The sequence below is a fragment of the Ictalurus furcatus genome, chromosome 13, assembly GCF_023375685.1.
Source record: "Ictalurus furcatus strain D&B chromosome 13, Billie_1.0, whole genome shotgun sequence".
Classification (NCBI taxonomy): domain Eukaryota; kingdom Metazoa; phylum Chordata; class Actinopteri; order Siluriformes; family Ictaluridae; genus Ictalurus; species Ictalurus furcatus.
In genome coordinates this window covers 3022906-3092072 of record NC_071267.1, presented here as the reverse complement: position 1 = coordinate 3092072, position 69167 = coordinate 3022906, and the positions used below count along the sequence as shown (strand labels likewise).

The following is a 69167-nucleotide window of genomic DNA, read 5'->3' as shown; positions in this document are numbered from 1 at the left end:
TGAGTAATTTCCCTCACTATAATGAGATCAGTTTCAATTAACACACACCGACAACAGGTGTGTATAACCTGATGACTACTTCTCCAGTATCAGACACCTGTCTATATTTTTGCTCTCTTCCTTATGATCAAATGAATTATATTTTGGATGGAATATAATCAGGGGTGCAGTTTGTTATTAGAGCTGACTTGGTTAATGTCTCTTTCAAGTGTTAGGTCTTGTTCTATTTGTAAACACTGGGAATGGGCAGTTTTGTAAAACGTAGGTGGGCCAAGGTAGACGTCAACACATACAGCCTCCACATTTTCACAAAGCAGCACACACACACTGCTGTAATGTCTTTACACTGAATCAGAATCTCAATGCTGGTTTTCTATCTCTTTCCACAGAGAAAATATGTGCATGCAACGCTCAGAGCGAGTATTAAGACACTGATGCTGTTCCTGAACGGTATTTTTTTATTTAACGTTTGTTTTTATTATTATTAGTGCAACTTTGTATTATAGATTAACATTCAGTGTTGTATTTCCTTTTTTTAATCAAAATATAAATGTAGTGCTGTGTGCATTCTCCATAAATGTACATTACATGTTGCGGTAATTAATACAGTGCTGCTGACTGTTGTGTAAGCTCATGGAGTGTCTATTAAAAAGTGAAACATTTGGCAGTGAACCGAACTGAACTAACATGACAAAAGTATGTGACCTCTAATTTTACTTACTGCCACACTTTCTCTTGCTCGTACAGTTAGGTTTTTAATAATAATAATAATAATAATAAATAATAATAATAATAATAATAATAATAATTTTATTCTTATTTTGAAATTTACACAGTTATTAAAACATTACGAAAATAAAGTTAGACTAAAAAACTAATCAAACACAAAATTAAGATTTGATTTAAAAGTTTAGTTTGTGTTTTTTAGTAATAGTCAAAGGCAAAGCAAGTGATGTTAAATTATTACTGACCATGTAGCTATATTGAGTATCTTCTTGCATCCTCACACAATTTGACCAGGCCTCATGTTTATATTCTGTGCTACATGTGTTCAGGTATGCCGTACTGTAACAAATACAGGTGACTTGGTATTTAATCATTTCAGGAAAGCTGATAGCTCTGTCATCAAATGATCACGTCTTGATCACTGTGACACATGCTACAAGCCGAAACTAACATGGAATTGATTCAGAGTAAGAGTGAAAAGAGCCTAGGAATGTTCCTATAGATTCTATAAACAGTGTGATAATTATACAACTCAAAGACCTTTTTTTGTAGATCACAGAATTAAATTTTCAAACTGACCTGCTTTCAACCCAAATTTCTCCGTTAATTTTGTCCTATCCAATTCCAACCTGCTAGCTAGGTCTTATCTACCACATAACAGCTAACCAAACCAAATGGATTGGAACTCGTGAGTGGTTAATCACAAACATATACAGTTTTGTATGCATCTGGGCCAGGACGACTCGCCATCACTGATGGAACAATGAATTCTGAACTGTACCAGTGAACTCTAAAGGAAAATGTCAGAAAAATCTGAATCTCTAAAGAAAGTGGGTCATGAAGCAAGTCAACCATCCTAAGTACACAAGTCGTTCTACTAAAGACTGGTTAAAGAAGAATAAATTTAATGCTTTGGAATTGCCACGGTCACTTAGGAAAAGTCAAAGTCCTGACCTTAATCCAATAGAAATGTTGTGGAAGGACCTGAAACAAGCAGTTCATGTGAGGAAACCCACCAACATCCCAGAGGTGAAGCTGTTCTGTACTGAGGAACGGGTTAAAATTCCTCCAAGCCAATGTAAAGAACTGATCAACGGTTACCAGAAACGTTTAGTTGCAGTTATTGCTGCACTTTGGGGGGTCACACCAGGTACTGAAAGCAAAGGTTCACATACTTTTGCCACTCACAGATATGTAATATTGGATCATTTTCCTAATTAAATAAATAAACAAGTATAACATTTTTGTCTCATTTGTTTAATTGAGCTCTCTTTATCCACTTTTAAGTGAAAATCTGACGATATTTTCGGTCCTATTTATGCAGAAATGTAGAAAATTATAAAGGGGTCCACAAAAGGGGTTAACAAACTTTCAAGCACCACTGTAAATGTAAAAACGACGGTTCAATCCACCCCAGTCCCAGTGATGATCCAGCAACTCATGGACAGAATCCTCCGTCCACACACTTCTTTTGCACGTTCAGCATCTGAAAATCTGACGATGATTTAGGTCATGTTTATGCAGAAATGTAGCAAATTCTTTCTCAAGAAAATGATCACAAAACTTTCAAGCACCACTGTAGAAATACAGTTTTTTAAAGGGACACAGTGTGCCTATAAATAACCCTTTGTGAATATTTACAGTATATCAGTATAGCAATTATGTGTTATATTTGTGTTACCCTCAATTTCAGACCTACATCTAACCTACACTTGAAACATGATAGACAGTTTGCACACCTTCCAAATCATAAGCATGCAAATACATTATTATTATTATTATTATTATTATTATTATTATTACTGAACGCAACCCATTGAGCAATAGTGTTTTTCCTGTTTTTTAGTGTTCTAGGCAAGTAAATAGAATTAATAACATTTAAAGATGAAAGAAGTAGATGACCGTGATCTGGTTTCAGTTACAGCGAGCGAGGTCAAGGTTAGATTGTGGAGTGTATTGTGAGCTGCTTTATATAGCATCCCAGTCACCTGCCAGGCTCAGTGAAGCACTACGCATATATGTGACAGGCTTTAGCTGACTTTGGAGATTGGGTGGTGTGTGTGTGTGTGTGTGTGTGTGTGTGTCTGTATGTGTGCATGCCTTTCTCTTCTGCTAGCATGCACACCATTGCTATGTTTGCTATCTTTCTCACTCACACAGACAGGCTGAACAGAGGACATCAGAAGAACAGCCTTACAGACATGTGGTCTTGTCAGTCATGTGTCCCTGTGCTTCCTTGCTCCATTTTGTTCTCTGATTGTGTGTGTCACTGTATTTGCATGTAAGTGCTCATGTGCATGTGACTGAACTGAAGTGGTCACTGACTGCACAGGAATCAAACAAAAAGCGGACCTACTGCTGCACCTCGGCTTGCAAAAGTTGTTTGCTTTCTTTTATCTAGTGCAAAGAACTACAGTTTAAACTGCTTTAGGGTGGGGACACTGCACTAGACTGGAAGATCCGGTTCCTTCTTGTGCAAGGGTTGAAAATGGCAGCTCGGCGTCATGGCCTAGTGTGGCTGCTGCTAGCTCTGCTGAGTGTCGGAGTATGGACTCACGAAGCAGTGGAGGCAGAGGACGAGAACCAGGACGAAGCAGAGGAGCTGGGGGAATTGAACACAGAAGAAAGTGATGAAGATGGAGAAGCACCTGATGAGGGAGCACAGGATCTAGGAGGAGAGAGTGATGAAGAGGAAAATGGAGAAACAGAGGCAGATGATGATGAGGAAGAAGTAGCAGCGGAAGTGGATCAGACAAAGGAGGAAGAATCTGCAGAGGACGACACTTCTGAGGAAGAAGACACCACGGAGGAGGGTGAAGCTGAGAGGGAGGATTATGGAGAGGAAGAAGAGGCTGAGGATGAAGCCACTATGGAAACTGAGGTTGAAGGAGAAGAAGATTCAGAGGAGGATGAGGCTGAAGATGTGGAGGAAGATGGAGCTGAGGAGGAAGAAGCTGTAGATGAAGAGGAGGAGGAGAAAGAAGAAACCGAGGAAGAGGAGGAGATTACTGTGTCTGATGACAATGGTGACCGTGAGGAGGATGTTGACGTACATTTTACAACGGAAGAGGCTGATGAGGACGAGGGCAAAGATGAGAATGGACAAAAAGGTGCAGATGATGAAGCTGAGGAAAAAGCTGAAGGTATCTATTTGCAGTGTTACAGTTTAGGTGTCTTAGCCATGCTGTCACAAAAGTACATGTTTAGGCATCTAAGCAATTTTATACACTTAACCCAAGTTTGGATCATATTTAAAAGACACTGCACTGATTTCAACTAGTTTACCACCAATCAGTGATCTTTAGTCCCTTCACATTTGAGTAATCTCTTGCTTAGAATAAATTTACCCAAAAAAAATCATTGATTACAATTATAAGTTGTTTTCCTCTTTCCAGTTTGGGACACTGTATGCTTTTGTTGTCTCATTACAGGCATGCAGTTTTAAAATAGCCTGCTATGTCTGAACGCTAGCAAGCATCTGAACTGTTTAAACCATTTTAAGCCCCCCACGGGTGTTTGCTGTTGACAGAAACATAAAATAATAATTTGTTGAAAGTTTTTTCATGTCTGCTGAAATTATAGGGGAATCTTGCTGTCCCATAAAAGGCCATGCGTTACTTTTTAAGCAGCCACCTCATCTTTTCGAACTGTCACATAGGTGCAGTTTCAGTAACGGCGAGTGGAGATGGATGCAAGTGCAGTTCAAACACTTTAATAAGGACAAAAGCAGAGATATCTAAAATGTAAGGCAAGGTCAAAGTCAAAACCCAGGTGTGGGTCAGGTGATGAGCAAACTGGATAGGCAAAACAATACACGTGAAGTGAGAGACAGGCACTATATCCAGATACAAGAATAACATACAGAGGCAAAACAGCTTGGTAAAGTCAGATGTGAGATAAAAACGGTGTGAGCTAAAAACAGAGTGTTTTACATTGCCCAGGACAAAGACACACTGGGGTGTAAATATACAAACTAATCAAGTAATAGAGACACACAAGGGAGGCAATGCATGACAGGACATGGATGGAGACAGGACATAAACCAAACCAAAACACACGTGGCAAAATAAACAAAAGACAAGACAACAAGGAAGTGAGTGCCATAGTGCTGCTGGCTGTTATGCGCGCTGAGAGCCTCTGCTTGTAGCACGGCGGGGAAATCCACGACATGGAGGTGACGCTGACCTCTTCCTCATAGATGAGCTCAAAGACACTCATTATTGGTTAGTGTCTCTCTGATTGACAGGGGAGGAGTAATACTAATACTAGTAGAGCAGATCTACTGAATGTTTTTCTTTTGCCCCATCAACACATGAGTTCTGTGACTGAAAAACATTTGGAGCTCATAACAATTCACAGCCACTGCCTGAAAACCACTGATCTGGTCACACCAGGTAGTGAAAGCAAAGGTTCACATACTTTTGCCACTCAGAGTAATGTAATATTGGATCATTTCACTAAAAAAAAAGTATTATAATTGTGTCTCATTTGTTTAATTGGGTTCTTGTTGTCTACTTTTGGGACTGAATCTGATGATATAGGTCATATTTATGCAGAAATATGGAACATTCACAAACTTACAAGCACCACTGTATGTATAAATAGAACTCTAGCATATGTACATACACACTGATCTTATCTTATCCTCTGTAGCTGTGAGTGAAGCAATATGAAAATTGATAAACTTGAAATATGATAAACATATAACCGAACTTTTTTTTCGGATCATAGTCCGCTCAAAAGGTTTTTTTGGTTGTTGTTTTTTTCTCTCTCCATTTTTAAGCTACAGCAGCCATGCAAGTATTCACTATTTTTAAACAAAACTTGTTCTTAGCCTTTAGAAGTTTATCAAAATGACAAAATGAAACAGACACTGGATTAGCTGGTGTAGCTGCTCTACATAAAAAAAAATCTTGCCGTAAATTTCAAGACACATGCAATACTTGCGAAAAACATCTTAAATAGTATAGTCTGCAAAGTCTGCAGGCAGGGGTGTGTGTCACTGCAGGAATGCAGTTTTGGCACGCCCAGCTTTAGGTACAAGTCTGATTGGCACTCCCAGCTTTAGGCATAAGCAGCTAAAGTCTGATTGTTCCTTTACAAGCACAAAATGAACCCTACCCTGAGCTTAACAATGGAATGTACAGTCTTTGAAAGAAAATAAAGGTGAAAACGTCTGGGTTACGCATGTAACCCTGTTCCCTGAAAAGGGAACGAGACATTGCGTGAGGGACCAGATCCGCTAGGCTCTGAAAACCAACTCCCTTTGGCTGAGAAGAGAGCGAGCTGCGACGGGAGCGACCTAATTGTAAGGCATTCACAGACCTCGCGAAGTCTGCCCTGGTGTGCTCCACCTCTAGACACTTCACACAGAAAGTGTGTCCGTCCCCCGTGATGAAACGGGAGCAAGGCATGACACTTCCTGAATTCTCTCTCACTCATACTTCTCTCTCTCTCTCTCTCTCTCTCTCTCTCTCTCTTTTTTTAAAGGGACAGAAAAGTAAAGAGATTTTTATTTCTTTTTTTTTTTTGGAAAAGATAGAGAGGAAATGAGTCTTTTTTCGAGCGTTATAAAAACTACCGACACGCAGTCTCACTGAAGATAATAAGGCTGACAGCACGGTTCATAGGTGCCTTTTTTTATATCACACGATGTGCTTAATTGCCACGTCACCTGATCACAGGAGGCCTATACATAGGCATGATGTTACACAAGCTTCAGATACCAGTCAAGCGCAAGGGCGATTCCCACAGCGTAAAACTCACTCAATGTTGAATTCTATTTGAAACAACTGTTACACTGTTAATGCATACATCAGTTTGTCCTCAAATTACACTTTCTTTTTGGCTTCATCAAAATGAGACTGCAGAGCTATTCTTAGTAGATTTATATTACTAGCCAAAATTTAAGAAAGTCAGCTTTGAAGTAAAAAAATATTTCATAGTTAAGTTATTTTTCCAAAACAACCAATTTACTGATACCTAGTATAGAAAGAGGTTTTTGTATAATGGTATTATATGGCAAAAGATTTCATGATGTTTGAACTTACTGTATTCTGTAATTATTTATAAATCCAACTATCTCGTGTCACCCAGACGACGACGGGTTCTCTTTAGAGTCCGGTTCCTCTTAAGGTTTCTTCCTTATGTACTCTTGCTACTATCACCTCTGACTTGCTTATTAGGGATCAAAATCTACATTCAGATTTTTTTATTTTTTATTTATTTATTTATTTTGTAAAGCTGCTTTGTGACAATATATATTGTTAGAAACACTTTTACAAATAAAGTTGAGATTAATTGAAATGTTGATTGTCCTTTTGATGACATTTAATTGTAACACAATACCTTAACACTCTATTATGTCCTGAAAATATAGCACCAAATATCTTGTTCATTACAACATTAGTGTCAGATTTCTGTTCATGGATCTAATCGATCATCAGCTTTCACAATTTCCGTATTTATTATTAGTCACTAATAAACAAAATCATTAAGACATTTCTTGACATTTGGTCTTCACCACCAGATTTTTATTTCATCAGTCAAGTTAAAATATGTAATAGTTTAATTGAGAATGTGGATAGTGATAGTAATCTACCAACATAGCTGAAGTAGCAGTGTGTATCTCTCCTTCCATGACTACACAATGTAAATATTAATAATTTACCACTGAATTAGTCTTGTGCAAACAGTTTATTGTATTTGTTTTGTGCAAACAAACAAAATGAGAGAAATGTACAATGGCAAAGGAAATTAATTTGATAGCTGAAATTTCTAAATGATGTTTTCTAAGTTGTGCGTCATGTCTTTTTATGATACTGAAACACACTCTTTAGAATCGATGCATCCGGCTTTACAGTGCATGTAGATTTTAACCGATTAAGTGTGCATTGTTTGCTCTGTAGAACACACTGGCAATGATGAAAAAGGAAATGCAGCTGAGGCAGAGACCACAACTGCATCAAAGTATCACAGTGGATCTCTGTGTAGTCTGTGCTCCATCTGTGAGGTACCAGCATGAATTGCACACACACCATATACAGAAAAACATGAATGCAATACTTTTTTGGTAATTGTATATCCATTCCTTTGATGCTGGGATGTTATCTTTGCTCGTTAGGCAACTGAAACAAGTAGCGTAACATTAGCATCCTTATATTTGTCGGATATTGCTATGGCTGAATTCGAAAAAAAAAAAAGATGAAAAATGTGTTTTGGCCAAAATGATTTCCTGCCTATAACACACTGACTTTAAGAAACCATAAATATATTTCAGCAAAACTGTGTATAAATGTTTTAATTTACTTTTTAATTTCAGGCTTTGATCAAGTTGCTGGATAGCTTCATGCTGTAGTGAAACAAACACACAATCAATACATTTTTTACACCAGCCCCTTGATCAGTAGTCACAAAACAGTCCAAAGCATCACTGATCCCCGTCCAAATTTTACAGTGGCTATCAGGTGCTTTTCCTTGAAAATGTGTTGATGTGTAAAGTTTCATGAATTAAATTAATAAATTTTTATATATATATATATATATATATATATATATATATATATATATATATATATATATATATATAAAACCTCTCAGAAGGAACTTTTACTGTCTTTTTCCCTCTTTCTCAGCACTGCAACAGTTGTGATGAATGCCCGTGCGAGGCAGGAGACTCATCAGTGCATTGCCAACACTGTGATGTATGTACATTTATACAAAGTGTGCACAAGTATACAAATGTGGTACAAAAAGAGGGTGTATAATATAAATCAGTGCTATCAAATATTATTTTATAATCTCTCTCTTTATTTTATAATCTCTCTATAATCGCTATCTATATTGTATCACGTTCCCAAGTTGATGACGGACATTTTATGGCCACTACTGAGCTCACAGGCTTTTACAAAACTGATGGTCTAAAGGTTTAATATATAGTTCCTTTCAGAATTCTTATTAAGATTTTGATTTCTTCCCCTAGCAATGCTTCTACTGCTACATATGTCCTGTGTTCTGTGAGACGATCTGCGAGTCAGGTATCACATTCTGCTTCTAACAAACATTACCATATTCATTCAGTCACATTATTTAGTTTAACATTGTTGAAGCTTTTGCACTTAAGTGTTTGACAGTATGAATGAAAGTCAATTGTCTGACTTTTTTTATTACTGTGTTTGTTCTGCTATATGTATACAAAGCAAATGACTGTGTATACAGTATATTGTGTAACACAGGCCCATTTTGTATTTCTCACAGGTGGCATTATAGATGTGATGTCTGGAACAGTGTATCAGTGAGTACTGAATCTCTAATACTTAGTCTTTGTCAAGTTATTCATATACTTAATCCTTGAGTATTTAAATACTTGAGTGCTTTTTGTCATTTCATATAGACATATAAAGAAATACATAAAGAAAAATACAAGGATTAACTGCAATGTGTGTTCATTAATAAACAAAGAAGTAATTGGGGGTGTAGTGCTTAAAAATAATTTGATCCAAGATGTCCTGTTTTATTCCCTGTGTTCTAATGATCTAGTAATCTTTAATGCCCTGGTACAGTGCATACTACATGTTTGATGTTTCGTCTTTCCTTCCTTGTTATGTCTGCAGAACTTTTGCTGCGTATCTCTGAGGACATTTCAAGTAATCTCCTATGCCATCCCGTGGTGGACAGCAGAAGCAAAGCGTTGCTGGCATAATTTGGAAACGTGACCTTTTATCTGCCCATCTTATTAAGTTCGTAGTAGCAGGATGGAGATATTTAAAGCGGATATTTTAAATTCTGTCTTTAAGTTTTTTTTTTTTTTGTTTACAGAAATACTTTTCTCAGAAATGACTAATAAAATACAGGCTATTTATTTTCAGTTGCCTCCAATTCTCTCATGATAAAACACTTGTATTCAGTTCCACTAGAAGTAAATAATTTCAATAAAGAACAGATAAGATACATGATTCGGTGGTACTCTGTGTGTATTTTCCCCTAAATGCACAGATGAAGTTCTAACAAAATTAATGAATTTCAGTTTTGAGGGCCTGTTTAGCTCAGTATTAATAAGTAATTATAGCACATTATTCCACTGATTAAGTTCATTTTGTATCTGCTGAACAAGGGATGGTATGGTATGATAAATGAAGTTATGGAATAACTGAAATTTGGTAGAAATATCACACCTGAAGCTCCACCTTCTTCCTAGTTAACTTCCTGTAAATTCCAAATCTCTTTCTTTCTACACTAGTGATGAAGATTTGGCACCCACTATCCTCTGGTCTCCACTGTACTAATCAACAAATCCTAACTAAGAGTATATAGGATTATAGCTCAATATAGTTGCAAAAATGCTACCTTGGCTCCTTTATGACCTCACAGACTATTACAGGTCTTGCTCTTAGAGTGATCTTTGTTGGTCAACCACTCCTGGTGAGGATAATAATGGTCTTGAATTTCCTCCATGTGTACACAATCTGTCTGACTGTGGATTTGTGGAGTCCAAACTCTTTAGAGATGGTTTTGTAACCTTTTCCAGCCAGTTGAGCATCAACAACTCTTTTTCTGAGGTCCTCAGAAATCTCCTTTGTTCATGCCATGATACACTTCCACAAACATGTGTTGTGAATATCAGGCTCTGATAGATCCCTGTTCTTTAATTAAAACAGGGTGCTCACTCACACCTGATCATCATCCCAGCAAGTGAAATCACCTGACTCTAATTTCATATTCAAATTAACTGCTAATCCTAGAGGTGCATACGTTTGCCACTCACAGATATGCAATATTGGATCACTTTCCTCAACAAATGAATGACCAAGTATAATATTTTTGTCTCATTTGTTTAATTGGGATCTGTTTGTCTACTTTTTGGGTCATACTTATTCAGATGTATAGAAAATTTTAAAGGGTTCACAAACTTTCAAGCACCACTGTATGTATATGTTTAGTGCTCCAAATCTGTATATATCTGTATCTGTATTGGGATTTAAACCCAAAGTGGATGTGGCCTAAAATGGAGAGGGTTTTCTTTTTCTTTTTTTATTCAACTTGACCAGTACACCACCAAAACACTGAAAGTTAGAAATGCCAGTACTGCCAGCATGATCTGTAAATTCTTCACAGCCACCATAAATTGAACCCTAATGCCCTTTTCAAGATTCCCTGGATCTCTTCAGGCCAATAGCCTGATAAATGCAGGGATTTTGATTTGTATTTGTCCTCTGTGACTATACCACATGGTATCCTAAAGTAATAATACATCTCTGAATGATCGCCCAAGTTCAGGGTAAAACATAATTCTCACTCTGCTCCATACATGTTTCTTTTACAATCACAAAACGTTTTTTGATGCGAGACACAGTGACTACGTTTACATGGACAGCAGTAATCTAATTATTGACCTTACTCTAAGATACCTTACGTAAGATAATAATGTGATTAAGGTGTTTTTTTTTTTATTAATGAGATTAATGAGTCACTTTTAGAATACTAATTTCATGTACCCGTTTTACATGTTATAGAACATAATTAGATTAATGGCTTACGTTTTGTCTTCGTTATGGTACCGTATATATAGTTTTGGGTGTTTTTATTTTTAATTTTTACGAACTTTTCCAGTGGATTTAATTATTTGTCATGCTATACATGCTAATAGACGACTGCTTGAAGCCATGGGCTGCGTCCCAAACCGCGTACTTACCTACTGTATAGTAGCTGAGATACATGTATTTCGCCTGCTATAGGCCTATAGTAGTCAAGTACGCGGTTTGGGATGCAGCCGTGCTCTATTGTTTGCCGTGAAACGGTTGAGCGCTGCCTTGTGTGTACGTGTCCTGTCGCAAAATGCGGTGAAAAGTCTCACACGACGTTATTAATGTGATTAAGGTGTTTACATGTCTGTAATACACCTCGATAATGCGACTAAAACAGGAGTACTCCACACGTCCTAATTCGATTTGTGTTTACTTCGAGTATGACCTTACTTGGATTAAGGTAATTAAAAATGGCTGTTTACATGGTAGTTTCTTAATCAGAGTATCGTCTTAAACAGGTTAATAGTGGATTATTGTTGTCCATGTAAACGCACTGAGTGACCTACCAAGGACAAGTTTTAGAGGATAGTTTGTTTCCTTTGATACATGCTCTAATCAAATTTCTCATAGTCCTTGTGTAATAGCTTTTTTATATTCCATGGGATTACTAAAACTGTTACGAAATGGGTGGTGATATTTCAATAGAAATTTTTTTCATGATACTTACAAATTGATTTAACCACATCCTATCCTTGAACACATTAACGCCTTTTCTCCTGAGCTGTAGTCACTTACTGCATTTATCACAGGAGAAACAACACCATAGCTCTGTTTATGACCCAACTGAACACTGTAACATCCATATTTGGATGAAAACTATTCACACATACCAACAGTACACCTGTATCAACATGATGATCAGGGTTCTTTAAATCTGGCCGTGGAGGTCCATTGTCCTACAGAGTTTAGCTCCAACCCTAATCAAACACACCTGAGCTAACCAAGGTCTTCAGGATTACTAGAAATTTTCATTCAGGTGAGCTTGGAGGTTGGAGCTTAACTCTGCAGATTTGCAGAACCCTGTGAACCTTTCACTGTTGCCAATATCAAATGTAATAACATTTTAGGCCTATTTGACAAGCATAGATATGTCAATTATAAACATAATTACTGTAAAATACTGTTAATTTTTTTAAAAATTATTTATGCTTATATTACATCTGTTCATTTCTCAAAACACATGAATGAAGTAGGCTTTTCCCAATTTTCCCCAGAATTCTACTAGCTTAAAATTAAATTAAAATTACCAATTAAAAATGGTCAAGCAACCTGTATTGGACCACTTGAGATGGAATGACCATATGGCGTAATTCTTAACTGGACCTACAAGGTATATCAACAAGATTGTTGTGTCTTAAAAATGGTCAGTACTTGTGGTGGTTCCTGTCTATTTTGTAGAAGAGTTCATATAAACATACAAACATTCAGGCATCTCATACAAGCGTTGCATATATTGACGAGAGTACACGTATACAGAGCGTGAAATTTGGCGGATCTGGCCCTCCACTAATATTGGCACCCTTGGTAAATATGAGCAAAGAAGTCTGTGAAAAATTGCCTTTGACAATTTTTACCTTTTCATATTTTGTTTCAAAAATTCACAAAAATACTGTGCTCTCATGGATATCAAACAATTGCAAACAACACAGGTTTCACATCTTTGTTAAATATAGGTGTGCAACAATTATTTCCAAAAGCTTTCCAGAACCTTGAGGTAAACTAGGAACCCCAGTCAGACACCATATCCTGAGGAAATCCATGAATTCTAATGTCACACAAGAAGTTCCACCGTCTAGCCTGCTGTGGGAATCTTGGAGACAGGAATGAGATGGCATGCTTTAGAAAATCTGTCAACAACTGCAAGGATAGCAGCGTTATCTTGAGAGTTAAGTAGGCCTTTCACAAAATCCATGGATACGTGTGACCAAGGTCGTCTCGGGATGGGGAGGGGATGTAGTTTACCTTGAGGTAGGGCTCTAGGTTCTTTATTCTAGGCAAAGGTGGAACATGCAGCAACAAATCTCCGGATGTCAGTCCCCATTTTGGGCCACCAGAACTTAGAATGGACATGCCTCAGAGTTCTAAGGACTTCCGGGTGTCCAGATAAAGGCACGGCATGACCCCACAGCAGTACATCGGACCTGATGTTTAACACAAGGAGGCAACCCAATGGCTCATTACCTGGGTCAGGTTGGTGAACTTGAGCTTTTTGTACTGCCATCTCCAAGACCCACTGGATACTTGCCACACTCTGGACAGGGGAATGATTGATTCCCAGCTTTCCTCCTCTTCCTGGGGCTCAAACTGCTTTGACAGTGCTTCAGTTTCGGCATTCTTGGAACCGGGTGTGTGAGAGCATACAAAGTTGAAATAGTTAAAGAAAAGGGCCCACCGAGCATGGCGTGAGTTCAAGCTCTTGGCCCCCTAAATACAAGTGAGGTTCTTGTGGTCTGGTCCTTCTCTGTCCACTGGAAGGGTGTCCCTGATTTCCTGGTGAGCATTGTAAGGGGTTCCGCAATGGAACTGAAGCCTCAAATAAATCTCCTATAAAAGTTGCCGAAAACAGGAAGTGTTGGTCTTCTTTCACTGATTCAGGGTGGGGCCACTCCAGGACGAACCTTGCTGGGGCCCATCTGTACACTGCCACATGAAATAATGAAAGAAAGAGAATGTAGTGATGTGCAAATCACTTTTCTCTAGCTTGACAAACAGGTTGTTTAGGAGCAGACGAGACAAGACTTACCGGACGTGTTAGATGTGGTCTTTGTAACTCTCGGAAAATATTCAAATATCATTGAGATATACAAACACACAGTGGTTCATCATCTCCCTCAGGACATCATTGATGAAGGCTCGGAAGACATCTGGGGTGTTAGCTAGCCTGAAGGACATCACCTGATATGTCCACTAGGGGTGTAGAAAGCAGTCTTCCATTCATCTCCCTCATGGATTCTCACCAGGTGGTATGTGTTCCAGAGGTTCAGCTTAGTGAAGATTTTAGCACCTTGAAGGAGTTTGAAGGCTATGGCCATGAGTGGCAGAGGATAGTGATTCTTCAACATGATGTTATTTAGACCATGATAATCAATGCATGGGCGAAGACCTCTGTCCTTCTTACCCACAAATAAGAAGCCAGACCCTGCTAGTGAAGTGGAAGGCCAGATCAATCCATTCTCCAGTGCCTTGTGTAATCATCCATTGCTGATCTCTCTGGGGCTGACAATGAGAAAAGTCTACCTCATGGAGGGCAGGTTCCTGGCAGCAAATCAATGGCGCAGTCATGAGGTCGATGAAGAGGAAAAGTATCAGCCTGGGACTTACTAAACACCTTCTGGAGATTGGCATATTTCTGGGGAACTCAAGATAGTTAAACAGTTTGACTTGAGGAATGGCTAGTACCTTAGTATTTGGTGTAGATGACTCACACTGGATCCAGAGTTGTCGATTAGGCATCAGAAAAGATTTCCAGCCATTGAACATGCACATCTCCTTCCGGTGAATCGACTAGTTGGCCAGTCAATCTGAGGATTGTGAGAAACTAACCATGGATAACCAAGGATAACTGGGAACTCAGGTGTGTCAATAATAGAAAAGACAGTAATTCTTGGTGAGATTCTATTTCAACTGTAATGGGAATGGTACAGTATGTTATCTGGCCAGACCCCAGAGATTTGTTGTCTAAGGATGTTAAAGTAAGCTCATTCTGGAGAGCTACAAGTGGTATTTTCCAGCTCTTGGCCAGAATAATGTCTATGAAATTGTCAGCAGCTCCCGAGTCAACAAATGCAGAGCTCTTGTGCCAACCATAGCCCCATCGAGAGACACATCACCATAAAAAACCCAGATGTTGAAGATTGGGGGTAAGTTATTTCTCTCGTCTCCCCCCCGCCTCCCCCAGATGAGAAAGATCTTTTCCCACAAGTTCCTGGGCAATTAGTTCAGAAATGCCCCAGTTCTCCACAGCACAGACATCGCTGCTCCTGCATACGTCTGTTCTGTTCAGATTGTGATAAACGATTCTTAGCAAGCAGCATGGGTTCCTCTGCACTATGAGGTTGGAAAGCAGGTAGAACTGGATTGATGTGGCCAATTTTCACCATCCCAAAATTGACATCCCAAAATTCACCCTTATACTTTAATGATTTTCTGGCTTTAGTCCCAGCCTAGTATAATTCTTCCTTGAAGTCGTATCTGTTATTTTAACACTGGTTTGCAAGCTTAAAGGGCTTTGACTGGAAACACAGTTCTGGTGAATGTCTAATTGATAATTTCTTGCCATAGCGTAAAGCTGCTTTAGACAAAACACAGGGTTCTCCTAAATCAATTTACACAGGAAATCCAGAAATACAGAAAACCCCCTGCTGTGCAGTAAAACATAGAAGTCTTCTAGTTCAGTATACACTTAGAATATAACTTGATTAAAAAGTGTTCTATGGTTTTAGATTATGCTTCTAAATGTTGATTATACATATATATATATTATGTTTGTTACTCACGAAACTTTGCATATGCATCAGAACTGGTGAAAATTTACATCTGACAGGGGTTCCAGAATTGAGTGTGGAGAAATGGCTCAGTCCAATCTAAATGTCTTGGTGATGCAAAATTGTGAAGCTTTTGAGTTTTAGTTGAAGGGCATGTCCGTGGTGGAATGACAATGTTCAATATGAAACGAATCACATTTTTGAGGCCTAAACATGCTCGAAAACTCATGAAACTTTGCATACACCTCAAAATTGGTGAACATTACTCAAACATCACATATTTCATACAAATCCTTGCCTGAGGCTATCTACATGCCAATGTTCAGTTATAGTCATAGCACGACCTGCTGGCAACATGAACTGAGGTTTTAAACTAACTCAGATATACAACGTTCAATCTGCACCAAACTTCATGTTCCATACGAATACTGCACTGAAGACATCTACATGCCAATATTCAGTTACTGTCATAGTGTCACATGCTGGCAAAGGAACTGACATGTTACACTGATGCTAGGAAAACTTCATATAAAAAAAATATGCCAGAAAATTCTAAATATGCTAAAACATGCTGGCAACACTTAGCTAAGTGTTGAAGCATACTATTACTGCTATTAAACAGGATGTTTTTTTTCTCAAGCATACAATGCCTAATCTTCCCCAAACTTCACAGATTGATAAGAATCCTGGCCTGAAGACATCTACATGACAGTATTCAATTATGGTCATAGCGACACCTACTGCCAACAGGAAATTGCATGTTTTACATCATGATACACTTCTAACAACATACAAGTGTTAAAAAGTGTATTAAAAAATGGAATGCCATTCCTCTGGCAGAGCAGCCCCAACATTCACCCATGTGTGAGGACCCGTTCATCACTGCTTGCAACTTTGATTTATTACATTTCTTGTGAATTACATTTCTTGTGTATTATTATGTGTATTATATTTCTTGGCTTGTTCGCATTCAATATATAAAATTTCCTGTCTTCTAAATGACTGGACGGAACATTCTCTCACAGAACAGGTCTTTGAACCTGCTTTAAATAACTGTATGAAAGGTCTGTGACAGTTAATTTTGAACATGAGTTGGAATGTAATTACTTAATCTGGGCGCCTATTAAAAGAGGCTAGAAACACTAGTACAACCAGGTTACTGTTTTTTTTTTTTTTTTTTTTCTAAGCAGTCTGTGCTTCTGTGAATACAGAATTCATATTTCTACATTATTATTTGGAAAATCAGACTGAAAAGCTTTTATTACATTTAAATCTTGTGATTAAAGAACTGTTTTATTTTCTTTCTCTTAGTATTGTTTTATCTAGTCCTCTATTACATTCTCTCATTCCTTCATGGTATCATTTCATCTCTGATTATATCTGTCCTTTACTCAGAACAAGTACAGTCAGTCTAATCTAAATGCTCGGCGATGCAAAATTGTGAAGCTTTTGAGTTTTAGTTGAAGGGCATGTCCGTGTTGGCCTGACAATGTTCAATATGAAACGAATCACATTTTTGAGGCCTAAACATGCTCGAAAACTCATGAAACTTTGCATACACTTCAAAATTGGTGAACATTTACATATGATACTGGTTTTAGAATTGAGTGTGGCAAAATGGCTTGATAGTGCCACCTACAAATTTCCACGCTGTGCGCCTCGTGCTATGTTTCACCTACATGTACGAAATTCGGTACACATGTGTAACATACCAATATGTACAAAAAGGTCTCTTGAATTCATGCCCTAAACTCAACAGGAAGTCAGCCATTTTGATTTTTCTTTTAATTTCTGCTCGGATTTTTGCCATTTCCAGGACGCGTACTTTATGCACTCCTAGAGAGTTCATTGGATTGACATCATATGCAGTCAGTCTCATCGAAATGCCTTGATGATGTTAAATTCCAAAGCTTTTGAGTTTTCGCGGCATGGCATGGCGGTCTCACAATTTTTGATGATTCACCATGAAAAAGGAAGCTGTAATAACTCAAACATGCAATGTCCAATCTGCTTCAAACTTCAGAAGTTTGATAAAAGTCCCAGCCTGAAGACATCTACATGCCAGTATTCAGTTATAGTCATAGCGCCACCTACTGCCAACAGGAAATTGCATGTTTTACATCATGATACACTTCTAACAACATACAAGTGCTAAAAAGTGTTTTAAAAAATGGAACGCCATTCCTCTGGCAGAGCAGCCCCAACATTCACCCATGTGTGAGGACCCGTTCATCACTGCTTGCAACTTTGATTTATTACATTTCTTGTGAATTACATTTCTTGGCTTGTTCACATTCAATATATAAAATTTCCTGTCCTCTAAATGACTGGATGGAACATTCTCTCACAGAACAGGTCTTTGAACATGATTTAAATAATTGTATGACAGGTCTGTGACAGTTCATTTTGAACATGAGTTGGAATGTGATTACTTAATACTGAGCACAGTCACAAACCTGCGTGACGTTGTTCACCCACGCAACGCAAAACATCGGCAAAATACTCTCTATCGTTTGTGATCTCTTTGTGCTGGTTTGTGCCGTAAAAATATTTTTTTGTGCTGCTTCGGTTTTGGAGATATTAAAAGAATATTTATAGGTCATTCTGAGATCACTCAGCCCCCCGACATGTGTGAAGGAAACACAAGCACGTTGTATCATTGACTTTTCAATGATAGTGGAGATGTGGCACTGTGCATCGATTTGGACAGCACCAGACCTCAATTGGACGGCTTTGAATATTACACTCAGCAGCTCTGTCCTCTGTATGTAGACTTGTGCATTCAGACCCTTTGTGCTGATTGTTTTCACTAGCTGGAGGAGGTTGTTTGAGTCCTCACTGCAAACAATATTTCCAAAAGTGACACTATTGCAGAAAGCACAACATAGGCATTGACAAAAAGCATCAAATGCACATGTGTTCAGCACAGAGATTCTTGATTTCCTGAGTTTAACAAGCTGTTGATCCATTTTTCAGCAATTCCACTTTCAGTCTTTTCCCCCTCGCGGATGAATCTGCATGTAGCCATTCAGGAAAAGGAGAGAGGTATGACTTCCTCTTCCTTTTTTTGGGTTGAAACGCTAGGCCTCTCCAGTTTTCAACAGCGTCTTCATCTGTTGGATGGATGTTTGTGACAGTGTCAGACTTCCCAGAACAAGAAGCATCCATTTCTGGTTTTCCATCTACACTGCAAGTTGTGGTGGGTAGTGGATTGGCTCCTGTGATGATCACTGCTGCAAAAGCTGTATCTTCTTCACCTTTTTGTTTTGCAGAACAAATTCGCATATTGCCCTCAATGAAGGACAGATGTCGAGCAATGAATCAATCCACCCGAATAGGCAAGTTATCATGCTTGAAAAGCCCGTGTTTGATGTTTTTGAACTCTGCTTCAACATTGGCTGAACTTGCGGTGATGTTGGTGCTTCGGAAGTGAGGGATCATTACCCTTGTCCAGAGTGGTAAGTAACTTGCAAGCCAGATTATATTGGGAATAATCTCAGGGAGGAAGTGCATATTATCATGATCACCGTTAGCCACGGCAAGTGAGCTGCTCTCCTCACATATGTCTGTCACCCACTGCCGTAGGTCTTTGGTCACATGTATCCACTTCTTCTTCCTCGATATCTGGAATGTTTACACACATTTCTGCAATTTGGGCTTTCAGGTATTTCTTGCATCTTTCTGATATAAGGGAGGCTCCAGAGTTGTCACTACCCTCTGCTTCACTGAGAGCCACAACAGTAATACTGCATAGTAGCTCTCTTGCATTGTCCATGGATTGTGAATTGGGAAGCTGTGCCATTGACCTCACAAAAAGTCTTTAATGCAATGTGTTTTTTTCTTCAAGCAGTCCCACTGGCAGATCATCTTGATGCAGTGTGCAACATCAACCCGAACAAAATGAAGTGGCACTTTTGTTGACTCTTTACTGAGTAAGACACCACAGCACTCATTGATGTAGGTCTTCAGATCAGGATAAGGAGTAAAAGCCTTGACCAGAGCTCCGAGCAAAGCCAGAGAAAAGTCACTCACAACCTCTGTTGGAATTGGTGCACCTGCATGTATCCATTCTGTCAGCCAATGTGTTATTGCATTAACATCATATCTCTCTGACAGCATTTGCACCACTGGGACACTTGAACTCTCATCCCCTGCCAGAACACCCTGATATAAGAAGATATGGCCAGACATGCCATTTGGTCTCTGTAGTTTCCTCACTATTGAGCCAGTTGCATCAGAACTCATAGTGGGGTTAGTAGACTTCTTTGATAACAACTTGTACATAAACATTTGTGTTTGACTAAAGTAATGACAGAAAAACTTGTCCAGTCCAATGTCTTTAATGCTATCACTGTGAAGTGCACTGTATTTTAACATCTGCAGTAACAAAATAGGATCCTTGTCGCCTAATTCTAAGTCATTTCTCTCTTGCTTTGCTTTGCGCAGGATGGCCAAATTAGGCAGATGGCTTGGCTCAGGATCTCCAAATTCCATTAGCTTTGTTGCCTCTGATGTCCTCCATACATGGGGTTCCTTTCTTCCCTCACACAGTTCTTTGGCTATCTGCACACGCAAGTTACCAGACATCATATGCTTGGAACAGCCAGTGTGCAGGGAGTCATCAGTGTTTTTAATTAAACACTTGAGCACCATTGGGCTGTTCATTTCAGGCTCTCTGTCACATTTTATGTGAATGTGGGCATGACACTCCTTACAGTTGCCTCTGAGTTCTATGAATTTCTCTGTGGCTGATGGATAGACCTTGGCTCTTTTAAAGACAAATGTGCAGGGGTTTTTCACTTCCTGCCAAACTTCTTCTGGACCTGTGTCCAGATGCCAGGCTTCAAAATTGTGTATTCCCTTTTTTTGTGTTTTAGAGAACTTGTTTTTGTATTGAACTGTTTCAGGCATGAATTCAATCCATTTCTGAAATGGAACTTCAAGATCAAAAGTCTAGCAATCTATTTCTCTTGGGGGGAAGGGACCCTGGCTTAAAATCAGTGTCATCACTACTGCCACTTGTTTCATGATCACTTTGATAAATAAACCCTAAAGCAGTCCAGATGTTGTGTCTGTTCAATTTAACAAAAGTATATAGAGCCTTTGCAGTGATCTTGTTTTCTAGCTGCTCACTAAGCCCTGTCCAGATGCTCTGATTAGGAGTAGCTATGTTGCCATTTTGGACTATGGCCTCTTTTGATGAACAGAAAACTGTGAAAATGGAATCCCTGTCCACTGCTGGTCTCTTGGGCATCTGGCATAAGCAAAACATAATTACCCACTGAAATAATCCTGACACAAAAAACGTCATATACAATATAAACTTGTTTTCATGTGTTACTATATTTGCCCAAATACAAGGAAAATATAATATAGTAATAATTTATAAGGATATTATATCTTATATTAGGACCAATATGGTAATGTTGACCCCTAGATGCACCACGTATTCAAAAAACTAACATGGGTCACGTGTGCAGCTGTAATTAGCTGTAATTAGCTCCATTAGCCATATTAGTATTAGCAATGAGTTTTCTGTTCAATAAACATTGACAGTCTTAGCTCTCTTGAATGTTGTACCATTATGATTGAAGTTAACTAATAATATTGTAGCTGACAGTGTTAAAACATTGGACTTACACTGGCCAGAATTTTGATTTAGTAACTATATCGACTTTTCCTATACTAACAACACTAATTTCCACAAGAGCGTCTTGAACAGACGTGTCACTTACACCTAGTGGTGGCAGTAAAGTGTAGCAGATGATTCTCCTTGTAAATAAATGAAAAGTTCAATCATGAGAAACCAGTGAATGAAGTGAAGATAATTGTTTATTGAACAATTGATGAGACGATTAGTCTTGACAAAGTCTTCGGCAATTTGACTCTGAAAGAGTCCTCACACCGAGGAGATTTGTGCCTATAAGTCAATGTCTAATATTTGAAAAATGGAAGCAGCACAAACAAAGCTTTTATTGGCACAAACCAGCACAAACAAGCCTATTTGGGGTGAATTTGGAGCATGTAGTGGGGCTAACTGACCTCAGAATGACCTATGAATATTCTTTTAATATCTCCAAAATCGAAGCAGCACATTCATGTTATCATTTCATCTCTGATTATATCTGTCCTTTACTCAAAACAAGTACAGTCAGCATGTGATCAGACCACATGCTTATATTTACATCATTTACTTTCATGGTTCCTGAAAGTAAAGGATGTGTTATGCAAGTTTTTGTATAAAGTGCCATTGTCTCTCCACATCTGATAATATATAATTTACAAATTCTTTCATGAATTTGAATGCTCAGGCAAAACCACCTCACAATGGTTGTATTCTGGTCATGGATTATCTTAGTTTATTTAGTTCCTTGGTAATCATATGCTAAATGCCACATTAACCAATGTTGATAGCTGCTACAATACATGAACACAAACTACATTGGAAGGACGAGATTCAAATGTAAGCCAATACAAAATGCAATTTTATGCTGATAAAATGGGCTAGAAATTTATTCAGCTGACTATCACAGCAATTGCTTTGTTACACCATAAATTCATATACTGTCAATATTTTTGTTTAGCCGATTTTCTGAAAATCAGCAAGGCAGTACTATGTAGGCTAAATCATTATCTAAAGATAATGCAACAGTCATTTCCACAGACTTTGACTTAGATACTATAAAATGACTCTCTCAATTGTAGACAAATTAGGTAAAATGTACTCCATGTCAAATTACAAATCTAACTGCAAAATATTACCAAAATTCTTATGCAAGAAAATTGGCTAAGAACTTAGGTGAAGCTATATAAGATACACTATAAGGCTACCTAGTATGTGCAACTAAGGGGCCTTGCTCAAACTTGTTCCAGCATGACAATCCCTCCAAGCAAAAGGCAAGGTCCATAAAGACATAGTCTGCCAAGGTTGGCTTTGAATCACTCACGTAGCCTGCACAGAGCTTTGACCTCAACCCCCAAAAGCATGCCAGGCCTTCTTGCCAGATAGCAGTGCCTGACATCTGCAAATGAATGCCTTGAAATATGATGTTCAACAAGCACATAAAGGTGTCATGATCAGGTGTCCACATATTTTTTGTAAATACTACTAAAGAGTAAGCAAGTACTAAAAAGTAACTAAACTTATCTAAAAGCTGTGACGGTGCCTTACTGGTTGGATAAACTCTGTCATATAAATGCGGTGTCATGTAAACACATTTTTTATACCTCCACCACTAGATATTGAAGGCATTATATTTTTTGGTTGTGTGTGTCCGTCCTTCCATCCATGCATCTGTCCAAGATTCGCTTTAGCATCATATCATCTCAAGAGTGAGTGATTGAATATTTTTAGGATTTATATGGAATTCTCATCATCAAGTAGATGGACTAATTCGATTTTGGAATTGATCAAAACAGGGTCAAGAGCCCAGCTAGGTCAAATGTCAAACAGTTTTTCTTTAATAGCTTCCTTCATTTTCAAAGTATATTTCAAGGGTATTGGAAGCATACAAATTAGTAACAAGGTGGACTACATTTGGTGGTAGAGGCATCCCCATCAACCCATTGGTGTCGAGTTCTACTTGATGTATTGTGTTTATATAATAACACATTTTTATACTCGTCTCATTCAAAAAAAAGATTGCTTGTTTTCTTTATTTGGGATCATTAAATACAATTCACTCTAGTCAAACTCTAGACAAAAGTAACTATATCGATATTGCAGTGTGGTTGACTTGGATATATTAGCACAATAAGTCACTCGTATTTTCATGTCTTTGGCATGTCTCTATCACTATAGATAATCATAATAGTCTCTGCTCTTCAGCCTGCATTATGCTAAATGTTGGCCATTTGCTTTCATGCATCGTTAGAAGCATGTGCGTTTTTGAACTATTAAAACTATAAAACCCATTATTTATCTGATTATAACAAAGGCAGCCCTATCCCAGCTTGAAACAAGAACAAGGCACTCTGATATAACTGGCAGGTCACATGACATGAAGACAACTTTCAGCAGAGGGCAATCCTAGAGCACACTGTAATTTTTCTGCTTCAGGACACATCATTTATTTTTTGCAGTTTTGTATATGGATGGTTTTTTAGTCAGGTGTGTAAGCGCATAAATTCTGTATGTAACTTGAGACTTAGAGTGCTGAAAGACAGCTGATAGAAGCTGCATGACTTTATCTACGAAGTAATCATAAATCTGATCACAGTGCACGTGTCGTACCTTTACTAGAAATCTGACTGAAATCACACTGTCATTGGGAATTCTAGGAAGCCGTCATCACTCTTGTTACACAATAGTTTTCTTGATGAGATGATAAATCTAGCACTGTCTGTGTGACTGACATATTTGCACACTGAGTCACTTCTTACGCACATGCTTACGTCACTCACCTGATTAGACTATGTGACAGTACAATGGCTGCAAAATTCCATCCACCTGCATGGGCAGGTTAGGTAGTTTAATCCTAAAACGACAACTCCAAAGGGTAATGCAAAAATTCACAACGTTAAACAGGCAAAGGTCATACGATCAGGCAAACAGGTCAAAACAGGCAAGGCAGAGAATTGAGGTCAATGGCATAAACAAAGTCAAAACCAGAATATCAACACTTAGTAATGACAGAAACAATAGCAACTGAGCGTATACTTCGTAAATAGATTGTGTTCAAACAGTCTCTATATACTGTGGAGTGAGTGTGTGTGTGAGATTGGAAACACGTGTGTGTGATTAGAATGCTGGAGAATGTGTGTGTGTACCTGTTGAATTGACCTCTTACTGGAGGAGAGTGGTACTAGGCGTGTCAGTGGGGAAAGCTGCTATGAAACGCTGACAAACCACCTATTTGAATGTTTTTATTCAACAGATCAACCACTTATGGAAAATTTGCAAAATTTATATGATGTCTATGACAGGGTGTGCCTTGCTTTTATCTGCTGTTGAAGGTGTAGTTCCTGGCACACTTTAGTTTCAGTTCAAATCTCACAAAACCTGTATCTATATAGGTGTATCTATATGCCAAAGCATGTGAAAGTTTAAGGTGTATTAAAGTAAGGTTGAAATTGTAATTCAGTAGGGTGGAAGATCTAAAAGAAAGCACACACCTGCTAACACACCTAATTAAACTCAGTGTTTCATTGTCAACTTTAAGAGGTGTGTTAGAACAATATACAAGAACTGGGAATCCCTGCGTAATTTAAGGTTAAGGGAAGTGCTGTCCAATTATTTGTAATAAAGGCAGGTGCAGACATAGGATAGCAGTCATCTGTTATCAGATCAGATCATGCATTTGAAATTCCATAAGTGTTGGCAGCAGAGTCACTCGACACGCCCACAGTATTTGAGATATATTTAAGAAGGGAATGAGTGTGAATTCTGCTCAACTGCAGTGTTGAATTTCACTGTTTAAAGGTAAGACTCTATTGACTCTATTGTCCATAGCCTATGACAAAGATCTGCACAATTAATAGAACAATTTCAATATTATTTTTTTACATTATTAATATATATATATATATATATATATATATATATATATATATATATATATATATATATATATATATATATATATATATATACATATATATATATATATATATATTATTCAAAAGATGACAGTCAGGATGCTTTAAGACATTATGACATATTTATGAAACACTTATGTCTTATGCATGCAGATGAATGTACAGCTTGTGCCATTTTTCATCGTCTGTCTGCTTTCCACTGTTTGTAGTGAAGGCTCAGTAGGTGAGTGATGTCGACTTGACTGCTCTATTCTTAAGACTGACAAATTGAATTTGCCGCTAATTTTACACTAGACATTTCTACTTCTTCTTCTTCTTCTTCTTCTTCTTCTTCTTGTTCTTCCTATTATTATTATTATTATTATTATTATTATTATTATTGCTGTTGTTGGTTTACTCAAAATGCTGATAACATTGTTCAAATCTTTTTTTTATGTCACCTTTTCAGAATTCTGCTATAACTCGCCAGAATGCAGTAAGTATCCTTTTTTCTACCAAGTTGCTAATTCTTTTCTGATTGCATAGTCTGTGTATGAAAATGGTCCCTGTATGTGCAGAAGAGGGCTGTGTCGGCAATGAGGTTTGCATATATGTGTATAGATGCATAGCTTATATTTAATTCAATAATTTCCTAATTTCAAAATATAAAAGTATTAAAATAGAATCTAGTGAAACTCACTTAGTAAAAAAAAAAAAAAGATCAATCTTCACTGCAAATCTGTACAATAACAATGTTGCATGTTAAATCATACAAAGTGATTAATGGTGGCAAGCTTATAAATGTGTAGCTATTCAAATGTGCATGACATTTTAAGTTAATTTTAATAAATAAGTTATCAATTAATTATTTATTTATTTAACTTTTGGGGGGAAAAAAGTTTTTTTATTAATCAGTTAACACATTTTAAATGAAAATATATTCACATTCAAGCAAAATATGTTTTTTTTTGTTTTGGGGGGGGGGGGGGGTGGGGGGTAAAATCCTGTTCTAAACAGACCATATTAAAATCCCAAACACACTCCAACCCTCTCCACAAGCTGGTCTACAAATTCTCATAGCTATTGATTCTCATAGCTATATGCTATTTTTAAAACCTAATGTTCTGCATTGATAAGTATCTGGTGAATATTAAATGCAGAGCCAACATCATTAAGGCCGATTCGCATCCTGCATCTGCCTCACAGTTATTTTAAATAGATTAAAAGCTGTAACCTGAACTGTATTTTCTCACAGGACCATCCGTAATCAGACACATGTAAATGTAGCTACTGCTGACCTGTGCAGCTCTACACACTATAAGCACTATAGTAAACAGTGAAAGTGAGCAATGAAACAATCTGAGACACAGCTAAGAGTATAAGTTAGGGGTTTTTGCATGAAATTGGAACTCGGCACAAATAAGCTGTGAATAATACACTATTTCTGCTCTGCATTTTGCTTGTTTCGCAATTTTATATGATGGCTTTCTCATCAGATGCAACCACATGGCCTACTATAGCACCACTCCATTGCAATGGCACTCGTCAGTCTCCTATCAATATTGTGACTGCTGATGTGAAGGCTGATAGTAACCTGACAGCCTTCAGCTTCACTGGCTTTAATGACAACTCCACCCTCCTAAACATTCAAAACACTGGAAAGTCAGGTGAGGTCTTTGTAAGATGAATAACGTTTGTAACATGAGACAATGTTTCTTCTTTGTCCAGGTTGACTTTTCATAAAACCTGTGTTGCTTTTTTGCTTGTTTGTTGTTGTTACTTTTTTAACCCTTAGTGGGGCAAACTTTCATTGGCAAACATCATGCCATCTAGTTTATTATATATACAGTTATGGGGAAAAGAAAGTACACCCTCCTTCAGTACTATGTTTTTATTTTTCATGGGCATAAATTACAATTATGTGGTCCTCAGCAACTTATATAAACAAGCATATAACCTCAGGTGACAACAGCAACAACAACAACAAAAAAACCTCAACATGAAGTCATTTGTTTTAGGTTGCAAAATTGCATCTGTACAAACCCCAAAAGTTCTGGAGCATCTTTTGGGCTGATGAGACCAAGGTGAATATGTTTGGACATCAAGCACAGCACCATGTTTGGTGAAAAACTAAAAACAGCGTATCACCACAAACGTATCACAGCGTATCACCTGTCATGGTAGTGAATGGTGGTGGAAGGGTGACAATTTAGGCTTGTTTGCAGCCATAGGACCTGGGAAACTTTCAGTCATTGAGACAATGAATTTCACTTTATAGCAGAATATTCTGGATACAAATATGAGGCCATCTGTCCAACAGATTAAGCTGGGCTGAAATTTGGTTCATTCAACAGGACAGTGATCCCAAGCATACCAGCAAATTGATATCTGAATGGCTAAAGAAGAAAAAATATCAAAGTGTTGGAATGGCCAAGTTAAAGTCCAGACCTCAACCCCACTGAGATGCTGTGGAGGGATCTTAAGAAAGCTGTGTATAAACGAATGCCCTCAAACAACAATGAACAGAAGCTACTGTGTGTGTGTGTGTGTGTAAAAAAAAAATATATATATATATATATATATTACACAGAATGATGTGAAAAATAAAAATATTTTGTTGATGAGAGAGGTCAGAAGAGAATGGCCAGACTGGTTTGACTCTAACTGGAAGTCTACTGTAATTCACGTAATCACTCTACAACTGCAGAGAGCAGAAAAGGCATCTTAGAATGCACTACGATGGGTTTGGGTTTCACTCCTGTCAGCCAAGAATCTGAGGCTACAGTGGGCACCCCTGGGTAGATATTGCTAATAAATTCAAATGAGACACTGATTTAAAAATTCTTTGCCTCTTTAGTGAAAATCCTTCTTGATGATCAAAAGATGAGCGTGTCAGGAGGAGGCCTTCAGAACACGTACAATTCCAAAGAGTTCCACATTCACTGGGGCAACGGCTCCTCTTTCAGTGGATCTGAACACACTGTGGATGGCAAACAATATGCAATGGAGGTGTGGCAACTGTTGGTATAAAAATTGTAATGATATTCTAGACTCAGTGATTAATTAAAACTTTATATTGTATTTGTGTTTTTCTCTTTCAGATGCACATAGTAAATCTTAGGGCTGATGTATCCGTGGCTGCTGCCAATGACTCAACAGCATATGCTGTTCTTGGTTTCTTCATTGAAGTAAGTTCTTGCTTTACCCTTATACAGTTGCCTTGTTTCCCTGACAACTTGTAGTTATTACATTGTGGCTCTTTATTATTACATTCTTAGGCAACCAATGACAGTGGCAAACCAGAGAGCTGGAAGAACCTCACCTCATTCTTATCAAAAATTCCTAAAAAAGGTACAGATATAATTCTTGTGTAGTGAACCGATTGAGAAGCTGCTTATTTGCACACCAAAGAAAATTGATCAATGATAATCTACAGGATATGTGTCATTCAGTTGGTCATTCAGCACAGGTGTAGAGACATACAGTTTAAATTCCATTATAGTACATCACAGTTATTTAAACCAAAATGTTTTAGATGGATTCAAATGCATCCCAAGAAAATGTTACATGTGCTAGTACTTCAGCTCCTGCAAAGCCCAGTTGTCCACCATTCCTTTACCTTTATAAGGAAAAGGACTTCTTCAAAACAATAGCAGCAGTAACAAAACACATGTGACAAGTACGTTGAATTCATCAAAGACTTTGTAACTTTGATGATTAGGACATTTGCTGTAATTCCAATCCAATTCCCATCAGTCTTACAGTGTGGGAGAGAGGAACGTAAGGTGTTTTGGCTTGAGATAAACACCAGATCAAAACCCATTTGTTTCCAGCAGGCACTGAAATTCCTTACACCTTACTTAACTGTTACAAATTCAAACAAAAGTGGATTTAGGGCATCAGCGTAAAATTAATAATGTGTGACAGGTGAACATGATCACCTGTGAAATTATTTTATTTCTTTAAACTATTTAATCTCTTCTTAACTGCCAGGTTAAGTAAAACCAGCAGCAGAAACAACACCTTATTTTAATACTAAAATGTCCTTTTTTCTTCATTTTAGGTGACTCACTGGACATTATGAATCAACTTACTGTAGATAGTCTGCTTGAAGGAGTGGACCGGACTAAATATTACCGTTACCTTGGCTCTCTGACTACACCAACGTGTAATGAAATTGTGGTATGGACTGTATTCAAAGACCCAGTCAAAATCAGCAAAGATTTGGTAAGTCTTCAGATTATGCACCCTGGTGATATTTAAATGAGTCATAGTTTGCCAAAGAAGCTTTTTTCCCCCTGGCCTAATCCAGAAACACATCAGCATGTAAAAACCAAAGCTTCTGAGATTAGAATTATAGTTATAGGGTGGGTTTCAGCAATAAGGATTAAGTTTAAGTCTAGATTAAATTAAGGTTTATCTAATAATACTGTTGCACCAAATTTTAAGCCTTTTTTTTTTTTTTTTTTTTTTAAATAAGCATGTTAATCATCATGTTAATCCTGGATTTAATTTCACAATAAACCTGGATTAACTATAATCTTGTTGCTGCATCACTTTAAACTCAGATTTAAAAATTTTTTCATTACATTTTTTTCATTTTCTCAGACTGTATCGGTTATGCGAATGAGCAGTTAATAACAGCAGCTGATTTTTTTTTCTCATTCAAAGTTTAAAGTTCACGACCTTTGGAGTCACTCAAGTGGAAATGAAAGTGTTACATTGTTGCTGTTTAGTTACACTGGAGGATTCAAATATTTCCACGTTTATGAAATCCGCACACAATGCCGCAATGTTGTTAATGGCAAATCCATCATGGTGGAGAAAATTTATCATAAATGGAGGTTTTAATCACAGGTTAGAATTTTAAACCCCGATTTGTTAATCTGTGTTTAAAAATAAGTGGTGCAACACAACTCGATTTAAAATAAAGCCCAGATCAACAAATCCTAGATTAACTCTGAACTGTGCTTAATTTAATCCTTATTGGTGCAACCCACCCACAGTTTCAAAGACAAGTTTTAAACACAATTAAATGTATTCTTTCCGTTACTAGATTGATCTTTTCAGCAACACAACGCACATCAATACAACTGCCGATCCTTTCATCAACAACAACTACAGAATACTTCAGGCTCTAAATGGCAGGGTTGTGACATCCCAACCAACTTCATCAGCAAGCACACTTCATCGCACTCTGTCCATCAGCACAGCGCTCCTCTACTATGTATTTTTTTGGTGTTTGTAGTCCCTCTCTACCAAGACAACAGTGTGATAATCAGAGTGTTTGTTTAGTCTAGACACTTGTTTCCACTGAATGTTTCAATCATACCCAAATTAATTAATGTGCATGCATGTGCAATGTTTAAATTATTATTAAATTATTGTATTTATTCTCTTTAAATAAATTTAAACTTCCAAAAATAACTACAAAAATGAAGAAAATATATAGCCCTATTATAGAGAGAGGGACTGCAATAGTTGTGCAATATTGTGTGTAGTCTTTGTATATGGTGGTGGGGATAGGGTTGGGGTGGTGTTATGGCATGTACAGTCTATGTTTGCTTGATTCCCAGCATTTTCAATGTAAGTGTAACTTAAAAGCATTATGATGTACACTCACTGAACACTATATTAGGAACACTAATACTGGGTAGGACTTCCCTTTGCTTTCATAACACCCTTAATTCTTTGTGACATGGATTCTACAAGATGTTGGAAACATTCCTTTGAGATTCTGGTCCATGTTGATGTGGTAAGGCAGCACTAATGATAAATTTATAAATTAAATAGCTAAATTTAATTTAAAATTAAAAATAAGAATTTGTTTTTAATTGATTATTTCTTTCCTCAAAGTATGAAAAAAAAAAACAAAAAAACAACAACAAAAAAAACCACCTAGCTCACCCTGGTAAATTTGTCCAACGAATGAAATAACTCCAGGTCTTAGTCTACATCTCAATGTTCTTTGTGCAATGGAAGGTTAAAATTACTACATTAAAATCTTTGGAGTCCCAATCATGAAACCACCTCAGGAAAAGGCCATAGCCTAAATCCATTACACTGATGCACCAAATATGCAGTAATTGTGTCAATTCTTAAATAATTAGCAAGAAAGAGACAAAAAAAAAAAGAAAAATAATATAAAACACACACACACACACACACACACACACAACGATTACAAAAAAAACCTCACAGAGCTGAGGCTTACCAGGGGGGAACCCCACACAGGCCACTTAAGGCCAAAAAGGCTTCAAGGAGACGGAAATAACACTTTAAAACACACACTCATGCGTTCACCCTGCACACACACTTGAAATAATGTGTTACACAGCACACAGTGATCAGGCCTAATTTCTGCCATACAGCCTCAGCTCCTGAAAGAAAAAAATACACACAATTGAACATTAATGATTAGAAAAACGTGAGCTCATACACACTAGAAGACTACACCTCCCATAAAAGGTGCATTCAGGCCTACACTAAGTGACCCACTGCACAAAAGTGCTGCTGGTCCAAATGCACCATGCACGTTGTAATTCCAGCTGAAAAGAAAACAAACAAAACATAAAAAGCAGACGATGCACAAACAATACTTTTACAAACAAATGCAAATCTCACCTTTAAACAAAACATACATCCGTCTGGTAAAACGGCACTCACCCTCTAAATAAACAAAACGAAAACAGCCAAAATCACACCACTCAAAATAATAAAGACAGCAGATAGCATCACAACTAAAGCTATTATAAAGACAGTAACTGCAAACACCAAAATGGGCACGAACAGGACAATTCCCGAACAGGAAACAGAGACAATTCCTCACATGCACACGTTCAATAATATGGGAGGGGGGAACCTCCCTTCAACCTAGAAAAGAGCACACATTACTAATCCATGCAGTCTAACGCACCACTACACCCATGCTGAAATACGAAATTAGGCTTACCTCTCCAGAGAAATTAGTTTGGCGTCCCAACAAACATTCCTTAGAAGGTGGTTTTCATTCGGATATTTGCATACCACAGCCCACTGGCTAGCTAGGGTGATTAAACATAAGCACCCTGAGAATGCAACGACCCTTAAATTAGCCTCCCTGCTAGCGACACAGCCCAAAACGCTACAAATGAGTATAACCCACCTGAAAATGAGAGCCGTATACCAGGCGGATGAAGAGGATACACAGGAGGGGGTATGAATAAACATACTGTGGTTTATGCTGATACTGCAGTTACAAACCTAATATATCAAACACATTTACTTAAACGAGTAAATATTTAGCAAAACAGCTCCCTACATGCTCCATAGCACCTACCCCTTCATCACTACAGGAAGCACACCCAAAAGGTCAATCGGACATGACGCACACAGTACAGTACCCAATGAAACCTTAAATAGGGCGTGACCACCACTGATTGGCCCACACCCTCACTCATCATGGGGAAGAAAAAACAACAGATTGCCCAGCCACATTGACATGATTGCGTCACGAAATTCCTGCAGATTTTTCAGGTGCACTTTCATGCTGCGATCCACATCCCAAAGGAGTTCTATTGGCTTCACATTTGGTGACTGGGAAGGCCACTGTAGAACATTGTCACTCTCTGTCATGTTCAAGGAAGGCACATGGTCAGCAACCATACTGAAATAGGCTGTGGCATTCACGTGATGATTGGTATTAATGAGCGCAAAGTGTGCAAAGAAAACATCCCCCACACCATTACACCACCTCCACCAGCCTGGATTGTTGACACAAGTCAATCTGGATTCTGCTACACGGTTGGCTTTAGATAATTTTAGACAATTGCATGAATAACTAGGTGTACAGATGTTTCTAACAATGCTCAATAAGTGTATTTAAGCAACTGATTGTAAAATCATAAATGATGATAAAATAGTTTTCTTGGAATGCTCCTCTGTTCACTTTTTAGTGTTCATCTACTCTTTTTGTTTGTTTGTGTGGTGTCACAACACTGTCCTTTTTTTTAAGCAGTATTTTAAAAAGTTTTTTTTTTTTTTTTTTTTTTTTTTTTTTACAAACAAATTGCTATCACACTGAAAACACCAGTTTCCCCCAAACTGATCCCAGTGAACAGCATGAATTTTTTCAGCAAGTGAAAAACAGCTGGATGATGTGCTTCTTCAGCCAAATAATCTTGACTATGCTGCATCCCACAGTCTGACATGGCTACTTCATTTTTAGAATAAATGTTGAATACTGGGATTTATAAAATGACAGCAAAAGCAACTCTATGTGTAAAGACCATAGTTATATTGTGCAATATAATTCATTTTGGGTTCTCCAGCTTCCTTTCACCTAACAAAAATATGCCAGTTGGTGGATTGGCACATAAATTGCGACTATGTATGTGATTTGTGCCCTGTTATAAACTGGCTTCCAATCCACGGTGTATTATTATTATTATTATTATTATTATTATTATTATTATTATTATTATTTCCCCAACGAATGATCAGTAAAGATCTTATATAATCACTTTATATATGCATTTCAAGCCACCAAAACCATTTTGCAGCAGTAGCATGAGGCAAGCAAGTCTTAAGATGTCAATAGAATGTTTTGGTATTCTGTAGTATTAGAATTTCCCTTCTCTGAAACTAAGTGACCCAAACCTGTTCCAACATGTGTACAAAACAAGCTCCATAAAGACATGGTTTGCCAAGGTTGGAGATGAAGAACTCGTGTGGCCTGCAAAGAGCCCTGACCGCAACACTTCTGAACACCTTTGGGATAAACTGTAGTGCTGACTGAACGCCAGACCTCCTTGCCCAACATCAGCACCTGACTCCACTAATGATCTTTAACTGAATATGCAAATCCCCACAACAACATCTTGTTGAAAGCCTTCCCAAAAGAATGGAGACTATTATAACAACAAAAGGGGGATTAATCTGCAATGGAATGTTCCAAAAGCTCATACAGTCCCCTCCCAAGTACTGGAATGACAAGGCCAATGCTTTCATTTTTGCTATACACTGAAGACATTTGGTTTTGAGATCAAAAGATGGATATGAGATGATAGATCAGATTTTCAGCTGTCATTTCCTGATATTTGCATCTAGATGTGTTAAACAACCTAGAACATGGCACCTTTGGTGGCAGAGCATACAATTTTAGGTGAGCAAAAGTACTGGAACAGATAGTCTTAAAGTAAATTAAAGTAAATAAACACTTAATATTTGGTTGCATATACCTTGCTTACAACTGCATCAAGTTTTAACTGCATCAAGCCTGTGACTCATTAACATCCCCAAATGGTTGCATTCTTCTTTTGTGATGCTTTTTCAGCCTTGTAACATCTTTCAGTTGTTATTCTCCCTTTAGTCTCCTCTTCAAGAGATGAAATGCATGCTCAATTACATTAAGGTCTGGTTATTGACTTGGCCAGTCTAAAACCTTCCCCTGATGATGTCTTTTGTTGGCAGTGTTTTGGTTCAATGGGGGTAAATTTTCAGATAGAATGTTTCTGTAGCTCTCACAGTGTTTCTGTCATCTACTGCTGATGTTTTCCTTGGTGACCTGTTTGATGTCTGGTTGTTAATACACCAGTGGTTTCTTTCTTTTTCAGGACATTCCAAATTGTTTTACTGGCTATGCCCAGTGCTTGTGCAATTGCTCTGAGTGATGTTCCATCTTTTCTCTGCTTCAAAATGCCTTTCCTATACAAAGCTTTCTGTTCTTCATGTTGGTTCATCCTTTTTAACAACAAATACAGTCTTCACAGGTGAAACCCAGAGCTCAAACCAAGAGTAAACATTCACAGCTATTAAGTGTTTAAACAGTTAATCTCCCAGAACACACCTGGGTAACATGAAACAACGGTTCATCACTTGTTCCAATAGTTTTGATCACTTGAAAAATGGGTGCAGTGAAACAAAAGGTGGCATGTTGTAAGTTGTTTAACACATATAGATGTAAATATGAGTAAATGAAAGCTGAAAGTCTGATCTATTGTTTTTTATTCCCCTTTTGATCTCAAACCCAAATGTCTTCAGTGCAAAAACTTGCAAAATATTGGCAGACAGAATGTTTCTGTAAACTTCTGAATTCATTCTGCTGCTACCATCATGAGTTACATTGTCAATAAAGATTAGTGAGCCTGTTCCAGAAGCAGCCATGCAAGCCCAAACCATAACACTACCTCCACAGTACATGACTGATGACCTTGTATGTTTTGGGTCATGAGCACATCCTTTCATTTTCCACATTTGAGCCTTTACATCACCTAGGTAGAGGCTAATCATGGTTCCAAAACTTTTATGGCTCATCTCTGTATTTTTTTTTTTTTTTTTGCAAATTCCAATCTGGCTTTCCAATTCTTACTGCTGATGAGTGGTTTGCATCTTGTGCTATGGCTTCTATATTTCTGCAGTCAAAGTCTACTTCAATAGGTGGATTGTGGTACCTTCACCCCTGCCCTGTGGAGGTTGTTGGTGATGTCATTGACTTGTTTTTGGGTTTCCTTCACAGCTCTCACAATGTTTCTGTCATGGACTGCTGCTGTTTTTCCTTGGCGACCTGTCTGATGTCTGGTTGTTAATACACCAGTGGTTTCTTTCTTTTTCAGGACATTCCAAATTGTTGTATTGGCTATGCCCAGTGCTTGTACAATTGGTCTGAGTGATTTTCCATCTTTTCACTGCTTCAAAATGCCTGTTTTTTTTCCTATAGACAGTTTCTGTTCTTCATGTTGGTTCATCCATTTTAACAACAAATACAGTCTTCATAGACTAAACCCAGAGCTCAAACCAAAAGTAAACATTCACAGCTATTAACTGTTTAAACAGTTAATCTCCCAGAACACACCTGGGTAACAAGAAACACTGGTTCATCACTTGTTCCAATAGTTTTGATCACATGAAAAATGGGTGCAGTGAAACAAAAGGTGGCATGTTGTAAGTTGTTTAACACATCTAAATGTAAATATGAGGAAATGAAAGCTGAAAGTCTGATCTATTGTTTTATATTCACCTTTTGACCTCAAACCCATATGTCTCCAGTGTATAGCAAAAAAATATATAATTGACTTTGCCATTCCAATACTTTCAGAGGGGAATGTATTGGTGTGATGGTGAGGTGTCCACAAACTTTTGGCCATATAGTGTATATTTTAAATTTTGGAATCCAAAATAAACAAAGTTGTTTCACTACTGGGTCTTGTAAAAATACTACCCAAAGGTCTTCATGTGGGTTCATTGTATGGTGTATTCAATCTTTGCTTGTGTCACAGACTTGTTTTGTTTAGTTTTTTTATTCCACCAGTAGATACTGTATCTGGATGACTTTTATGTTACAAGACAGAATGCTCCAAGCTGTGCTTCAGCATGTACTGCTGTCATAGCTACACCTATTTTATAGGAGAGACTGGGTAAACAAATTCACATACTGTAGGTTATGATGATAAATTTTAAATCTCAACAGAATCTAGTTCTCATGTAATTAAAGTTGATTTAATTTGGATGCACTGTGACTGCAAAACATAATTGTTATTCTAGCTATATACAATTATATATTAGAATGAAATCATGTTTTACGATGTCTTTGTGCAACATTACAGAATTGACAACACATCACATGTGCAACATTAGAAAAAGTGTCAGTGCGAAATGGACAACAAAGCACAAGACAATGAATAAATGCTGAGCAGATGTCTGTACAATAAGGACAATATAATACAATGCAATGTACAATTCAAGACATTAAAGACAGTGCAACCATTGTAGCCATTTTAAAAGTGTGAACCTACAGTGTGTACAGTAATTCTCAGCATTGGATTGGTGTGTGATGAGTCAGTGTAGAAGTGTAGACGTACCTGAGCATTAGGAATAAAGTGAACAAGGCATTGTACCTATATAACTTGTAATTCTAGTGTAGATAGACAATACATAATAACATTCCCGAGTATGAAAAAATACAAGGTACGCAGATAGCATGCCTAGAGATTAAAGTCACTAGTGTGTTGATGATTGGTTGACAATATATTAGGTATACTGAGGGTCCTGACAACTTGTGGAAAGAAGCTGGTCCCAAATATGGTGGACATACAGTACTGTATGAGAGAGGTAATCTGCAAGCACACCATGACAGTAAAAAGGCACAGAACAGAGGCTTCAGTACTATAGTACTGAAGAGGTCATCACAGTATTACATAAATAGGGACTGTTTTTCAGTCTGCCATAATAATGTTGATGTCACATTTGCTGTCATAAACCAAAACGTACACTTCATGTTAATAGACTGGCTTGAATGGAGTAACTCCCCAAACTACAAATACAGCAGAGAACTCACACTTACTCACTTTCAATAACTGCTTGGGCAATTTTTCTTGGCCAATACACCTACTGGCATGTTTTTGGTAGATCAGAGTGTTATGTATTTACAGTTAGCAAAACCCTGTCTGGGTTGGATCAAGGCTGGGAATGGGAATATTTCCGTGTGCAGTGTTCCTGAAGATCTGGAAGATTCTCCTCAGAGGCATCACAGAACTCTAGCCCTTGCTCTCCTCCATTATCATAGACAGTTTTACAAGCCCGCACCTGGTCGATACGACGTCTCCAGTATTCCAAAAGTCTCACATCAACAGTGTAAGATACAGGACCTATCTTTGCTGAAACAGTGCCAGATGTCCACTTCTTTCCCCTCTGATAATCACAAACTAGCACTTTATGATCCACAGCAAAAGTTCTGTCCTTAGCATGCACTTGCAATCACTGACATTGGTCGCTTTGTGCTTTTTCAACTACAGCAGCTACATTAGGCTTCAATAAGTCTAAATGAAATCGTAACTTATGATGTGGAAACAATATGGCTGGTGATTCCTTAGTAGTAGCATGTAGCCTGTTTCAATATGCCAGTAAGAAAGTGTCTAGCCTCTATTGAACAGTGCATGTTTGAAAGTTTGAACAAAACATTCTGCTAGGCCATTCGTGGCTGGATGGAATGGTGCTGAACGAGCATGTGTCACTCCATTAGCCTTGAGGAAAGGTTGTAACTCACCTGAGGTGAATTGGGGACCGTTATCACTGATCAGCACTTCTGGGAGCCCATACCCACTAAACAATCCTCTCAACACCTGAATGGTTTTGGTATATTTAGTTGATTCCATCGCAATTATCACAGGCCATTTAGAGTGAGCATCCACTATAACTAAATACATGTGTCCTTCAAATGGACCGGCAAAGTCCACATGTATGCGTTTCCAAGGAGATCCTGACCATGTCCAGGGGTGCAATGATGAGGAACCTGGGGCTTTTTGTGTTTGCTGACATAAAGAACAGGTTTTTGACGATTGTTCGATTTGAGTAACGCTTTACAGTCCACCATACATGACTACGAGCAACCGCTTTCATGCTTACAATGCCTGGGTGCCCGGTATGTAGTTCTGTCAGTACCCTGGCTCTTAGCTTAGGACGAACAACCACCCTACATGAGACAACCTTGTTGATTGGTTAACTCATTTTTCCTATTTATGTATGGAGCAAGTACATTTTTTGGATCATGGATCTGTGGAAAACATCCAGTTGTTACCATTTCCATTACTTGTGATAGAGTGGAGTCTGACCTAGCTTCCTTACAAATGTCTGTTCACTGTACCATTAAGGCCTCCAAATGTTTCAATTGGAGCAATTCTACTGTATCTGACTTTGTTTGTTAGTTTTTCTCTGCTTTGCTCAGTGTTCTTGATGCGAAAGCTTTTGGCCTTTCCTGCCCATCCAGGAGAATGTGGGAAATGACTGCACACAGGCTAATCTGATTTGAAGCTGTGGATTGTAATGCGTCAAAACAGTCTGTGAAAGTAACTGTTCCTCTGCTTTGTTGAATACCACCTCACACGCAGGAGACCACAGCCACTGCTTCCCTTTGCTTAGAGGAATATTAAAGGGGGCTAGCACCGACGCAAGTCCCACAAACAAACACCTGACATTCTCATGTAAAGGAGGCAAGGACAGAAGCAAGTGTAATTGGTTGTAGTTTGCATTGTGTTTTATTTTATATATTAAAAAAAAAAAAAAAAAAATATGCAGACGGCAACTGGTCGACTCTTCATTTATTCTCTCCTCTCTTATTCAACCAAAATGCGAAAGGGCAAAACAACAAAAATAATCACAAAGGCAAGCAAAATAACACCATACACAAAAATCAAAATGAGTACATAAGTATATAAATGTTGATTTAAATAAAAATGAAACAGGATTATTGAGAACTCAAAATTAAACCTACCTCTCCCATTCTACCATAATGCAAAAGGGAAGAGGAGGAGCCAAAACAGGAAAGTACACAGACCAATGACATCATGACAATTAAAAGCGAAAGTACTCACAAAAGTAGACAGCTACATCAGGTACACATTTCCTTTTGTGTAATTCTACACATTAAATGTATGGAATACTTTCCATACTGTTACACAAGTGCAGGTTAGGTAGTTTAATACAGAAACAAAAGTCCAAAGGGTAATGCAAAAATCCACAACTTTTAACAGGCAGAGGTCAGGCAAACAGTCAAAATAAAAGCTTGGCTGAGAAACGAGGTAGTAAACAAGAGCAGAGTCAAAACCAGGAAAACAAACACAATATCATGGCTTAGTAATGACAGAGAACAAGTTAACTGAGTGTATACTTCACAAACACATAGTGTTCAAAAAGTCTCTTATATAGCGTGGAGTGAGTAAGTGTGAAATTGGCAACAGGTGTGTGTGATTAGAACTCCAGGGAAGGTGAACGTGTGTGTGGGGGAAGTGTAGACGTTTTCGGCCATGTTTGTAGTTGGTGGTGCATTCTGGGAAATGGAGTTGCTGGTTTGCTGTGATATGATGGAGTTAAGGATGTTCTTTACGAGGTAGACCAGTTGGCTGTCGATGTCCAACGTAGCAGGTGGGGAGTCAAGTCAAGTGGTACTTCCGTGGCTAGTGAGCCAGGGACAACTGCTTTGAGGTGAGAGACATGGAATGACCGAGCTATGCGGCTGTATATGTGTAGGTCCAGCTTGTATGTGACCTCATTGATCTGTTTGATGATCTTGAAGGGTCCGATGTATCTTTGGCTGAGTTTCTGGCACAGGTATTGTTGTTTGAGATCTTTGGTTGAGAGCCACACTCTGACACCTGGCTGGTACTGGAGTTGTTCACTGCGATGATGATGATCAGCCTTTTGCTTGTAGGTGCATGTAGCTTGCACTAGGCATTGGTGTGTGCTTTCTCAAACTTGTTCACTCCTTTGGAACCACTGGTCGACAACAGGAAGTTGGTGGTGTTGGCATACCATGGGAACAGAGGCGGCTTGTAGCCCAAGACACACTAGAATGGGGTGAGATATATTGCTGAGTGCCGTAGGGAGTTCTGAGCATACTCAGCCCAGGAGAGAAATCTGGTCTAGTCCTCTAGGTTTGATGCACAGAATGTCTGGAGAAATCTTACTATCTCATGATTGGCTTGTTCCACTTGACCATTAGCTTGCGGGTGGTCGCCTGAGGTTCTCCATGAAACTGGACCAGATTCTAGACGTGAATTGCAGCCCCTGACCACTGACGATTCCCACCGATATCCCAAAGTACCTGAATACGTGCTGGAACAGCAATTCGGCCATTGTGAATGCCGACAGTATGGTTGGCAGTAGAATGAGATGGAGTGACTTTGAGAATCTATCAGCAACCACTAAGCTGGTTGTGTTACCTTGAGACTTTGGTAGGTCATTGATGAAATTGATGGAGAGGTGGGACCATGGGCTTCATGTATGGGTAGAGGGTGGAGCTTGCCCTTGGGCAGTGTTTGAGGAAACTTAGACTGGGCACACTTCGAGCAGGAAGATACTACATGATGCACCTCCCTTAGCATGTTGGGCCACCAGTACTTCTCTTGCAACAGGTCGTAGGTGCGTTGAATACTTGGGTGACCAGTCAATGCTCCAGCTGGTGCTTCTCAGGAACAAACTGCTTCACTGATGGTCATGCTGCAAGGATTTGTGATCTTGGGATGTGTGCAAGGGTTTGATCCAGGTCCCATTCTATGGAGCTGACTACACAGGAAAGTGGTAGAATGTATTCATCATGGGTGTCTCAAACTCCTGAGCTGTGTAGATTGGAGAGGGCATTGGCTTTGATATTCTTGCTCCTGGGTCTGTAGGACAAGGTGAACTGGAATCGTGAGAAGAAGAGAGACCAACAGGCTTGACGAGGTGTCAGACACTTGGCTGTACAGAGATACTCCAGGTTCTGATGGTCTTTGAAAATAATGAAGGGGTGCATAGCTCCCTCCAGCCAATGTCACCATCCATCCAGGGCTAGTTTGACCGCCAAGAGTCCTCTGTTACCCACATCATAGTTTTGTTCTGCTGTGGACAGTTTCTTGGAGAAGAAGTCCACAGGGTGAAGGTTTGGCTTGTCACTGAGCCTCTGAGAGAAGATGGCTCCCACTCCTGTCTCCAAGGCACCTACTTCCACTACAAAGGGCTTGGAAGAATCGGGGTGCTTGAGGATTGGAGCAGTGGTGAATGCTGTCTTGAGTTGATTTAGTGCTTCTTGGGTGGCTGGTTTCCAGGTTAGCCACTTCGGCAGGGACATTAAGGGGTGTACTATGGAGCTGAACCCTCTGATGAAACGTTGGTAGAAGTTGGCGAAGCCCAGAAAACACTGTAAATCCTTGACAGTTCATGGAGTGGGCCACTCCAGCACCATTTGCACCTTGCCTTATTCCATGATGTCTCCCTCAGGGCTAATAATGTAGCCCAAGAACAAGATGGTGTGCTGATGGAACTCACACTTTTCTACTTTGATGTAGAGTTGGTGCTGAATGAGTCTTTTTAAGACCTGACATACATGGAGGACATGTTCCTCAGGGGATTCAAAGTATATCAAAATGTCATTGATGTAGGTGATGGCATTTCTCCCCACCAGCACTCTTAGGATGTCATTAATAGGACACTGGAACACTGAGGGGGTGCTAGAGAGCCCATGTGGCATGACTAGGTACTCATAGTGGCCCGAGATGGTACTAAAGGTCATTTTCCACTCATCTCCCTCATGGATATGGACCAGGTTGTAAGCACTGCGAAGGTCCAGTTTTGTAAAGATGGTCACTGAACTTAGTTGTTTGAGGGCTGCAGGCACAAGTGGCAGAGGATAGCGGTACATGATAGAACATTGTTGTAGGCCCTGGTAAACTATGCATGGCCTGAGGCTGCCTCCCTTCTTCTCCACAGAAAAGAAACCAGCTGAAGCAGGGGATGTAGAGGATCTGATGTAACCTTGTTGGATACACCCGCCCCCAAGATGGACTGGTTCCGGGCAGCAGCTCAATTGCGCAGTCATATGGGTGCTGTCGTGGTAGTTTGCTTGCTTTTTCCTTGCTAAATACCTCCATGAGGTCATGATACTCGGGTGGGACATGAACTGGAATGGGTTGGTTAGGATTTCTACTGATGTGGCTGCCAGCGGGATGACTGAAGCTTGAAGACAGTGGGCATGGCATTTAGAGACCAGTGTGTAATTTGTTTGTCAGTCCATCAAATACTGTATGAGGATTGTGTAGCTCCAGCCATGGGAGACCTAGTATGACAGGATGTCTGGCAGAGACAGAGACGGTAAGTGTGAGATTGGCAACAACTGTTTGTGATTAGAACTCCAGGGAAGCTGAACGTATGTGTGTGTGTGTGTGTGTGTGTGTGTGTGTGTGGGAAGTGTAGTTGTCTTCGGCCATGTTTTAGTTGGGGGAGCATTCTGGGAAATGGAGTCACTGGTTTGTTGTGATATGACAGACATCCTTTGGCACAGGTGCATACACTATTGCCCTGACCTTCACTGGAGACTTATGAAGCCCCTTTGCATCTATGATGTGTCCCAAATACTCAAGTGAATCCTTGAAAAATTCACATTTCTCCTGTTGGACACGTAGACCAAATTTAGTCAGCTAAGTACCACATCTACATTCACGTCTACATTAAGATGTTGTTGATTATCACTAATATGTCATCAAGGTAACAATTAACAGATTTAATTTAAATTAAATAATTAATTTCCTGTTGTCTCAGGAAACACACACACATACATACATGCATATCCTCTGTCTAACACTCAGGTCAAAGGTCATCACTAACCGTCATTTTCACAATGAGGGTCAAGATTGATTGGGTCAAAGATTAATATCGGTGGTCCTTCACATAGATCCGTATGTTAAACATTTAAAGATGATGTTTTAAAAAGAAACAGGTGTTTCGTCCATAATGGTAAAAAAGAAAAATGGTTGTACTCCAATGTGAAATAAATTGGTGGAGACACACTGAGTCCATTTCTGTTCCCCGGTCTATAAGGATCCCCACCATTAATGTAGAGTGACAAATGTACGTACCCTCCGTTACTACATTACTTACAGTTTAAACATTTTTATTTTGTGATGGCAGCAAGACAAAACTGTTGTACATTGGGTATCTGGTGATTTTAGAATTAGGTCGCAACTGTCAAATATGTTTCGTGAATGGCTTTGTCAGGTAAAGAGCACGTTGGCATGGAAAGAGTATACAAGAGTAATTGTGGTGATTTAATGCTTAGGAGTTCTACAGTACTTCGACTTGGGAACATTCCAACATGGCCCTCAGAGAGGCATTATCTAAAGTACATATATATAATATAGATCAGATCACCAGAATGTCTTTACCCACTCCTGATCTGGAGTCAAAATTATTACTTTTTATTTCCTTGTATGGGTTTATGACAGTGAGCAGTCATATACACTATAAGCCAAAGTTATAGAAGCAGTCGAGTTATTTTTAAAGGTTCCAAATTAATTGAACAGTTAAGGCATATTTCCAAAAGAACAGAATATTAGACATTTAGTGTAAACTAGTGTAAAAAATTTCTCTGCAATGTTTCAGTGAAAATATTTTCCATATTAAATGCATTACATTTACATTTACATTTATTCATTTAACAGACGCTTTTACCCAAAGCGATTTACAAATGAGAGAATACAAGCAAAGTGATCTATCAAGCAGAGAACAATACAAGTAGTGCTACCATACAAGATCTATTAATTGAGTTCTAGAAGAAAGTAGTAACTTAATGAAATTGGCTTGATAACTTCAAGTCACTAATGTCAAGTCTGTACCCAGTTAACATGTCTGGACAAATTCAGACAGTTAAGACTGTGTTAGAGGACCTGTAGACTGAACAAATACAATACAAAGGACGTTTCAGTGTGAGTATCATTTCACTTACAAATAAATTCTACTAAAGCAATGAATTTGGGGCATATTCTCAATTGTGATATGACCAGTAGTGGACTCGTGTATAGGCTACACCTGCTAATACAGTTGATGGACCATTTTGCACTACTAGACGTAGCTAATCCTAGTCATATTTAGCAGTGTAATTTGAAAATGTACTCTTTAGTTTACCGTAGCAGTGGAAAAGAATGAAAAAGTTTCATTTGACAAATCTGCTGATCTAGAGAGGGCTTTTCATTTGTGCTATAGGAAAGAAAAGTATGATTACATTTCTGCTTATTCGTGTAAACGTCAACTACATTGTGTAATCTAATTTCATGTATTGATACATTTTTTTTTTTTTTTTTTTTAATCTTTTGTCATTCGCACATATAGCCTTCTGCCTCCATTGTAGTCAGTTTGCTCTTTGAGCAGACTTAGCAGACTTTGGACTGTGGATAGTTCTATGAAAGGGATAAATGTAGTAGGCGCAGAGTGTTCCCTTTCAAAGGGAACTTCAACGTTGCATTTAGCATAACACTATGGGGATCGACTCTCGCACATGACCGGCATCAGAAGCTTTTGTAAAACCATGCCTATTTATAGGCCTGCCATGATCAGGTGACTTGGCAATTAAGTGCGTCGCGGGATATAAATATGGCACCTGTGAACCGTGCCATCAGCCTTTATTATCTTCAGTGAAAGACTGCATGTCGGTTGTTTGTGTAAAGAAACAAAAAACTGCTTAATTTCCTTGCTATCTTTTCTCAAAATCTCAGAACTTTTGTATCCCTTTAAAAAAAGAAGAAGAAAAAAGGAATGAGCGAGAGAGAAAAATATGAGTGAGAGAATTCAGGAAGTGTGTTACGCTTGCTCCCGTTTCATCACAGGGAACAGTGCACACTTTCTGGGTGAAGTGTCTAGGCATGGAGCATGTGATGGCAGCCTCGAGAGGCTGCGCATGGTAATGCCTACATTAAGCAGCTTGGCTCGCGACTTGCGCTCTTCTCGGAAGCCGAAGCGCGTTGGGTTTCAGAGCCTCGCGGATTTGGGCCGGCTGCTGCCGTGGCAGCTAGCCATCTCAGGTTCGGGGGATCTCTTATGGATCCAGAAGAGGAGCTGGAGACGAGTGCTGCTCTGCAGATCTCTTGCTCTGTCTTCCGGGTTTGGCTCTCCGCTGGATTTTGGAGCTCATGTCGCGACTCCTCCTCCCGCTATAGAAAGCCAAAAAGGAAAAAAAAACAACAACAAAAAAACCTACCCCCCCCCCACACACACACAAATAATAGTAATAATTCCTCTCTGACTCCGAGGAGCCAGAAGGATGTGCTAAAAACTGAGAGCAGCATATAAAGAGCTGCTTGAAGTGATTACTAAGCCTTTTTCTCCCCAGTGAAAGTAAATCCCTCACACTGCAGAAACTCCCCTTTCTTCCAGAAGTGCATGACAAAATATCAGGCTTCTGGGGGAAAACCATGCATAAGCCATATTTATAACTCCACGATGTTGGATTATTCGGCCATTGTGGGGAATGAACGGCATAACTATTTCGCTATGCTGAAGGTGGAGGAGGCGTTTGCGAGATACCTCTTTCCATCGATGGCAGGTAATTAGGGGGTCCGGCTTTGCCATCCAAGCCACCGTGTAAGGCCACCGTGGCATTGGTGGGCAAGGCCTATGCAGTAGTAGTGTTTCTTGTGGGTCACTGCAAACAATGAAAGTGTTGCAGGCCTATCAAGCAGACCTGCTGAGTGAGCTCGACATATAGCGGCATTCAGCCAGTTCATTCCCTGTTGGCTCGAGTTCACCCGGGCATCCACGAGTGGAGCCAGCCCAGCACTAGTGTGAGGGAGACCCAGAAGGTGAATATGGCAACCCGCCAAACCCCGCAGACAGCCAGGGGAACCGGGCGGCCACAGTCGCGGCCTGCTACTAGGCCTGTTCTGAGAATGGTCATAAAGACCAAGCAGGCAAAGAAGAGCGGTCCTGAGGGGCCGTGGAGGGACGTATCAGGAGACATGAGGTTGTTAGGGCAGTTAGCCCCCAGTGCTACTGTAGGGTCTCCCCTAGCCAAGGCTGTCCCAAGTTTTCAGTGTTCTCTGGTCAGCGAGCTGTCACAGGGCAACAAAAATCTGATGCTTTCCTTCCAATAGAATGTGGAATAGTTAACGTCACTAAAAGACCATCTGGCAGTGTGGAAACTATTGCCAAATGTGTCTCCATGGGTTCTGAATACCGTAGAAAAGGGTTACCAGGTCCAGTTTATTGCTCGACCCCCCCAGTTCAGAGGTGTGCTCACCACAGTAGTCAGCACAGACCAGAGCCCGATGTTAGCGCAGGAATTAAGAGCCCTCTTGGACAAAGGAGCCATAGAACACGCACCCCATTCCCTGAGGGAGGGAGGTTTTTACAGCCGTTATTTCCTGGTCCGCAAAAAATAGGAGTATGCGGCCAATTTTAGATCTGCGTCATCTAAACTGTACTCTTCGGACATACAGGTTCAAGATGCTGACGCCCAAACTTATTGTTCCACAGATTCAGTTTGAGGACTGGTTTGTGATGATAGATCTAAAAGGTGCATATTTCCACATAGAAATATCGCTAGCTTTATCCCCTTGCACCTTCACAAAGTGCATGGATGTCACTCTGGCTCCATTGTGACTCCAGGGCATCCGTGTACTAAACTACCTGGACGACTGGTTAATTCTAGCACGATCCAGGGAACTGGTGGTTCAACATCGAGGTGTTCTTAATTGCCACGTCACCTGATCATGGCAGGCCTATAAATAGGCATGATTTTACACAAGCTTCAGATGCCGGTTGCACGTGAGAGGCGCTCCCTATGGTGTTACGATAAACGCAACGTCTCGTTCCCTTCTCAGGGAACAGGGTTACATGCGTAACCCAGACGTTCTTTTTTGTCTATATTTCTCATTTCATTCAGTGTTTTTATGTCTATAAATTCTGCAGAGATGATTGGTATGAGATTTGTATTGTAAACTACACCGGATTTTTAGTTACTAATGTTATACGACTTAAAATTAGCAATTTTTCCTGGTTTAAAAGGCTGTATTCTACTTGAGAAAATCTAATTGGAGCAACGGAATTTTAAAAATGATTGTCAACTTAACAACTTGTGTTCATAATTATGGTAATTAAATACATAACACTTAAATTCCTTTTAAATAATGTGAAATAAAAGTGTACGTGTGTGTGTGTGTGTCTGTGTGTGTCTGGAATGCAACGGAAAAGCTATAGGAATGCAACGATAATTAACATTAACCTTTTGACTTAGGCCTAACTCATGATTGCTTCACAATCTATGTGAAAGGAAAGAACTTGTGTGTGTGTGTCTGGAATGCATCGGAACCGGATTTAACATAAATATTTGATGATGACATACCAACATAATTATAATTGATTATGATGACCCTTTAACCTGTCATCATCATTATATTTAATGATGATGATGATGACCTTTGACCTAGACCTGTCACATCCAATTAATTATTTTTAGTAGCTTACAAAATATACAAAGTATCTCTCTCTTTGGGCTGCTTTGCTGCTTTAGGCTGCTTTATTTATTTTTTTCATTTTGCTTTATTTGTGTTTGTTACTATCACTAAGATCAGTTTTATTGAATTCAACTGTTGTAACAGTCTTTATCAATTATGCTGATACCGCTATGTGGTAGTAGTGGTTTTGGTCAGTCTTGGTAAACTTGCTACCTGTAATCAGTTTGAGCTCGGGGTTATCTGTGTTTTTTGTGACAGTAAGTTTGTTTTTTTTTTGTTTTGTCTTTTTATTATTATTATTATTCTTTTGTTTGTCTGTTTTGAGTATATTGTAATTGACTTTGTGTGTGTTTTTGTTTTCTCCTTGTAGGAGCTGAGTGCTTCCTGAGGTTGGGGGAGTTCTATGCTGCACCTTAGGCTTTACTTAACTAAGGGTCATTATTATTGCTGTGTTTATTTGCAGTGAATTTTGTGGGTATGATTCTGATTAGTGGGGTGCTTTTCCCTTTTGTATAGCTGGTGCTGTCGTACTAGCCTGCCCTTCATACAGGAAGCCTCAGTGCTCCTATGATTATTGTTAATCTCTTCTTCTGACTGTTTTATTTGGCCAACGCATGACTGTGTTGGTTGCTGGGTTTTTTTTTTTGGTTTTTTTTAAAAAATAATTCTTGCCCTGTCTTTTTAACTTCAAAATAAAATTAATTTTTGTATGAAACCCATGCCGCTTGCCTATTCTAAGTGGATCGTATTTGTGTGTCTTTGTTTGGGTTGTTTCCCCTGTTTTCTCGGGGTGGCGTAGTTGCTACGAACAAGCCACTTGCTACATGAGGGTTGCTTCCGTCAGTAGCCTTTTTGTATCAACTCCGTTTTCAGGCCGCACACGAAGTGGTCTCTTAATGCATCTTGTAGGTGTGCCCCAAATTTGCAGTGTTCTCTCAGCCTTTTTAGAACTGCGACATATTGTGCTGCTGTTTCTCCCTCTTGTTGACTGTGGTTATGAAACTGAAATATGCTTTCAAAGCAGCCACACTATCATCATATGATTTTGTACCTGGCTTATCCAAGGTGATTAAGCCCCACAGTAGTCCATACGTAGATGGGCATTACGCTTAGCAACACCACGATTGATTTCTCATCTGAAATGTCATTTGCTGAAACAAATTATTCAAACCTTTCCTCATAGGTAGTCCATTGTTTGGCTGACTCCTCAAAGGAGTCCATATGACCAATGAAAAGAGACATTTTGTCATAGTTCCTCAGGTTTACTACTTCTGCCAGACTTACAATATTAACCAGCTGGTTCTCCACCATTACAGTTAATCTGGAGTTCGACAAAAAACATTCTCATCGCCAATTTGTCATGTATTTACAGTTAGCACTATTCAAGAATATCACAGATATGCAGAGACCATACACAGTGTAACTCTGTTGGATCTTTTACTGAAAAAAGTACTTGTTGTTCGTTAAATGACATGCCGTTGTATAGGCAAACTACTAGTGCCCTCTAGAGCATGGGTGACATGAATAACACATACATCACAAAAAGTAAACTGGGGAACACAGAGGAAACCCACAGGGAGAAGACACAAACCACCACACAGAAAATGACCTGAGCTCAGGTTTTATGGTGCTATGAGTCAGTAAAGGTACTTGCTGTACCACCCTTTTTAAATTTTGGAATAACTTCATAGAAATGCAGGATCTCTACACTGGATGTCATATCAGCAGTGCACTGAAAAGGCCAAGTACAACAATAGAGAGCTTTTTAAACTTTTAAAAACACACAAAAGCAAATTACATGTGCTGAATATAAAGTACAGTCCCATCCGAAACTATTGGAATGGCAAGGCCAATTAATCTGTTTTGCTGTAGACTGAAGACATTTGGGTTTGATCAAACTATGAATATGAGAAGAGAGTTTCAGCTTTTATTTCCTGGTATTTATATTTGGATGTTGAAAATGACATAGAAAATAGCACACTTTGTATCAGACCACCTAATCTTTAGGCAAAAAATATTGGAATATGTAATTAACAGATCTTTCTTGTTACCCAGGTGTGTCCTGTTAGATTGACTGTTTAAACAATAAATAGCTCTGAACATCTACTGTTTGTTTTAGCCTTCAGTTTCACCTATGAAGACTGCATTTGGATAAGTCACCATGAAGATCAGATAGGAGAAAAGCAAGCCAGCCATGCAAAGCAAGCTGAGAAAAGAAGGAAACTCATTGCACAAACATTTGGCTTAGCATAAGCTGTGAGAGCTGTGAAGACATCCCACAAAACAACAGTCAGTGACATCACCAACAACCTCCACAGGGCAGGGATGAAGGTATCACAATCCAACTTTTGAAGAAAAACAGAGCAGAAATATAGAAGCCATACCCCAAATTGCAAGCTCCTCATTAAGAATTGGAAAGCCAGATTGGAATTCACAACGAAATACAGAGATGAACCACAAATGTTCTGGAACCAAGATAAACCTCTTCCAAAGTGATGGAAAGGCCAAAGTGTGGCAAAAGAAAGGATCTGTTCATGATCCAAAACATACAAGCTCATCTGTGAAACATGGTGGAGGTAGAGTCATGGCTTGTGCTTGCATGGCTGCTTCTGGAACAGGCACACTAATCTTTATTGATGATGTAACTCATGATGGTGCCAGCAGAATGAATTCAGAAGTTTACAGGAACATTTGTCTGCCAATTTACAGAGAAATGCATCCAAAATAACCAGGAGGAACTGCATCATGCAGCAAGATAATGATCCAAAACACATCGCCAACTCAACAAATGATTTTATCAGGCGAAAAAGGTGGAAGATTTTAGACTGGCCAAGTCAAGCTCCAGACCTTAGCACAATTGCTACGTACAATTTAGTGATGTCAATGAGTTACAGGCTTGATGCAGTTATTGCAAGCAAGGGATATGCAACCAAATATTAAGTGTTATTTACTTGAATTTACTTCGAGTTATCTGTTCCTATACTTTTGCTTGCCTAAAAACTTTGTGGTCTGATACAAAAGGTTGTATGTTTTATGCTGTTTAACACATCTAAATGTACATATCAGGAAATAAAAGCTGAAATCCTAAACTCTTGTCTCATATCCATCTTTGGTGTATAGCACAAAAATGTACATTTACAGCACTTGGCAGATGCCCTTACCCAGAGTGACTTACATTTATCTATTTTTTATTATACAATAGAGCAATTGAGGGCCTTGCTCGAAAGCCCAGCAGTGGCACTTTGGTGGTACTGGGGTTTGAATTCACGACCGTCTAAATAGTAGTTCAATGTCTTAACCACTGAGCTACCATTGCCCAGCCACTAAACTACCAATGAATTGGCCTTGCTGTTCCAATACTTTTAGAGAGGCCTGTAAGTAAGTTTTATTTATAAAGCTCGCCAAGATTTGCCAAAACTGCTGTACATGAATAACTAGATAATACAAAATAGAGAAATAATAAAGAATAAAGGTTATACTACAGTTTGATGTGTGGTCAACTGGCACTGTTTGCCTTTCTGCCCCTGTATACTCTGAATTCCTATCTTGCGTCATGAAATTGATGGCAGACATATTAATAATGTAAATAAATGGTTGCTTTATTTATTTTTTCTCATTTGTTTGAACTGTAGTGCTCTGAGTAATCTGTGTAATCTGTTGACATTACATTGATACCAACTTGTGATCAATGAGATTTATCACTCACCAGTGACCACCAAAATATACAATCACAGACATAAATATGATTCCCTTAAAATCTCATTTGTGCTGTTTGCTTTTGACAAGATTTTGATTGATATATTATATTACATGAAATGAGTACTGCAAGTGTTGAAAGTAAACATATCACAGAATAGACTATATTGTTTTCAGTCCTAGGCAAGGATTATCAGTTACATTAAATTCCTGATTTCTTGAGAATGTATTTTTCCCTGGTATTTTATTACAACATTGAACAGGCATTGTCTATATTGAACAGGTTAGTGCAATAATGTGTTTGAAAGGTGATTAGCTTTTGTGAATCTCATCTAGAGCGTTTTATTTATTCGTTTATTTATTTATTTATTTATTTGCAATGACTGACAGTTTCATGATATTGAGCACAACATGGTTGACATTGGTTTCTACTGTGTGTGTGACCTTGTTCTGGTTCTTGGTCTGGATGTTTATTGAGGGTTTGCTCTACTTCCTCTGGCTCAACACCGGAAAGTTATAAACATGATTTTGGTTAGGTGAGTCATCATATTTTGATGACTTACGTTATGCAGGTATTGTATCAAATAAAATATGCATTCATTTACATAATTACAGTGAGATTAAGTAAGTATTCAGGCAGTTTTGTTTTTGTTATTTAAGGTCCAGTGCATATATCCACAAATTTACACACATAATGTCTTTTGACTTTGTACTTATAAATATGAACAAAAATGTATGTACTCACAAGCATAAACAAAGACATGTATAGACAAAGACAAAAAATAAATTGATAAGGGGAAAAAGGTATTTTGGCACCACAAATTAACAACATGATAAGAAGTAATTATGTCTATCATAAGAAGTATGAAATATTTTTCCTTATTTTCCATGCTTATGATTCAATCATTTAAGATCAGTTCAATGTGATTTTTGCTTACTCATGGTCTCATTAAGTTTTTGGGTTTCTGTCCTTGATTTTGCCAAGGTTTTTCGTCTTTTGTACTTTGTTTTTCTCTTATGTTTTCCTTAATTAGCCTTGGGTATGCTGCTTGCATGTACATCGGAATATAAGAGCCAACTGTATCCAATTTATGTTTAGATTAAGATTGAGACTACTAAACGCTGTAGTGTCCAGGGTGTCTCTGTGTGCGTAATAAACCAGCTCGTTGACTGTACCTTAGCTCTTGGTCTGATTCTCCAAACATCTTACTTCTGGTGAAGCTGAAGCATTTTAATTATTCAGCAAAGATTTACATCAGAAGTAATTAGCTTTTTGCAACATTGTGGTTCATTTTTTTCTCTATTCCACAATGTTACAAGGGTCCCTGTGATTGACAATTTCAAAATCCTCCATAAATTTTCAATAACATTCAGGTCAGGAGAAATTATTCCAAACATAGAAAAAGCCATAATGTGTGCCCGATTAATTGTATATGTAGAGATTTCTGCTGTGTTTGCACCTGGTGAGTTATTCCATTTAAGCCAGTTTGTTAACATGACCTGTAATGTTAGCTTTGGTTTAGGACATGCCTGATTTGAAATTTCACCTTCGTTCATGGGATAACAAAATGAGGGTTATTTTCATTTCAATGACACCAGCAACATGTAAGCGCACACATTTTCCATGACATCTGTTAGTTGCACAAATAATAGGTTCACTATGGAGAGCAAATGTGACATTACCATCATGATGGTAGACTGGCCCCATTTATGTAGTATTGATTACAATCAGCAATTTGTTATGGAACTCTATTATGTCTGTGCCTTTTCTGTTTTGGCCATGGTGTGCTTGCACAGATTGCTTCTCTCATATGTTTGCATTCACAGTGCATCCAGACTAAATCACCTGCAAGTACATGAGCCAGATTCCGTTGTGATGAGGCCCTAGCTCTGAACATTTACATTACATTACAATGTTACATTTAACACATTACTTGTAATATTTCTGGACATTAGTTATTTGTTTGTTCATTTGTTTATTTCGTGACTGATTGCAGTTCCTTCTCATGTGAATGCTAATATAGCATTTATCACATTTAATCTCATAATTGAAAGTGTACAGACATTCCCTACATGCAGGGAATAGGTAAGAACTTTACATGTTCTTACATGCCTTAAGAACAGGTAAAGTACTTATCTTCTTTGTAATGGGTTTCAGTGAAACCCATATGTTGTGATGAAACATTTAGTTAAAATTGGGCCAGAGTTCAGCAAAATAAAACTACTGGTTTCTGAAGAAATGGGTTTCTTGGCTGCTGTCAAACTGGACCTCGAAATCTCTACATTTTGAGCCAGATACAGTCTTAAATTCTTCTTTCTGAAAAATTTTCACATACTGTAGAAATCTTTTTGGTTGACAGCCTCATAGCTCCAGCGCACACTGTTTGGGGTAAGGGACACTTTATGTGAACTTATCAGTTAAGTTGATAAAGGTAAATAGTGTGTCAGGTAAATGTGATAATGCAGCATTCAAAAAAGTACTTCACTGCTCAGGGCTTGTTCTTTTTTTTTCCACATTACAAGTGAGACAGACATGGGAGATATGACAAAAGCCAAATCTATTATCTGTTCCCCTTAGCCTAAACAAAGCATGCAGCCAGTGAAAAACTATGATGAGAAAGAAGAAATATAACCAATATTTTTGGTATTATGGAATTGTAATACACACCTGTAGAACATGAAACCAATATAAGAGAACCTTGGTCTTATGGTCCATCTTATTCGATTCAATTAAATTTTATTTGTATAGGGAATTTAACAATGGACATTGTCATAATGCAGATTTACAGAAATGTACAAATTCGGGATTTAAATTCGAAATATATAAATGTATCCCTAATGAGCAAGCCAGAGGTGACCAGGTGGCAAGCGAAAATGCTAGCTACTGAGGTAACTGTGCTTCTATCAATTCCGGATGAATGCCAGAGGCAGTGCTTAAGCACTAATGGATTATCACAGTGCCAGCTAGACAGGGTATCTGCAGGTATCAGCACTTCAAATTAAATACTTTTTAATACCAAATTCAAGACATTTCCAAAACATTTTAAGACCTGCACATCACTTCAATCATGCTACATGATACATCAGCTATAAGGGATTGTGTTCATACATATACATCCATTTTTGGGATTAAGTAAACTACAGCGGGGTAAACGTCTCCAGAGGTATATGGGAAACCATAGCAAACCATGAATTACCATTTGCTCCAAGTGTGAAAGAAAAAAAATCCAGTATTTTCTTTCCATGACTTTCCAAGAGAGGGAAAAAATAAGGAGATGTATTACAGCAGTCAGAAGAGAAAAAGATACCAGATCACACCCTCAGCAGCTGTATTAGAATCCCCCTCGGAGCAGTGTTTGCTAGCTGTTATTTTCTTGTCATTTAATGCCAGGGTAATGTAACAAGTAGTGTTATAAATTTTTATAAAGAAGTATATATATATACTTCACTTTTTCACTTTTTCCACATTTTGTTATGTTACAGCCTTATTCCAATATGGATTAAATTCATTGTTTTCCTCAAAATTTTACAAACAATACCACATAATTACAACATGAAAGAAGTTTGTTTGAAATCTTTGCAAATTTATTCAAAATAAAAAACAAAAAAAAACACATGTACATAAGTATTCACAGCCTTTGCCATAACACACAAAATTGAGCTCAGGTGCATCCTGTTTCCACTGATCATCCTTGAGATGTTTCTACAATTTGATTGGAGTCCACCTGTGGTAAACTCAGTTGATTGGACATGATTTGGAAAGGCACACACCTGTCTATATAAGGTCCCACAATTAACAATGCATGTCAGAGCACAACAAAGCCATGAAGTCCAAGGAATTGTCTGTAGACCTCCGAGACATGATTGTATTGAGGCACAGATCTGGGGAAGGGTACAGAAACATTTCTACAGCATTGAAGGTCCCAATGAGCACAGTGGCCTCCATCATCCGTAAATGGAAGAAGTTTGGAACCACCAGGACTTCCTAGAGCTGGCCGCCCGGCCAAACTGAGCGATCGGGGGAGAAGGGCCTTAGTCAGGGAGGTGACCAAAAACCTGACTGTCACTCTGACAGAGCTCCAGCATGTCTCTGTGGAGAGAGGAGAACCTTCCAGAAGAACAACCATCTCTGCAGCACTCCAATCAGGCCTCTATGGTTGAGTGGCCAGACGGAAGCCACTCCTCAGTAAAAGGCACGTGACAGCCCGCCTGGAATTTGCCAGAAGGCCCCTGAAGGACTCTCAGATCATGATGAAACAAAGATTGAACTCTTTGGCCTGAATGGCAAGCGTCATGTCTGGAGGAAACCAGGCACCACTCATCACCTGGCCGATACCATCCCTAAAGTGAAGCATGGTGGTGGCATCATCATGCTGTGGGGATGTTTTTCAGCGGCAGGAACTGAGAGACTAGTCAGGATCGAGGGAAAGATGAATGCAGCAATGTACAGAGACATCCTTGATGAAAACCTGCTCCAGAGCGCTCTGGACCTCAGACTGGGGCGAAGGTTCATCTTCCAACAGGACAACGACCCTATGCACACGGCCAAGATAACAAGGAGTGGCTACAGGACAACTCTGTGAATGTCCTTGAGTGGCCCAGCCAGAGCCCAAACTTGAACCCGATTGAACATCTCTGGAGAGATCTGAAAATGGCTGTGCACCGATGCTCTCCATCCAACCTGATGGAGCTTGAGAGGTCCAGCAAAGAAGAATGGGAGAAACTGCCCAAAAATAGGTGTGCCAAGCTTGTAGCAACATACTCAAAAAGAATTGAGGCTGTAATTGGTGCCTAAGGTGCTTCAACAAGGTATTGAGCAAAGGCTCTGAATACTTATGTACATGTGCTTTTTTAAATTTTTTTATTTTTAATAAATTTGCAAAGCTTTCAAACAAACTTCTTTCACGTTGTCATTATGGGGTATTGTTTGTAGAATTTTGAGGAAAATAATGAATTTAATCCATTTTTGAATAAGGCTGTAACATAACAAAATGTGGAAAAAGTGAAGCGCTGAGAATACTTTCCAGATGCACTGTATGTAAGGTTATGCATTGTATAATTGGTAAGTGAACCTAGCCTAGTTTATCTTTATGTTCCTTCCATCAATTGATGTTATTCAGTGGTAACTTTCTCACATTCATTTATTAATTACCAAGCACTTGCAAGTATTTGAAATACTTAAACTATATGGCCAAAGGTATGTGGACATCTGACCATCACACCCATATGTTGGCCTTCCTCAAACTATTGCAACTTGAAAGCACACAATTGGACAAGTTGTCTCTGTATGTTGTAGCATGAAGATTTCCATTCACTGGAACTAAAGGGCCCAAACATGTTTGAGCATGACAATGCTCCTGTGCACAAAGTGAGCTCTATGAAGACATGGTTTGCCAAGGTTGGTGTAGAGCTCCAGTGGCCTGCACAGTGCCCTGATCTCATCTTCACTGAACACCTTTGTGTTGGATGAAATGGAATTCCAACTGCGTGCCAGACCTTCTGGTCTGACATCATAATTAATGCTGTTGTGACTGAACAGGAAAATCCCCACAGCCACATTCCAAAATCTAGTGGAAAGCCTTCCCAGAAGAGTGCAGTTACTATAACAGAGGGGCCAAATCTGGAATGGGATGTTCAAAAAAGCACATTTTCAGCAATTGACGAGCATGGGTCATCCCACACTCCCGGTCATGGCACCGCCGCCAACACCTGGGCACATCCCACTACGGCCGCCTGAGCACATTCCACCACCAGCCCCAGTGCACGTTCAGTCACCGCCTGCTGCGCACTTTCCACCACTGCCCATGCCAGAGTGGTATGCCGGGGAGCCGTAGCAATGTAAGGTGATGTTTTTCAACAGTTACCTTGACATGCCGGAGGTCCGCAAGATCACGCACTTCATGGAGCTCCTAACCGGACGTGCCTTGTTATGGGATACGGCAGAATGGGAATGGGGGGCGGTGCCCATCCCTCTCTAGCGGACTTCCTTTCCCGCTTCCAGCGTGCCTTCGATCATTCCCCTGATGGATGAGAGACTGGCCAGGAGCTCATGAAGATCATGCAGGGTTCGCTTGACGCGGTGGAGTCCTCCCTGGAGTTCCATACCATCGCAGCACAGAGCGGGTGGAATGAGCCAGCCATCAAGACTGCGTTCCGTCAGGGGCTAAACCCAGAGCTGGTGAAGGAGTTGGCATGTCAGGATGAACAACTCATCCTCGACGTGCTCATTGACCTCACGATTCAGCTGGACCGGTTACGCCAGACCAACCGCCCCGTGCAGTGGGGCCCCCGGTTCATTGAGCCAGAAGTCACAGCAGTACCCATGCAGCTAGGACAGGCTCGGCTTCACGAGGAGGAGCGGGAGAGACAGCATTGTGAGTCGTGTTGCTTCTACTGTGGCAAGGACAACCACCTCATCCGTCAGTGCCCGCACAAGAAGCTGCGACCTGCCAGGGAGAGCGGAGACAGGTGACCCCATCGTCAAATGGTGAGTTCAACCCAAGTACACACAGCATATGTATCCATGTTGTTGGTCGAGATTGAACACTCAGGGCGGTCTACTGTGCTTACAGTGCTGATCGACTCAGGAGCTGCCGGCAACTTCATAGACCAGAATACTGCACAGGATCTCGGCCTTCCCGTTCAGTTCCTACTCCAGCCACGCCATATTCAGTCCATCGATGGGTCTCCCATAGGCGGGGGAATCATCTCCCATTGTACAGCCCCCCTTGTACTCCAGGTTAGTGTCCTCCACCACGAAACCATAGTCCTGTACGTGACTGTCTCTGCCCGGCACCCTGTCATTCTAGGCCTGCCCTGGTTGGAATGCCCCAACCCCCAGGTTTCTTGAGCGGACAAACAGATTACCTAGTGGTCACCGTACTGTCTCAGTAACTGCCTGAACTTCCCCATTGTCCCACTGACAGCCACGACAATGGAGAGCCCCACGACACTCGCCCCAGTCACGGTTCCTCCCGAATATCAGGACCTCAGTGAGGTATTCAGCAAGGAGAGAGCAAGCGGTTTACCACCACACCACTCCTGCGATTGTGCAATCGAGCTCCTTCCCGGAGCCAGCCCACCTGGAAGTCGAGTATACCTTCTCTCCCAAGCTGAACATCGGGCAATGGAGGAGTATATTCAGGAGGCGCTCCAACAGGGATACATTAGACCTTCCACATCCCCCACCTCCGCCGGATTCTTCTTCGGGAATAAAAAAGGAGGGGGCCTGCGACCATGTATCGATTACCGGGGCCTAAACCAAGTTTCAGTCAAGTACCGGTATCCCCTGCCACTAGTATCTGCAGCCCTCGAACAGCTAAGATCCGCAACCATTGTTACTAAGCTGGACCTGCGTAGCGCATACAACCTGGTCCGCATCCAGGAGGGGGACGAGTGGAAGACGGCAATTAGCAACACCTCGAGACACTACGAGTATTTGGTCATGACTTATGGGGTCATTACTCCCCCTCTGTATTCCAGTGTCTTATTAATGATGTCCTGAGAGACATGCTGGGGAGGAGCATCATTACATACATTGATGACATCATGGTGTATTCTGCATCCCTAGAGGAGCATATTGGCCACGTCCAGCAGGTATTGCACCGTCTCCTCCAAAATCAGCTTTACGTAAAGGCCGACATGTGTGAATTCCACTAACACATGATCTCGTTCCTGGGATATATCATTAGCCTGAAGGGGGTCACCATGGAAGGTCATAAAGTTCAAGCGGTGGCAGAATGGCCCATGCCCCGAACCATCAAGGAGTTGCAACGGTTCCTCGGCTTTGCAAATTTTTACTGACGTTTCATTCGAGGGTTCAGTACCATAGCACATCCCTTGACGTCCCTCCTACGAGGCAAGCCAAGGCAGCTAGTTTGGACCCCAGCCGCCCAGGAAACCCTGGACAAGCACAAGAGGGCCTTCACCACGGCTCCCATCCTCAGGCATACTGACCCCTCCAGCCCCTTCGTCGTGGAGGTTGATGCCTCGGAAGCAGGAGTAGGGGCCATTCTCTTCACAGAGGCTCGGAGAGAAGCCCAAGCTCCAGCCTGTGGCATTCTTCTTCCACAACTTATCCTTGGTAGAACACAACTATGATGTGGGGAACCAAGAGCTCCTGGCAGTCAAGCTGGCCCTGGAGGAGTGGAGGCACTGGCTGGAGGGTGCCACGCACCCGTTTGTTATCTATACTGACCATAAGAACCTTGAGTATCTGTGGACGGCCAAACGTCCACAGACCTCGCCAGGCCCGCTGGTCCCTGTTCTTCTCCAGGTTCCAGTTTACCTTGTCCTATTGGCCAGGAGCGAAGAACACCAAGGCCGATGCCCTGTCGTGGCTCCACTGCCCAGAAATTCCGAGCGGACCACAGAGATTATATCCTGCCCCCTTCCTGCATCATCAGCGCCATTGAGTGGGCTCTGGACCAACCCCTAGCACGCCTCCCCAGGTCGCAAATACCGGCAGCATGCCCACCCGGCAAGCAGTTTGTCCCGAAGCGACACCAACTGGAGCTCACCACCTGGGCCCACACAGCATTAGCAACCGGCCACCTGGGGAAATATCATACCTACCGGTTATTGGCCGAGAAGTACTGGTGGCCCAACATGTCTAGGGAGGTACAGCACATAGTGTCCTCATGCTCTATGTGCACCCAGGCCAAAGTACCTCGGGCACTGCCAGCCGGTAAGCTTAAGCCCTTACCCATCCCGGCACGACCATGGTCCCACCTGGCCCTAGACTTTATCACCGACTTACCAGAGTCGCAGGGGAACACCACGATTCTAGTGATTGTTGATCGCTTTTCAAAGTCCCTGCGCCTCATTCCACTCGCCAGCATCCTGTATAGAAAATATATAGAAAATATCTATGAAGTGTAATCAATATGTATAACTAACATTTGGATATGTTAATGAAGTGTACTCATATGTAACCTACATTTAGAATTACTACTTAAAGCACAATCGAATAATCAGTATGGGTTAAAAGGCATAATCTATATGTATAATCAATAGTTAGAAGCATAATCCAAATCCATAGAACAATGTTTGATCAAGTTATATTCTGAGTGTGGATTGAGTTAGAAGAATTCTGTGTCTTACTAAACAGTAGGCCTAATTGCTTTCTGTGGCAAATCTAAAACTATACAACACTTCCAACAGGTGGTCTTCTAAGTGTGTAAAGTAAGAACTTGTGTTTGTCTAAACTCAGCTTCACTTCTAAGTGTGTCAATTTGGTGCTTTGGATTTGTCTAAAGCAGATTCACTCTATGGTAGTAAATTAAGAACTTTTGTTTCTTCACTTTGTGGCAGTAAATTAGACACATTCCAGAACTGGGTTTCTGAATCGGGCCCCCTGGGCTTGCAAATTAGTAACATAAGAAGAGATAAGAGTTCAAAGAAAGGGTACCAAGAAGAGGCTATGGAGTGAATTATGTGACACGGTGGAGAACTTAGGTCTGGTAAGACCTTTGAAGAACATACAACTGGCTGCGCATGCGCCACAAATATGGGGTATCATATGGATATGAATAATTAGTTAAGGTAATGGAGATTGGTCTGTTCTAAAAATAAAAGTTGAATGCCACATCTAGGGATAATTTTACTGCTTTAGGGAGGTATATAAAGACACGTTTGTGTATGTACAAGATGTTGTTTGTGTATGTTTGTGTATGTTTGGACTCTCTGCAGACAGTCACACTTTATTGGTTTTCAATAAAGTTTATTTACTTTTTGACATCTACTAAACTCTCTGTCTCTGAAGTTTTTAACTTAGGCTAAAAAGGTTCATTTTATCCACAACACCTGTCTGCCTTTGCTTTTTTTTTCTTATACTTTATTGGAAACAAGTTTCACACATTTACATAGTTATCAACAAAACACAGTACAGATTCATACACGCATTAGTTCATGAAAAGTCCAACTATAAAATAATAGAGTCCCAGACACTTTGGTCTTTGAACAAGAGTTTGCTAGATTTTTTCCTTTTCAGTGCTGTTCAAATACTTTTAAAAACTACATCACTTGATACAAATTGTTGGTCAATGGTCATTCTACATCGTGTTTTCCACAGTTTTGATTTAATCAAAAACATGATGTACAATAAGAAGTCATACTCAATTTGGACACTTTTTCTTTAAAAATACCATAAAAAACCAAAACCATGTTAATTTCTATATTTAAACCTATCGTTTTCATTTTGTCCCACACCTCTTTTGAACGATAGCAATCTAGAAGGAAATGTTCAATTGTTTCTTCATGTTCGCATCCTGGCATAGGGCATATAGTTGTTTTAACAAAGCAGCTCCACTTAACTACAACCCAACTACTAGCCAAGATGTGTCTCTAATGTTTACAGATATTGTTTTACTTTGTAAATTTTTTTTAAACATTTTGTATTATGATCCGTTTCCAAGTTCCTAAATTCTAGTGGTTTACCATACATTTTATCAATGATTAGCAGGTAAATCTTTTTATTAGCGTTATTTACCCAATCAATATTTAAGTTTTTAAATTTAGTAATAAAATCTGCATACATTAATTTGTAGTATGGCACCTGAGCCCTAGCGTGACCTTTTTTATGTTTCCAATTGGTGATGTTTCCGATTCATTTAACTTGTCTGTCTATTCCGCTTGCGATAATCTTTCATGCTGATATTTTGGTTTAATAGACAAATCAATCGCACCCAATTCTCCTAATTCCCTACTTTTATATAAGAGTTCACATTTCATAACTTCTCGCGTTGTATTCCATATGAAGTTACAACATAATTTATTGAATTTTTTTACCCACTTGTCCATTGGTGGAAAAATACATGATAAGAACATTATTTTAGATAAAATAAAACATTTCATAATGTTTATCCTTGCTTTATAGCTCAAATTATGCAATTTTCATTTATCTATTTCCTCTTTAATCGTTTCTTCTTTTTTAGTCCAATTATAATCAACACATCCTTCATTATTTACTACTGTTCCAGCATGTGTTATGGTACTTTGGGATCCCAGAAGAGATTGTGAGTGATAGGGGTCCGCAATTCACGTCACGAGTCTGGACCAGCTTCATGGAGAATATGGGCATCACCGTTAGTCTCACTTCAGGGTACTACCCCCAGGCTAACGGACCGGTAGAGCGGGCAAACCAAGAGGTCGTTATGTTCCTCCAGACCTTCTGTGCCACGAACCTGGAGGATTGGGGCCAATTCCTCCAGTGGGCAGAGTATGCACATAACTCCCTGTGACACTCGTCAACACAGCTCACCCCATTTCAGTGTGTCTTGGGCTACCAGCCACCCTTATTCCCCTGGAATGACAACCCCACTGACTCGCCAGCAGTTGATGAGTGGTTCCACCGGAATGAGCAAGTTTGGGAACGCACACACCAAGATCTAGTGCAGGCCTCACGCACCGTCGAAAGGCAGATCGTCACTGGAGGGACTATCCCAATTACCAACCTAGGGACAGAGTGTGGCTCTCCACGAAAGACCTGAAACAACCCCTCCTGTGCAGGAAACTTAACCCCAGGTATATCGGCCCCTTCAGAATCAAGGAACAGATTAATGAGGTCACATACTGACTGGAACTACCCAAGCACAGCCGCATCGCTACGATTTCATGTCTCTCTCCTTAAATCAGTTATCCCGGGTCTATTAGCCATGGCGGTTCCGGGTGACTCCCCACCGGAGCCATTAGAAATCGATGGCCAACCAGCCTACTGCGTCCGGACCATCATAAACTCGTCGGCGTCGGAGAGGTAAACTAGAGTACCTGGTGGACTGGGAAGGATATGGCCCAGAAGAGCAGTGCTGGATCCCGTCCAAGGACATTCTGGACCCAAGCCTGCGTAGGGACTTTCATGCCACTCACCCAGCAAAACCAGGAGCATGGAGGAGAGGGAAGACTTGAAGGGACTTGGCTCATCGAGTGAGACCTTCGGGGGGGGGGCTCTGTCACGTCACTGCAAACTCACGACTACAGTTCCCAGAGTGGAGCACGAAGTACAAACATGGCCGATGAGGACTACACTTCCCATAAACGCCCATGCTTCCATTCTCCGGAATTCTGATTGCGGACTCCTGCACTCAATCACAGATGCACACACATAGTATTTAGGTCAGGCTGAGAACAATGGTGACTTGTGAAGTAACCGCTCAGCAGTCTCGTCTCTGTCGTTCACCAAGCCGTCGTCTTTGTTTTGGATTTTCCTGGTTCTTGGAAATATTGCCTGTATTTGGTTTACGATTCCCTGCCTTGCCCAGTTTTTTCTGTTCACCTGATCGCCTGACCTCCGTCTGTTTTCCGAATTCGCCTTCAGCCTGATCCTCGCCTTCCTGTTTCTGCACCGCCCGTGCTTGCTTCCAAACAAGGTATCGTAACAGGTAATGAAAAGCCTTTTTATAGACCATCAGTTTACTAACCCAGCTGATATTAATTTGCTCAGATAGGAGGTATAATTACTTTCTAACTACTTACAGATTTCAGCTGGTTCCTTGCCTTACCTTGCCTTGGAGAACTGCTTTTTCTTAGCGTGTTCAATACTTTTTTCCCTGAGTCATCCACTTTATTACACACAACTTTATTTATGGTCTTTAATGTTGTGAATTCTTTATATTTGCAGAGTTCTTGAGTTAATACTGATGTCTGGTGAAAATTTCATGTGAATAACCTCATTGGAAATATATTTACTGAAAAAAATGTTGACTCATTCAATACTTATTTGCCCCAATGTATTTAAATGCACTGTATTATTTATATTTTATATATATATATATATATATATATATATATATATATATATATATATATATATATAAACCTTCTTTACGGTCACTATTGTGGGATTAAATGGGTCAGTCAGTCAGCTGCAGAAAAGTTTCATTTTTGCATTTTGTTCATCATACCCTATCTCTTTATACATTCAGAGGGTGGGACCCACTTTCAAATGGAGACATTAATTGGTTTCACTAGAGGTGAGTGACAATTCGTCTATATCAAAAAGAGCCTAATCATTTGCTGCCCTTCTTGATTGGTGGACTAGCATATAGGGATGTTATGGTTATGGAGACCCCGCTTCAAGGCCTACGAGGCCCTAGGCAGTTGCCTACTCTGCCTTTAGGTAGAGCCAGCCCTGAATACAGCCTATATGTAAATTTACCTGTTGAATTGACCTCTCATTGGAGGAGAGTGGTACTAGGCGTGTCAGTGGGGAATGCTGTTATGAAATGCTGATAAACCACATATTTGAATGCTTTTATTCAACAGATCAACCACTTATGGGAAATTTGCAAAACGTATATGCAGGCATTTGGATGTCTATGACAGAGTATGTGTTGTTGTTATCTGCTGTTGAAGGTGTAGTTCCTGGCACACTTTAGTTTCTGCTAAAATCTTTAAAAAAAAACGGTAATCAAGGCTGCATCTACATGCCAAAGCATGTGAAAGTTTAAGGTGTATTAAAGTAAGGTTGAAATTGTAATTCAGTAGGGTGGAAGATCTAAAAGAAAGCACACACCTGCCAATACACCTAATTAAACTCAATGTTTCATTATCAACTTTAAGAGGTGTGTTAGAACAACATACAAGAACTGGAAATACCTGCGTAATTTAAAATTAAGGGAAGTGCTGCCCAATTATATGTTTAATGAAGGCAGGTGCAGACATAGGATAGCAGTCATCTGTTATCAGATCAGATCATGCATTTGAAATTGGCAGCAGAGTCACTTGACACGAACACAGTATTTGAGATATATTTAAGAAGGGAATGAGTGTGACTTCTGAGTGTGAATTCTGCTCAACTGCAGTGTTGAACTTCACTGTTAAAAGGTAAGACTACTATCTATTGTCCATAGCCTATGACACAGATTTGCACTATTAATAGAACAAATTTGAATATTTTTTTTTTTTACATTATTAATATAATTTTTTTTTATTTGAAAGACAACAGTCAGGATGCTTTAAGACATCATGACATATTTCTTTAACACTGTCTTATGCATGCAGATGAATGCAGCTTGTGCCATTTCTCATCGCCTGTCTACTATCCACTGTTTATAGTGAAGGCTCAGTAGGTGAGTGATGTCGACTTGACTGCTCTATTCTTATGACTGACAAATTGAATTTGCCTTTAATTTTACACTAGACATTTCTTCTTCTACTTCTTTTCTTCTTCTTCTTCTTCTTCTTCTTCTTCTTCTTCTTCCATTGTTCTAATCTTTTTTTATGTCACCTTTTCAGAATTCTGCTATACCTTGCCAGAATGCAGTAAGTATCCTTTTTTTCTATCAAGATGCTAATTCTTTTCTGATTGCATAGTCTGTGTATGAAAATGGTCCCTATATGTGCAGAAGAGGGCTGGGTCGGTAATGAAATTTGCATATATGTGTATAGATGCATAGCTTATATTTAACTCAACAAATTCCTAATTTCAAGTTATAAAAGTATTAAAATAGGATCTAGTAAAACTCACTTAGTTAAAAAAAATCAATCTTCACTACAAATCTGTAAAATAACAATGTTGCATGTTAAATCATACAAAGTGATTAATGGTGGCAAGATTTTAAATGTGTAGCTATTCAAATGTGCATGACATTTTAAGTTAATTTTAATAAATAAGTTATTTATCATTTATTTAACTTGTAAAAAAAAAAGTTACTTTTTTATTAATCAGTTAATGTATTATAAATGAGAATATATTCACACTGAAGCAAAATAAGTTTTTTTGGTCAAATCCTGTTCTAAACTGTAACGACACGGGACTATATACAGAAGTAAGCGCAGGAGCAATGTCTTTATTCACAAACAAGCAGACAAAACACAGGGAGCGCGGTCTATACTGAACAAGATTAACTAGATTAAACATAAGACTAAAGTCTAGGCATTGCACGAGAACAGGACACGGAAATAAGACCGCTTAGCAAACGTAACACATTCACCATTCAAACACTCAGTTAACATAACGTAAATTCTACGCCAAGTGCACAGCAATATGAGGGGTTTAAATAACCAACATAATCAAACTAAAATACAGACACCTGGAGTAAATTAAGACACACCCTCGAACCTCAACCAACTCTTAAACAGGGAGAGAATCAAAACAAACAAAGGTGTGTGTCCATATACAAAAGTCTTGTGCACGCACGCTCTCTAAAGCCGCGCATGCATGTCGATGCCGCAGTGCCATCTGCCCGCAGGAGCATAACATAAACAGACCATATTAAAATCCCAAACACACTCCAACCCTCTCCGCAAGCTGGTCTACAAATTCTCATAGCTATTGACTACTTGTAAATAATTTTTTAAAACCTAATGCTCTGCATTGATAAGTATCTGGTGAATATTAAATGTGGAGCTAACATTATTAAGGCCAATTCGCATCCCATATTATTTTAAATAGATTGAAATCTGTAACCTGAACTGTATTTTCTCACAGGACCATATCATTTTGCACAAGGGGCACATCTTGACTTAAACAGAAATGCATAGAGCATACATGCAGTTTCTGGTAGTGAATGTAATCAGACACATGTAAATGTAGCTACTGCTGACCTGTGCAGCTCTACACACTATAAGCACTATAGTAAACAGTGAAAGTGAGCAATGAAACAATCTGAGACACAGCTAAGAGTACAAGTTAGGGGTTTTTGCATGAAATTGGAACCTGCACAAATAAGCTGTGAATAATAGACTATTTCTGCTCTGTATTTTGCATGTTTTGCAATTTTATATGATGGGTTTCTCCTCAGATGCAACCACATGGCCTACTATAGCACCACTCTATTGCAATGGCACTCGTCAGTCTCCTATCAATATTGTGACTGCTGATGTGAAGACTGATGGTACCCTGACAGCCTTCAGCTTCAATGGCTTTAATGACAGCTCCACCTTCATAAACATTGACAACACTGGAAAGTCAGGTGAGGTCTTTTTGTAAGATGACTCAGGTTTGTAACATGAGACAATGTTCCTTCTTGGTCCAGGTTGACTTTTTATTAAACCTGTGTTGCTTTTTTGCTTGTTTGTTGTTGTTACTCTTTTAACCCCTAGTGGGGCAAACTTTCAGTGGCAAACCAATCCTTATTGGTGCAACCCACCCACAGTTTCAAAGACAAGTTTTAAACACAATTAAATGTATTCTTTCCGTTACTAGATTGATCTTTTCAGCAACACAGTGCACATTGATACAACTGCCGATCCTTTCATCAACAACAACTACAGAATACTTCAGGCTCTAAATGGCAGGGTTGTGACATCCCAACCAACTTCATCAGCAAGCACACTTCATCGCACTCTGTCCATCAACACAGTGCTCCTCTACTCTGTATTTTTGTTGGTCTTTGTAGTCCCTGTCTACCAAGACAACAGTGTGATAATCAGAGTGTTTGTTTAGTCTAGACACTTGTTTCCACTGAATGTTTCAATCATACATAAATTAATGAATGTGTATGCATATGCAATATTTAAATTATTATTAATTATTAGTACTCTTTATTTTCTTAAAAACAATTACACTACCAACAATAACTACAAAAATGAAGAAAATTTATAGCCCTATTATAGCGTGAGGGACTGCGATTGTTGCGCAATATTTTGTGTAGTATCTTTATATATGGTGGTGGTGGTGGTGGGGGGGGGGTCAGGTGGGTGCTGGGGTTGTGTCGGTGGTATAGCATGTACAGTCTATGTCTGCTTGATTCCAAACATTTTCAGTTTAAGTGTAACTTAAAAGCATTATGACATACACTCACTGAACACTATATTAGGAACACTAATACTGGGTAGGACTTCCCGTTGCTTTCATAACAGCCTCACTTCTTTGTGACATGGATTCCACAAGATATTGGGAACATTCCTTTGAGATTCTGGTCCATGTTGATGTGGTAAGGCACCCCATCCATCCATCCATCTTCTACCGCTTACTCCTTCTTCAAGGTCGCGGGGGAACCTGGAGCCTATCCCAGGGAACATCGGGCACAGGGCGGGGTACACCCTGGACAGGGTGCCAGTCCATCGCAGGGCACAGTAAGGCACCCCTAATGACTAAATTTATAAGTTAAATAACTAAATTGCATTTATAATAAAAAATAAAAAATTGTTTTTTGAAAAAAACTCAACTAGGCCACCCTGGTAAATTTGTCCAGAGAATGAAATAAGTCCAGGTCTTAGTCTACATCTCAAGGTTCTTTGTGCAATGGTAATAAAATTACAAAATTAAAATCTTTGGAGTCCCAATCATGGAACCACCTCAGCAAAAGGCCGTAGCCCAAATCCATTACACTGATGCACCAAATATGCAGTAATTGTGTCAAGTCTTAAATAATTAGCAAGAAAGAGACAAAAAATAAATAAATAAAAACATACACATGCACAACTATTAAAAAAAAAATCTCACAGGGTTGAGGCTTACCAGGGGGGAACCCCACACAGGCCACTTAAGA

The 69167-nt window shown here is 39.4% G+C and overlaps 2 protein-coding genes and 1 long non-coding RNA gene across 3 annotated transcripts; all 3 read left to right on the top strand.

The window, feature by feature from the left end:
* Positions 1 to 2650: 2650 nt before the first annotated feature.
* LOC128617479 (sarcoplasmic reticulum histidine-rich calcium-binding protein) lies at positions 2651 to 9680 on the top strand. Its single transcript, XM_053640608.1, has 6 exons — positions 2651 to 3869; positions 7635 to 7738; positions 8361 to 8429; positions 8708 to 8762; positions 8983 to 9019; positions 9339 to 9680. The coding sequence occupies exons 1-6, from the start codon at positions 3215 to 3217 to the stop codon at positions 9358 to 9360; spliced, it is 942 nt and encodes a 313-aa protein (XP_053496583.1). The 5' UTR covers positions 2651 to 3214; the 3' UTR covers positions 9361 to 9680.
* A 15459-nt stretch (positions 9681 to 25139) lies between these two features.
* LOC128616826 (carbonic anhydrase 4-like) lies at positions 25140 to 68150 on the top strand. Its single transcript, XM_053639649.1, has 9 exons — positions 25140 to 25214; positions 25484 to 25553; positions 25779 to 25805; positions 26806 to 26976; positions 28167 to 28318; positions 28411 to 28497; positions 28588 to 28660; positions 29373 to 29536; positions 67880 to 68150. Exons 2-9 carry the CDS (start codon positions 25484 to 25486, stop codon positions 68117 to 68119), a joined length of 984 nt encoding a protein of 327 aa, XP_053495624.1. The 5' UTR covers positions 25140 to 25214; the 3' UTR covers positions 68120 to 68150.
* On the top strand, positions 64663 to 67853 carry LOC128616827 (uncharacterized). The gene is made up of 3 exons (XR_008387491.1): positions 64663 to 65801; positions 65968 to 65994; positions 67476 to 67853. It is a non-coding gene; the product is annotated as an uncharacterized LOC128616827 (long non-coding RNA).
* Positions 68151 to 69167: the final 1017 nt, after the last annotated feature.

Coding starts and splice junctions, on each gene's coding strand:
- LOC128617479 (XM_053640608.1), top strand. CDS start 3,215: ATGGCAGCTCGGCGTCATGGCCTAGTGTGGCTGCTGCTAGCTCTGCTG. Junction 3,870..7,634: donor AGCTGAGGAAAAAGCTGAAG/GTATCTATTTGC, acceptor TTTGCTCTGTAG/AACACACTGGCAATGATGAA. Junction 8,430..8,707: donor TGCATTGCCAACACTGTGAT/GTATGTACATTT, acceptor TTCTTCCCCTAG/CAATGCTTCTACTGCTACAT.
- LOC128616826 (XM_053639649.1), top strand. CDS start 25,484: ATGAATGTACAGCTTGTGCCATTTTTCATCGTCTGTCTGCTTTCCACT. Junction 26,977..28,166: donor TCAAAACACTGGAAAGTCAG/GTGAGGTCTTTG, acceptor TTGCCTCTTTAG/TGAAAATCCTTCTTGATGAT. Junction 29,537..67,879: donor TCAAAATCAGCAAAGATTTG/GTAAGTCTTCAG, acceptor TTCCGTTACTAG/ATTGATCTTTTCAGCAACAC.